Below are 66905 nucleotides of genomic sequence, written 5' to 3' on the forward strand. Positions count from 1 at the left end.
AGAGCAAGGGGGAAGGGAAATGAAGAGGGCCAGCCGACCTCGCCACTACGCATGCAGCCTCATAAACGCACGCACATACATCAAAACACAAGCATGCAACACGCCAGCATCTCCGAAACGGCAAGACAAGATTTTTCTCTCCGTGAGTTGTTCTTTTCAGTCCCTTTTCTTCTCTCCATCTCTCACTCACAAGACGGGGGACGCACGAATACACAGAAAGGCGAGAACGCACCATGAAGGATAGCAGGCACTAGTTTTGAGGTGTGCTACGCCGCAAGAGAGCAAAGACAACAGGTCAGAGAAGCAACAAGGCCAGCTGAAGCAACAAAAGGAAGAATAAAAGTAAATACTCGCCACAATCACACTCGCTCAACCGTATGTCCTCTTCATTAACAAAAGGCGGAGTGCTGAGGTATGATACTCCATGTCGGATCGTATTTACACAAAAATGCACCCTTCCCTGATGACAGGGAAGACCTCCGCGTGGTACCAGGGTCCAGTCCCCGCGGTGTGTGTGTGGGGAGAAGCCATGCAGCTCCCCCATCCCTGCCGATGCCGGGCCAGTTCTGGTGGTGACAGGGTCACGTGCCTGCGGCGCAGGGGGCCCAGAGCGCCTCGTCGCTACTGATGCCGGTGGCCATGTCCTGGGCGGCGTTGCGTCTGGGCGACCCGCGGCAGTGCACACGCTTGTGCCACCCATGTGCCAGGCACGGCGTCGGCGTGGCCCGAGGGCGCCTCACCCGGCCCTCGCTGCCTGCTGGTGGGGAGCCTGCGCCACCCCGAGGGATGCGCCGGGTGGGGGCCGGCATGACGGTGGCGGCGGCGAGGCGACCTGCGGAGCGGTGGGCAGGGCTTGGGGCAGAGGCCGTGCTGGGATGCCTGGGTCGGCTCACTGCTGCAACGCGTGTCAGCGGCTGCTTCGCCCCACGCGGTGGGTCTGTGATGGGCCGGCGTGGCGTGGCGTTTAACTGATGTGGCATAGCAAAGAATGGGCACGTTGGGGGGAAGAAACACTCCCTCGCCTTACGCAAATGGATCGAATTCCGCCTCGAAGTCATCACCAGATGAGGAATCATGCGAGTTGGGCCCCTCGAAGCCACCTGATGTCTGCAAGTGCTGTTCTTCGGAGGGGAACGACGAGAAGTACGGCCGTGAAGGAGTCTGTCGCAGACAAGGCGCTAACATACTATGTGGAGGTGGTGTCGGCGTCATCGCAGTGCAGAGAGTGTCAAATCTGGGTGAGACTTTGGGTTCGGAGAGCGGAAGAGGCGGCGACAGTGCGGATGAAGCAGGGAATGACTGGCGGCCGTCGTTGCGCTCTGCGGAGGCAGAAGGGGCCTTGCCTCCAGATACGCCAAAAAGAGAGTCTAAAGATATTGACGGAAGGGGTGGCAGTAATGGCGGTTCGGCCACAGGAACAGAGATCTGTGGTGCAAGGTGATCGCGCACAACAGCAGACTCAAAATGGACGCCTTCCCCGGAGGTCGACGTACCGGTTACCAAGGACGACGAGGTAGTGCTCGTGGGAGATGTAGAAGACCGCTCCTCTGACACATTGTCACTGTTAGGCGACAGCGAAGAAGCTGCAGTAGATTTGCCAGACCGTTCGTCAGGTGACTCCATTGGCAACTCGGCTTCGTTGAACTCATCTTCGAGGACGACAGGATCCAGCCCTTCCTTTTCCTGAGAGGTGTCACCTCGGCGGCTTTGCTGCTCTCCATCAGCGCCACAAGAGGGAGGAGCACGGGTCTCTGATGAAGCCTCTGCTCTAGCGACCTCACTGTCTGCAGGCTGGCCCTCTCCGCACCCCGCCTCGCGTTCCTCTCCGCCCCCATTATCGATGTCAAGGTCACCTGGGGAAGCCACTATCCCACCCTCATCTTCTCTGTGCTCCGTTACTATTTCCAACCCACCCTTCGCCATCTCTTTCTCCAGCTGTGCCAGGAACTCCGCCTCCTCTCCCTCTCTGACCTCCAATTGCGAAGTGGAGCTCAGAGTACCATCGTCGTGTGCCTCTGAGCTCTCATCCTCGGCACCATCTGAGGCCTGGTATTCCTCTCGAGCATCATCTTCCTTATGGAGGTCCGCACTCTCGGCAACTGACGACTCAACCTGACGAGGTTCTGCTACTGATGCGGTCACACCAGTGCTCGAAATGGCCTCCCGCTCCGCCTCCAGCTTCTTTTTCCCCGGTGGCAAGTAGCCATCGTTGAAAGAGGCAGCAATCGTCTTGTGGGACATTGGGGAAACATTCTCCGAGTCAGCAGTTCTCGCGCTCCCATCCCCGCTCGTCGCAGCAGAGATGTGGGAATGCTCCTCCTCAAGAGAGTCCTGAAACGGTGATATATCAGTGACGGCTTCTGCGATGCTCAGAGGCAGTGGAACTGCGTCGTCACCAGAGGCTTTGGTAACCACAGCAGCCGCCTGCTCCTGCGAAAAGATATCAGGAGGCACATAAGAAATCGCGTGCAATTCTCCCGCAATCTCAGCCACGCCGTGTATGGTCTCCTCTTCTCTGTCCGCAACATCCGTATGAGACGACAGCGACGCGATCTGCGTTTGCGTAGGTTGGGAAAAGGTTTGCGGTGGAGCCAGGTGCGAAGATGACTGATCCCTGCTGCTACCCACCGCTACGTCTGCCTCCTCGTCACAGGTGCCTGTGTCGGTTTCGCAAGCCGTGAGAAGCTCACCCACAATTCTTGGCGCAGATGACGTGTCGTAGAGATGAGGCGTTGCTGCATGGGACAACGACGGCTGTAGCTGTGACAGGCACCGAACTGAGTCCAGCACCATCTGTACCTCTTCCAGATCCCGTGCAATCTCAGCATGCATGCAGTCTTCTCCTAGCTCCACCACCTCCACGGCCCCAGAACTGCTCAATCGACAGATCTTGATAAGCTCCCTATGGTACTCCAGAACGGTGCCGTATGCTTCCAGCGCCATAAAGGCCGTGTATAACGTTTTTTTTTCCGAGAGTGATGTGGCAACATATAATAAATTCGTTTCGGGTGAGTCTGGGTCTGAAACCCCTGTCATCCCTATGGCCTCCGAGTCCGTCGCGCCCCCTAAAAGCACTTTCTCCGCCTCTCTGGCGATGGCCAGCTGTGCTTCGAGGTCGACGACGCGCGCCTGCAGCGCGCCCACATCTTTCCTCAGATCAGCCGTCTCACAAAGAAGATGAGCTTCACGCGCTTCCAGCGCCCCGGCAAAGAGGCGGACCGTGCCAATGTGCATGCCAGCAAAGAGCTGCAGCTCCTCCTCAACAGCCTCTGTACAGATACGCGAGCGTGCGTGTTTTTCACGCCACATAAGCTCATCGAGGAGGCCAAAAGAGGTTGATAAAGCCTCTGAGGAGACCTGCCGCCTATGACGACTACATGAGAGGGCACTCTCTCGCTCGTTGACCCACGCCGCAGTAGCGTTGTCAGCAGCGTCTAAGTTGTCGAGAGAGTCGAAGTGCAGTGACTGCAAACTTGTCGGCACTGCCGTGAGAGAGCGTTCTACAGGGGATGGCCCACGGCGGTGCGAGCTGCCTCTCTCCCCTTCCTCTTCTCTGCTTGGCAAGGACGCAAGAGAGTGGTTGTGTGATGGACGTGCCGTAGCGGAGGACTTGATAGATGTCTCCTCGTGCAGTTTGCGCAGTCTGTAGATCTCTTTTCGCTGCTTTTCAAGCTGACTGTTCATTGAAACGAAGAGCTCTGCTCGGTTCCGCTCCATTTCATCAAAGCTGCGCTGCCGATCTGCCTCAAACGCCTCCATCTGGGCAAACTGATCCTCGTAAAAGTGTATTCGGTCTAGCAGCTCCCTTTCGTGCGCGTCCGGGCTGCGCACGCGCATCGGGCGAAGCGATCGGAAGGTGAAGCGCGAGTGTGACTGCTTTGTTGGGATGGTAGATCCTGTTTGTGCAGAAGTGGCTACCCCACCAATCACACTCTGTCTTTCGTCGCGCGCAAGTGGCGACACACAGGGAGCGGGGCTGGATGAGAGGTAGGAAACACAGCGATCGGGATTCTGCAAGTAGGGGTCGACAGTCACAGCTGTTCCTCTGGACGGCAGCTCTCGCATGAGGCCTTGTTGGGGCGCAGAGGCGGCGCGTACTTGTGGCGCTTTCTCCGCGAACGTGAGCCCCCGCTCCAGCGAGGAAGATGGCTGTGCAGCTGTCCTCGCAGCCGCCACGAGCGACTTTCGAGCCCGTGCGTACTCACGTGTCATCTCCTCCATCTCTGCCTCCAGCAGCACTAACTCCCTTTTAAGAGCCTCATTCTCCTCACTCAGCGCAACCTTGTCACACTCTACCGCCTTGATGATCCGCTGCAGCTTTTCGCCCCGGTCGGCCATGGAGGAGATGCGAAGCTGCAACCGTTCAACCTCCTGACGAAGACCAGCTACGTCATCATCGGAGTGCCCACTGTAACATCCCAGTGCTTGACTCATGCGGACCTTTTCCTCTTGGTCGTGCTGAGAGACAATGGCGGAGTAGAACGCATTCACCTCTGTCAGCTCTCGCACCTTCTTTTCCAGGGCAAATACCTCCTCCATTTTCGTGGCAATGGCGGCGGTGGCGGCGGCGTTTTGCGACTTCAGCTGTTCCAGAGCACTCTCCGCATTAACCTTGACAGGGGGCGGTGTACGAGAGGCTCGGCGACCTACGTCGCCGTTACCCACCGTGTCAAGCGGTCGGTGTGTCTCAGGCTTGTACTCGCCACCTGCCGCATCGGCAGAGGGATACCATTTTCTCTTGCCACGCTCGGCCGTTCTGCCGCGCTGGACACCAGTGGTGGCACTGAGTGGTACTACGCTGACCAAAGGCGACTCCCCAGAGCGCATTCCCTCCATCTGTTTGATTAGGGTGCTGATGGTTTCCTCGTCGCTTGCAGACTTCTCTGTCAGCCTGTCGCTCTGCTGGCGAAGCTCACGAATCTCGGCGTTCTTTTCCTGGATGAAGGACTGAAGGCCACTAACTTGAGACTCCAACTCGCGCACTCGTTCTTGCTCGCGCTGCAGTTGTGGGTGCATGCAGCGAATAAAGTCGACAAGCTGCTCCCTCGTCGCCGTTTCAACGTTAATCTGCTTCATGGCTGCGTTCGATAGAACTGTAGGTGTACCAGTGTGTGTTCCTTTGCTTCAATGCACGCTGTGTGTCACTTCCTACCACTCCTGTGTTTCTTTTCCGCTTTTCGACCAGTGATGTAGAGAATGGAAGAAAAAATAAAGGGAAGGTGAACCAATGAACAATTCCAACCAGCGCGTAGAGTCACCGCGAGAGTCAGCCTCTACAACCTCCGCCGGAAGATACAAAATGTATCGTTTTTCCAACGTGTCCATTCTCTGCTATGCCGCATCAGTTAAACGCCACGCCACGCCGGCCCATCACAGACCCACCGCGTGAGGCGAAGCAGCCGCTGACACACGTTGCAGCAGTGCGCCGACCCAGGCATCCCAGCACGGCCTCTGCCCCAAGCCCTGCCCACCGCTCCGCAGGTCGCCTCGCCGCCGCCACCGTCACGCCGGCCCCCACCCGGCGCATCCCTCGGGGTGGCGCAGGCTCCCCACCAGCAGGCAGCGAGGGCCGGGTGAGGCGCCCTCGGGCCACGCCGACGCCGTGCCTGGCACATGGGTGGCACAAGCGTGTGCACTGCCGCGGGTCGTCCAGACGCAACGCCGCCCAGGACATGGCCACCGGCATCAGTAGCGACGAGGCGCCCTGGGCCCCCTGCGCCGCAGGCACGTGACCCTGTCACCACCAGAACTGGCCCGGCATCGGCAGGGATGGGGGAGCTGCATGGCTTCTCCCCACACACACACACCGCGGGGACTGGACCCTGGTACCACGCGGAGGCCTGCCCCGCCATCATGGATCAGTACAGAAGTGAGGAATGCAGAAAAGCAGTGAAATGGATCAAGGTCTAAGGACCAGAAATAGTAGGAGGTAAAACTGGGTTTAAAGAGAGTTCATGAAGGGGTACGTGAAGCAGAAGATCGCACCACACATACCGCAGCCCCATTCCTGGTCAAGATCACATTTGCACTCGGCTTCAGAAAGTGCGCGCACCGACCACCCCCGCACTGCACCTCGCTTCTACGGCGGATGCTCATGTAGCCGTCCTCACCCCACCATGACCCCCAAGTATTTCGAATGATCCAGTAGCCCTTACCAGACCGGTAGTCGTCCCTGTAACCAAGCTGCAGGGCGTGACTGTGTGTGATGTTCTCGGTGTAATCGAAACCGTCAAAAATGCCTCCAGCGTAGCTTGACCACGTTGAAACATTCACAATGACGGCGATTGGCCCCTAGAGTGCGGCGGTATCCATCAATGGCTCTTGGTTCTTAGCTGGTAGCTAGACTTAGGACCCCTAGGGTACTTTGCTCTCGATCTGAGCATACACCTGCCTTACCGTTGAATGCCGAGTAGAGATACGCTCACTCCTCAGTGATGGTGCCCCTCTGAAGCACATAATCGTAGCTCAGAAATTGGATGGCGATCTCCCAGCCGCCTACCCCACCACTGCGGCGGGGTTCGGTGGGCACGCCGTGACCTGCTGTTGAATGAACACGTGTAGCTGGTCAGTCGCGATAGCCCAGTGGGACCCTGTCAACGCGACCGCCAAATGTTCCTAACAGATGCCGCAGTGTCCCTGATTCCTCACTGTGGTGAGCATGGGCGACATATGGTAGCAATAGTCCACCTGACGGGGAAGAAGAGCGAGAGGCGCGAAGGTAGGACCGCCGTAGCAACAGACGAAAGAGAACCCTTCAGCATCAGTGTGCAAGCGCCGTTGAGCGCAGTAATCTCAGCATGCGTCCAGTTCGACATCTCGTTGACCCCATACCGAGACAATATATGGCCCTCTTTGTCGGACTACTTCACCTCACAAGTGCGGCGCTCGAATATCTTGCGATGTATCAAGCACTGCTTCGCACTGTACTGGTTTCCGAACAGGTGAATTTAGAGGGTCAAATGAATGAGCGGCGACGCACGCTCCATTAGCACAGAGATCTATGGATAGGGCCTAGAAAACCCCCAAGAGTATGGAGAAACAAAGTTCCAAACCTGATGATATAATGAAAATCGAAAGAAGTGGTGTGTATTCTGTGATTGGTGAAAATAAAAAGAGAGAAAACCGGAAGGGGTGAGCACAGTGGACGCGAGGAATACTCAGGAAATCGAGAGCTTGGTACCCTATCAATCCCCCGCTATAGATACACTCGGGTAAGGGAAAGGCACCAATAGCATTCAGAACAGGATTGAATAGCATGAGATCCGTCGGACTGCAAAAGCACGAGGCGTCTGCTCGTACATTATTTTCCCTGTTTGTAGGGAAGAGGTAGGGCCATTGCGCTGTCAGTGATCTTACAGTCTGCTGTACTCTTCAGAATACCCGAAAGAGACACATCTAATAAGCACAAAAAAAAATCTACTCTACAATGCGTCATGTTGTGGCCTGCAAAATGGAAAGAGCTGTGAGCAGTTCATCCAGTTGTATCTGAAAACGCTTGATTTGCGTGTTTTTTTGCTCGAGTAGTAAATCAGTCTTCTCCTTTTGAATCTTCTTCTCCAGCTCGGCTACACGTTGCATTTCTAGAAGCTCATGTGTTTTCTCCTCCTCTTTTTGAGAATACCGCTTCTCCAAATAGCAAAGCCTCTCTCCAATGGCAATCAGGGAGGCATCGTAGCCTTTTTCCTCGACAATTCGAGATAATCTGGAAGCCAAGTTGGCTCCGTTATCCGACTTTGAGCACTTGGAAATCTCCAGCAGCTGAGATTTATGACTGGCCTCGAGGCGACTCAGCTCCTCATTATGGGCAGAGCGCAGCTTCTGTATCTGAAGAGCGAAGTTAGCTTTCACCTCGGCAAGTCTAGCATCCCATTCAGCGTGTATGCTGTCGAGCTTTCCCTGAAGCATGCTGCTGCGTTGCTTGTGCTCCCAAATGCCTGTGCGGAGTTGCTCAATGACTGATTGAAGGTGTGTAGTTTCAACCTCGTGAGGTGAAGGACCCTTGAGACCCTGCCCCCCAGGCTTGTCTGTGTTGCCAGTTGCGTCTGCCTGGTGCTTGGGATTAATTGTTACCGCCTTCGCCGGTTCACCACTGTCTATGGCTGAAGAAACAGTAGCACTTCCGATTGCACGGCGAAGCTCGAGGTTCTCTCGTTCGAGAATCCGAATACGTCTTCGCAGCTCGGGATCATCCTTTGGGATTTCCAAACGCTGTTGTAACTCAGTGATTGTACTTTGGTAGCGCTCGCACACTTCCTTCGTTTCTGTGCGCAACTCTTCCATCGCTCTCTTAGTAAACTCGTCCTTTTCAAGCAAGGCAGCCTCTAATAGATGAATTCGACTTGCTTGCTTCTTCAGACGCAGCGTGTTGCCGCTACCCGCTTGGCAACTGCTGATAAGTTCGCTGATGCTCTCTTTCTTATGGTGTAAAGCCATCTCTAAATCCCGCACTTGGATTCGCAGGCTGTCTACTTCGCGCAGCAAATTGTTCTCTCGGCTATGCGAGACCCTCCTCTCAGACTCTAAGCGGGCAACCTCCGAGTGCAACGCGTCGATCGTGCCTTTCTGAATGTTGTGAACACGCTGTGACTCACGCAGCTTCGCCACCGTATCTTCGCTCCTATTGTGCTCTTCTCTCACCACAGCCACGTTAGCGATTTCAGCGCTGTTAACATGAATAGGAGCGTCACCCTTAGACCGAGTCAGGTCGTTTCTCTCTTGCAGCAGTATAGCGCATCGCCTTTTTTCCGTCTCCAAATTGGCTTGAAGCTCCTCGATTTGTGCTTGGAGATTTGCGATCTTGGCAGAGTCATTTGATGCATGCATGTTAGATCTTGTCGCAAAGTCTTGCTGTGCACTGAGAAGCAAGCTATGCTTTGCCTCTAGGTGTTCGAAATCATGCTCCAGTTTCTTGCATCGACTCGCGATCTCCTTCTTTTCTCTCAGGAGTGCCTCGTTGTCCCGCTGTAGTGTGACAATTATCTTCTCCTGGGTTTCCATTTCCTTTCGCACAGCATCGAAGTTTCCGTGACCTATTGCACTAATATCATAAGAACTTTCTATGGGCCCTGTGGAAGACCTCAAAGCCGCTTCTCTTTTAGCGCTCACCCTCTCTACATTGGGTGCAAGCGTAGCAGCTAAGTCTGATAAATGCTTACATCCTGAAGCAGATGAGACCTCATGTTCTGTAGAAGTAGGCGTGTTTCTCACATTGCTATCCATGACGTCTAATTGTTCATTTGCAGCATCCATAGCTACAGAAGAAAGGCTTGGTGTGGTCATTGCATTGCTTATAGCTCGCCTACCCTTAAACATATAAAACAAAGGAGGAGACTCAGGGGTTGTCTTTTAGGGGAAAGAAACAAATGTCACATTGTAAATCCGACAAGCATTCAAGAGAAGAAGTGAAAAATATGGCGCAAGTCATGTCGTTCACCTTTTGAGGCAACTGTGTCCCGGTGGTCACTTCACCGTAGATTCAAACAGGTCATTAATTTGCAGCCTTTGGGTACTGATCCTGAGGGTTTCTTTTTTATCTTTGTTCGTCGGTCGCGTTGATTTCGGAGGAATTTCATACTCCGAGTTTCATTTCGTCGAGGTACGGAGCTTAGCGCGTATAAGTTGAATAGAGGGCCAAACATAGTCAGTGAAGAGGTAAAATTATAGTCGCACGGCTTCATAGATAGATCCACGTAATTCAAAGTCTAGCCACTCGATACTACTCGTAGAAACCATGTCTTTCCAGACGAGCTTTTTGTACAAATCTCAGATAGTCATCGATTACAGTGACTTTACGCACAGGATCACATTCTTCGCCGGCCCTGGCCAGCACCCGTTTCACCACAGTGGCGTTGGAAACGAGCTTCGACAAATACTGCACTTCGCCTAGAATCCGTTGCCTTTCTGTTGAAGCATCACGCACCTCATTCTCAAGGCTTTCTATTGACAATTGCACACGTGTGAGTTTCTCTTGTTGGATTTTTTCTTCGGAAAGTAACGAATGATATGCTTGCTCAGCTGCTACAGTAAGCTTCACTTTTGAATCGTCGTTTGCTGCCCGCTCCATGAGCAGTGAGCACAGTTGTTCGTAGTTTCCGATATCTCTCTCAAGAAGCTCCTGCTCTGCTGCGTACTCTTGTGCTTTTCGATGCAGTGTCCGGAGAGCATCTGTTTTTGCGTTCACTAGACCATTCGCATCATCTGCAGCTTCTCTAGAGTTCTGTGAAAATGCCTCCATAGAGCAGTTACATACAGCTATTTGTGAGTTTAGATTTCTCACCTTTTCCATCAGACTTGCAGCGTCCTCATCAACAGCAACCTTTTTTCTTCTCAGACGCTCGCTGGATTGCTGCAACTCATGAAGCCCTTGCCTTATGCTCGCGGCGAGAGCCTCATCCCTTTCATCTGAAATCAACACAGTCGCGCTATCCTGAAACCGCAAAAGTGTCGTGCTTTCAGCTGTGATACGCAGTGCCTCCGCTTCCATAGTTAGGTCCCTCAAGCGCTTCTGAACCTCAAAGAGCATTGCTTGTGTATCGGCGACAGCATTCCTCAACGCTAACTCGCGAGCATAAGATCTCTCCTCGTCGGCATTGGTGCACTGAAGCTCATATCGGGGAACATCAATGCCCCTTTTAAGTAAAGGGGCTAACACCCAATCATGCAAGCATACCACCGTGCGCCACAGACGGAACAAGTGTAGCAGTTCAGCTTCGCATTGATTCTCCTCTACCCCAAGACGATAATCCCCATTGGTAGGCACCTCCGTTTTTTCGTTGGCCCCAAAGATGTTGGTGATCTCCTTTGATACAGTGCACATATCAGCCTCCACGGCCGTAAAACAGTCTCTTTTCGCTTCCACAAACCGTCGATAGCGCTGCAGACACTCTACTTCTACCTGCTCCTCCTCGCCAGAACTTTTGAGTACTTGCACTACTTCATCATTAGTTGGAGGATACACTGAAAAACTGCCAGCTAGACACTTCGCGCTTGCCACTGATGAGATCAGCCGCTGCTCTTGGTCGTGCCTCTTTGCAGATGTTTCCTTTATTTTAGACAAGACGCTTTGAATGTTCTTGCAAACAGAAGCCAGTTCAGTTTGTGCAGTGGTGGTAGACATATTATTGCTGGCCGCTACGCAGAACTCGAGATGAACCCGCAAACGCAAGGGGGAAAAAGAAGTGAAAGACCGAAGTGTTAACAAGATAAGGTGTGTGGGTTCATAGCAGCAAGAGTTGTGGCGCATCCAACCATGTGCTCTACCGGAAGAGCTTTCCGGAAGTGAAGAAGGCGACTTTCACCGTCGTGATGATTAAAAATCTGCGCGAGCACTCCGAGCTTTGGCTCGCCTACCCCCTTTGAGCTCGAGGCGTTGCTCTCAGCCACCTCACTCGTAACTGCCCCTCCCCACCCACTCCCCTTGACCGCTTTTAGCCGCACAGCTTTCCAGGTAAGGGTATGTCTCTTCGCTGCACCCCGAAATTATTTGACCGTGCGCAGTTGAAAAGCGTGACGCATAGCTTGGTCGACTCACAACCCGACGGCCCGCAGGTGAACTCACCCGTGCATCACGCAAGGTTTCCGCAGAAATCACTATGAGCCGCCACAAAAATACGCCTGCGAGCACTTTCCCACCGGGGCGGTGCTCCCCAAGCGGCCCCGCGAAAACCACCCCCAGAAACCGACAACCCGAACCCAAAGCAACCTTTCACTTGCCAGGAAACTAAGAAAACACCGCGACAAGCACCCCCAAAAGCAAAACCCCTAAGAGGAAATGATTTATGACCCCGCAAGTGCCTCAACGAATGCGGGCCGCTCTTTTCGCTGTTGGGGGCCCGTCCCCCCTCGCGGGGGGGCAAGGGCCGGGCGCCCCCCCCCGGCGCGCAGCCCCCAGCCAACCCCGGACCCCACCGACCGCACAGGCGAACGCAAACGACCCAAGCAAGGGAAAAAAGCCCGCGCCGCCCGCGGCCGGGGCGGCCGCTGTGCACCTCGGGCTGCAAAGCCCCCCGAAGCCTTTCCAGCACCCGGAAGGCGCCCGGGGACGCAACCCTTTCAGCGCCCGCAAAAACCGGGGCGGCGGCACGGCAATATTTTCACACCAGAAAGAAGGCGCGAAACCCCGAAGGGTCACATGGAAGCCGCGGCTGGGGACCCGCCCGTCGAAGGGACCATCGCCGAGATGGTCTACCGCGACCCCCCCCGGGGTTCGAGGGTATTGACATGCCCCCAAAAGCCCTGGCCTGACGACCCCCGCCCACTTCGCGGGCACCCTGGGAGGCCTTCCCCCGCCGCCCTTTGGGAATTTCAACCCCCCCCATCCCGGCTGCGCCGCGCAGAATGGCCAGACACTGCTGACTAGTTTGTGGCCCTGTATGGCGATGCGGGCCTCATGCTGGAGAACGCTCCGGACACGCCTTCACATTTCCAGAGCGGAATAGCAAGCGCGCCAGACCCGGCGTGGCCCCGGGACGTCGGGGAGGCTATCTTCTGCACAAACCGCATAGCGGATAGCAAGCATAAGTTCCCCACCAATTCCATCGCACTGGTTAGTGGAACCCTACTAACCCCGTCAATCCCCACATTCCCGTGGGTGTTTAACAGCTGGAAAGGGGCAAATTGGGGCCATTTCGGTGAGGCACAAAACGCTGCGAGGCCGTTGGGAAAAGCCACTCCGGAGGAGCACAAAGCATCGTTCAACCCCGCCCCGCAGCGCGCCATCAAGCGCAGTTGTCCACATGGCTGTCGAACTCGTGGGGTTATGCGGTGGCCTGCCGGGACGGACGCCGCAGACGAGCAAGCCGCAGATGCACAATCAGCTTACTACGCCAACCCGAACAACCACACCTTGCGCACACAAAAATTACGCAAGCATGAGGGGAATCACATCAGGAAATCCCCCAAGGACACCTGGCGCTGACGGATGTCAAAGGCCGATCCCGGCCACTCTTCACCATGGCCGGTGCTGCGAACAGTGCGCGCTGCACAAACCATCCCCCCTCTCTGTCAGGCGCCGCCCACCGCTGACGGTAGCCCTGAATACACCATGAGTTCCAAGCACCGCTTGCTTGCGCAAACCCTATTCCACCGCCCCACAAATCCCCCAGCCACCGACATTTTCATCATCGCCACCCACTATTTTTCCCTTCAGAGACATGATTACACCCGGGCCAACGCCTTCCCTCATCCCAGAGGCGCCCACACCCAAGTCCTCCTATCATAATCCTTCCGTTCCGCACGGTCCGCCGACACACGAGGCCCACCGACTTCACCACCACCCCCTTACCTTTTCTCCGCCGAAGACGCGCCAAGCACGTACGCCCGCTCTTTTCTTTCCTTCCCGACGGGGTGTGGCGTGACAGCAATTGAATGAACATAAACAGGCGAGAGGGAACAGACCGCCTGTTCTCGGGCAAAGAGCCCGAGGCAGCCCTGGCTCATCTCGAAGACAGCCGGGCAGCAGGGCCGGATGGCATCCCCAACGAGGCGCAGCGACCCCTTCCCCATGGGACCAAAGCGCACATCTTAACCCCCATTAAGTGGATGTGGGTTGCCCACCTTGTTCCCCAACAGCAGAAGAATGCGCACGTTTCACCGCCACCAAAACCTGGGAAGCCACAAGAACAACCTCCGCCGCACCGGCCAATTAGTCCCACCTCCTGCGTCTCCAAACTTATGCGGCACACGACGTTGGCGCGCTTATTTCATGCGCGCCAGCCCCATCTATGCCAACATGCGCGTGGGCGTGACTACGCCACGAAAATGGTGCTTTCCAGGATCACAGGGACGGTCGAGATACATAGAAATATCCATTACCACGTGATGATCGCCAAGTGCCCGGGCAGGGAGCAGCAGGCAACCCACCGAGCAATGCAGACGTTAATAACCGTGGTGGATTTTAGAAAACCCTTCGACAGTATGGATCCCTCGATTCTTGCGAACAGACCACAGATTTTCCTCGGCACTCGCTTTTGAAGCACTGGCTCCGAAACTTCCTTGCACACCGCTATGCGCAAACAAAGCTTTGAAACCCATTAGGCAAACAGTATGCCCTAAAGGCTTATAGCCTCAAGGAACCGTTCTTTCACCACAGCCATCCCCCCTGCAAGCCACTCCTCTCCCAGAGTTGCTGGTGGCCTGATTTCCTGACGCCCAGTTCGGCATGTAAGCAGACGACCTGGCCATCACTATTCCATGTCGTGGGCGGAACTCTGACGTAAGGATCGGCAACGAGGTCCTGGGAAAAGTTGCAGCGCGATCGAAAGACAGCGGCATGCAGATAAATCTGCAAAAAGGCGAAGCCCTGTTTCGCAGACTCCAAGCAACACAGACGAAGAGAAAGTGTTCGGTCCGCCTCTTCACGAGGGGCACGGGTCCCTGTTTCACTGTTCGGTGGCGGCAAGAATCCCAAGCCTGTTGATTTTCAACCGGGAACTCGGGCCAAATACAACGCCAAATCGACACATGCACAAAAGCAAGCAGGACTGCAGGGGTGCAGTTGTGTCGTGTTGAAAACCGCCGGTTTTGACCTTCGTCACGCGATATGAAGCAATTTGTCTTTGGCCATGGCGATCCCAAGCTGGCGTATAGCTCTGCGGCCGGATGGGGGGGACTTTGGGATACGGCAAACCAAAGATGATTCACCAGCGCTCCCGTCTTCGCCGGCTTGTCACTAGTCTTCTCCCTTCTTTCGATGGAGAATCAGTGCTATTGGAATCCGGCCCCTTTCTCTCCTGCGCGCCAAAACGTTTCGAAGGGGGCTCCTTCCCCGCAACCAGTCAAAGTTCGCAGAAAGTTGGCGGGCCCTTCTGAAACCCCCTTGGCCTAGCCCCGTTCCCGCTGGCGAATGGGGTGGGGCGGGTGGCTTTGTTGTTGCGCTGCTTGTTGGGAATGAGCCCACACCCGCGCGAGACCCCACGAAACATCTCCCCTGCGCACCCTGGCGCTGTGCATTTTCGCATGGCGTGTCTATTGGCATTTATTTGCCTTTAGACCATTCACAGATTGTGGCAGAGGGAAACCTCGCTATTACAAAACATGCCGCATCTGTTGACGCCCCCCGTTGTTTCCCTAGAGCACCCTACGCCACAGCTTCGGACGGCAGCCCCCGGTGACACCAGCACTGCCCAGCCTCCGCCGCCATCCCTCCACCCAACCCTGTTAGCACGACCTCCCGACGAACCGTCACCGAGGACCGTGGCTCCCAGCCAGCAGCCGCAGAGAGGAGAGCACTGCTATGCGTAGGGATCTTCAGAAGTTCGTTCCTCCCATTACGGAAACCGTGTCGAGAGAAGGGCTGTTGCTTCTTTACGTGGGCGATGGCCGGTCCCTTTTGGCTGCGCTGGGCGCATGCCCGTTGCGCCAAACCTCTGCAGTTGAGAGCGAAATCCGGTCCTGCGCACTGTTCTTTGTTAGCAATGGATGGAGAATTCACCTCCAGTTTGCGTATGCACACGTGAGGGTCTTTTTAACGAGATAACAAACACGGCCGCGGTGGAAGCTGCTGCTGAAAGTCCCCATGTATTACCCAAAATCAACCCTGGCTGCGCAATTGGCCTTTTCCCCTTCCATGGAAAAGTGCCGGCTAACGAATGGAAGGGGCAACTGGGGGGGGGGGCTCGCATCGATTCTGTTTGGGTGGCGATCCTTCTTCTGGCCTGTCCTCCCCGGACCTGTTAACGGGAGGGGCCTGGATGGTTCGGGGAAAGTGGGATTGTCGAGGGTTTCTGCTGTGAACACCCCCGCTTCGGCCGGCTTTTCCGGGCTGAGAGAGGCTGCGCCAACCGTGTTCGTCGGAGCAATCTATTGTAGGTACAAGCTACGGCTTTCGCGGCGCACTGCAAACAGGAAAGGGGGTCGAGAAATCCCCGCAGGGCTCGAAGGATTCCAGAAACATGTCCGTACCATGGAATCATCCCCGGCAACTCCCGGGTGTTGCAAACCACGTAACGCCCGCGGGTGGTGGCGGGCCCCCTCTGGTGGGCGGGGCCTGCGCGTACCTGTTAGGCAGCCGGGCGTTCTCCTCCGGTGTGGGCGGCGGGGCCCTGTGGCGTGCCGGCCCCCCAAACCGGGAGTGTGCCGGAACATGGCGCCGCGCCCTGTTGGCGCACTCTTCCGCCAAGCCCGGTCGCAAGTTCGACAACCAACCCTATTCTAGGGGAAGGGGGGTCGGTCAGCCGCGTGCTTTTGTGTCCTACCCTTCCCGACTGGCGCACGCGAAGCGCTGTCACGACCGGAATGCTCGGTTGTTAGCTCTTCTTTCTTTTTTTGCCAGAGGCGACTTGTTCGGTTCGTGGGGGCCGCGTCGCTTATCAACCCCGCTGCCGAAAATGTGGGGGGGATCACGGAAAGAAACCCACACCCGAGACCCCTAAATTATCCGCAGGCTGGGGTTTACGCGCGAAGCAAAAAGGGGTGGCACCCTGAATTAAAGATGTGTGAAACATATGCCTCTGGCTGGCCATTTTTTGCCGCCTGAAGGGGCCGTCTGTGACTGGCGCCCGTCTTGGCGAAGGGCGCCACAAGCCATGTCGCCAGGACCGCCGCCACGCCATCACTTTTTTTCAGGAACAGGTGGTTTCTCAGCCACCCGTTGTTTCTTCGGGATTTGCTTTTGTTCAGCGCTGTTCCCCTTTGAAAAAAGAGCGCCCGCTTACCGCAAACCGGGGGAAAGTGTAAGGTGATGCGCCGCTTTGCTTTTGCCAGGGCGCGTGGAATGGCTTTTTTGGTCCCCCAGAAACCGCCGCGCGCGTCTCAAAGCCCCAAACGCCAGAACCGGGTTTCTTGAAAGCGGGCTTGCCTTATCAGCCGGTCGTTGTCTGGGGCCTATGGTCTGGTCTTGGTGCTTTTCTGTGCGGCGTGCGCTTTCGCTCCCGTTTTCGGTTCTTTGGGGGTGGGGCGGAGTCTTCGTTTTGGTTGCGCCTTGGCGTGGCGGCCCCCCTCCCCCGAAAGCCAAGGCCCAGTAGAGCGCGCAAAAGGCTTTTGCGCGAGTTGAAAAGAGTGTTGGTGACGGGGTTTGGTTCCCGCCAGGCCGGCCGGTGCGGGGCCCCCCTTCCCGGCGAAACCTTCTTTTCTGCCGCCGCGTAAGGGCCGTGCGGTCGCGGGTGGCGGTTGCTGGCGCTGGCGCCTGCTCCCCGCCAACCGGCGGTGGCGAAAAGGCAGAATCCCCATAACCCGACAAGTGCGCCGTGGGGTAATAGAAAAAGCAAACGCGGTGATCATGCGCTTTTTGGCGCCCCCCCGCTAGTCGCCAGGCTTTTTTTTTTGCAGGCGCCCGAAGGCATGCGGGTTTTTCTTCCCCAAATGAGAAAAAAAGAAGAGAAAAGGGAAAGCCAAGTAGCAGAAAAAAAAGACACGGACTTTCTCGACACTCAGTTTCCGGGTTTTAAAATTCTTTTTCGGCATTGTTTTCTTCCCTTTCCCCTTGCACGGGGTGGGGGCGTCGGGCCGCTATTTCCGGAATCACGTGGTTTTCGCGACTGTGTTTTGGCCATGTCGAACCGCCGCGCTCTTCCAAAAGGGGTGCCGGGGACCCCTCATAGCGCATGTTTGGTTTTCGTTTGGGATCTTTTCGTTCCCTAAGGCGGTGGCGGTGGGATTGCCCAAGAACACGTAAGGGATAAGGGATAACTTTCCAAGTCTTTAAGCAGATTTTTGCAGCTTCATTTCGAGAGGTCGGTCCCTTCCATCGGAAAATGTAACACTTCCATCTCTGAGGCGATCAATTGTTTCCTCCAGTCGCATTCTTCGGCTGCTTTCAAAAATTGCGGTGGTGTCGTTGGGCTGTTGCGGTGGGGGTCGGTGCTTCCGGGGGGCCCGCGGTGTGTGCGCGTGTGTGTGGAGAAGCCATGCAGCTCCCCCATCCCTGCCGATGCCGGGCCAGTTCTGGTGGTGACAGGGTCACGTGCCTGCGGCGCAGGGGGCCCAGAGCGCCTCGTCGCTACTGATGCCGGTGGCCATGTCCTGGGCGGCGTTGCGTCTGGGCGACCCACGGCAGTGCACACGCTTGTGCCACCCATGTGCCAGGCACGGCGTCGGCGTGGCCCGGGCGCGCCTCACCCGGCCCTCGCTGCCTGCTGGTGAGGAACCTGCGCCACCCCGAGGGATGCGCCGGGTGGGGGCCGGCGTGACGGTGGCGGCGGCGAGGCGGCCCGCGGGGCGGTGGGGGGGGCTTGGGGCAGAGGCCGTGCTGGGATGCCTGGGTCGGCGCACTGCTGCAACGTGTGTCAGCGGCTGCTTCGCCTCACGCGGTGGGTCTGTGATGGGCCGGCGTGGCGTGGCGTTTAACTGATGTGGCATAGCGCGGTGTGGGCGTGCTGGTATAGTAACGAAACGGAGTCGATGTGTGCTGGGGTGCGAAACCGAGGTTTTCCAACGGCGAGGAAATAATTGATCAGAGTCTTAAGGGAGAAAGGGTGATGTGCGGCGGCAGGAGGATGAATTGTTATAGAGAGGCGGCAAAAGGGTCTTCAATTGCCGCCGTTCTGGCACAGGTGTCGGACAGCCCCTACTGGAAGTAGGAATATTTGGTGTTACTTGGTAACAGCCTGCTGTTCATTATTGCTGGCCTTGGATGGGTGAGGTGTGGTTATATAGGTGGTTCTTTGACTGTTATCCCTGTTTTAATTTTTTTTTTTGCTGGAAGGACTGGAGGTGAGGCTCGTTGAGAGTGGAACTGTCGGAGCGAAGCTAAGCTGTGTCAAGAGAAAGGGTGAAGCTGGCTAAGACGGGGAGTCTGCAGTGAGGTGTGTAGAAGGCAGTTAAGTGGTCTTGTGTCGTGCTACGTTCACGTTCTCTTATCTTTTCAGTGGCTTTTGGAGGATATTTGTGCGCTAAGAAGGAGATACTTGCTTTCGTTTCAGTTTTACCTGAACAGAATATGCGGTGTTAACTAGCGGTCGTTAAGAGGTGATGGTAAAACGACCAGTAAGGGTCCGACGAGGGTTGGATGCAGTGACTGGGGTGAACACAACCAGTATCATTCTAAGCGCATCAAGAGCACCACGATTATGTGTTTCTACACCGTTTGCTTGCGGAGCTGCAATATATAGTGTTGTAGCTTATGCTATCTGAAAAACATTCAACTACTCCTACATTTTCTGTGTTCTCTCGTTGGTTTTGTCTATCAGTGTCGCTGACCGAAAAAAAATGGGAAATCCTTACCAGTGTGAGCCAGAGGTGAAGTGGTACCACATCCTTTGGGACATGCGGAGCAAGGAGTTCCGGCAGTGGTATCTCACGAAAAAATACCGTGACATGCGGATCATGTACAAGTACGAGAGTCACATCTTGTACCAAAAGGCAGGAATGGGATTTCTAATGGCAGCCGTGTTTATGTCGGTTTTCAGCTCCGACCTGGCGGTGGCGGTGTTTCGGTGGCCAACGGAAGATCCCAATGAGCTCTTGAAGAGTCGGGTATGGCAAAAGTATCACAACCTTGTGAACGAGCGCAAGGAGTATGCAGAGAAGCTTCTCCAAGACTCCAACTACGTTCAGAAAAAGAACAACTCCGGCGAGTAGCTTAATTTCACACATTGTCAAAAGCAGTCGATTTCTCGCACGCATGGCACAAGCATTGCTTGGTCTCTTGAAAGCTAAACACCCTCAAAATATCGCAAATGTACCCAGTTACTGCGCTCTCGGTCCTCTAAGGAAGGACAGAGGCGGGGTTGCGCTCTCCACACTCAGGATGGATACATTACAGCCTGGAAAACAACTGATGGGTCATGTTATGGGCAAACTTTGGTACTTCCGCTTGACTCTTTCTTCTAGATTTCATTTTGCCTCTGATTCCAGCAAAAATGTCTGTCTCTAGGTTCCGTCACTCCACGGGGCATGTGGCAAAGCCTCAGCGGCAGCTTCTAAATGTGACATCGTCAACTGCTTTATGGGATGGTAGCAACACTATTTCATGCAACGATAAATTCGTTGCAGTCCCGTGGCAAACGCTTGGTGGAACTGCTGTTTTCAAGCATGATGTCTCTGGAAGACTTGCGCCAAACCCACCCATTGTACTTGGTCAAGAGGGTCCAATCATCGACGTCAAGTTTGACCCCTTCGACAACCAAAAGCTCTTTACTGCCAGCGAAGATGGCAGCATCTTCGGCTGGGGTATTCCAACAGATGGACTGAAATCGAACATATCCTCTCCACTAGTGGAGCTGAAGGGACACCGCAAAAAGTGTGGCATAATGTCATTCCACCCCAGCGCAAAAGGTGTTTTAGCCTCGGCAGGTGTCGACAGCGTGATTAACGTGTGGGATGTGGAGAGAGGCATCGCTGTTACGACCATCAGTAATCTTTCTGACTACGCCACTGGACTAGAGTGGAATCTACAGGGGTCTCTGTTTTGTACGACCTCTCGCGACAAAGTGCTTCGAACGATTGATCCTCGTAACTCCACAGTAGTGTCATCGGTGGAAAGCCACGCCAGTGCCCGCTCACAACGGTGCGTCTGGTGCAAGCGAAAGGACACAATAATAACACTCGGCTGCAACAAAAGTCAGCAGCGTCAAATAAAGCTGTGGGATACGCGAAAGTTGGAAAAGGCCTACTCAGTCGTCGACCTCGACCAGTCGAGCGCTACATTTATACCAGTGTACGATGAGGATATAAATCTACTAATCCTCGGCAGCAAGGGCGAGAGCAACGTGAAGTGTTTTGAGCTGATGGATGAAGGCCTCACATTCAGCTACGAGATGAGCTCGCACGATCCTATGAAGGGTCTGTGCATAATGCCGAAGTGGTCCCTAGACGTGAGGAAATGTGAATTTGACCGTCTGTACCAGCTGACATATCACAGTCTTTTGACCATCGAGATGCTGCTTCCTAGGAAACAATCTTGCATAGAGTTCCAAAGGGATGTGTTCCCTTCCACATTTGCAGACCACTCTGCAATCTCGGCCGATGAGTTCTTCAGGGGTACTAACGCTACTCCCCGTGAGTACGACTTGTCTGACTTATTTAATGGTCTGTCGCCGCGCCTGCTGGGAGAAAGCAAGTCTTCCTTTCAGAAGACTCCTGTGGCGGCGCAAGCAGCAAAACCACCAATGAAGGAGCCAAAGGAGGAGACCGTCACGAGGAGCGAACACTGCGCTGTCTCCACCCCAGCGCAACACGAGGGTGATGCGTCCCCAACCAACGACAGGACAACAACCCACGTGGATCCGTGGGGCCACATGGAGCAGGAGGAGAATTTCCATCGAAAGAAGCGCTTCCAAGAGCTACTGGAAAAAGTTCGAACTTGCCACCAGGAGATTGAAACTCTTCGAAAAGCACTTCAAGAAAAAGAGTCACAAATGTTGAAAGTGTTAGAGGACATCCAGTCAATGTAATGCGGTGCTCCGCTTGTTTTGTAGACGGGTCAGAAGTGACCCACATAGTCTCTACTCTGTCTCCGTCAGTCAATCTGATGTGATTTTGCCGGAGGAAAAAAGGAAAGGTAGGTTACACAACTCCCATATACTGTTGTGCACTTATTTTCTCACTGTGTGCCCTTCCTGATGCCGGGGCAGACCTCTGCGTGGTACCAGGGTCCAGTCCCCGCGGTGTGTGTGTGTGTGTGTGTGGAGAAGCCATGCAGCTCCTCCATCCCTGCCGATGCCGGGCCAGTTCTGGTGGTGACAGGGTCACGTGCCTGCGGCGCAGGGGGCCCAGAGCGCCTCGTCGCTACTGATGCCGGTGGCCATGTCCTGGGCGGCGTTGCGTCTGGGCGACCCACGGCAGTGCACACGCTTGTGCCACCCATGTGCCAGGCACGGCGTCGGCGTGGCCCGGGCGCGCCTCACCCGGCCCTCGCTGCCTGCTGGTGAGGAGCCTGCGCCACCCCGAGGGATGCGCCGGGTGGGGACCGGCATGACGGTGGCGGCGGCGAGGCGACCTGCGGAGCGGTGGGCAGGGCTTGGGGCAGAGGCCGTGCTGGGATGCCTGGGTCGGCGCACTGCTGCAACGCGTGTCAGCGGCTGCTTCGCCTCACGCGGTGGGTCTGTGATGGGCCGGCGTGGCGTGGCGTTTAACTGGTACTGTGACAAACAATAGGCAAAGTGATGAAAAAGAGAAAAAGAAGCATTAGTTTTCATACGCTTTTAATGAGCCTGTTAGTAGGAGGCTAAAGGAGACTCGATCTGTAGGGCTTGCCGGTGTCTGCGTACGCTTTCTATCAATGGCTCTATTCCTGTTTTCCCATCTTTTTTTTTCCCATCGATGCGTCACGTTAACCCGAGGCGCTCTACACTATTCAGCTTTCCAAAGCTTTTCTGTCGGTATGTTTAAGGAAGATGAAGCAGCTCTTGAGCCCCAAGACAGCTCGACACGCACGCCTTTTTCGGCTCGCAAATAGCCTAGCGAGTCAGAAGGGAGTGCCTCAAAGCGATGGTGAGAGGCTTTCATGGGTGAACTCCCACGTAAAGCGAACTCAAGATATGGAGCTTTCGAGGGCGGAGGAAGCGTTGCGCGAACGGATGATGCCTTTAGAAGTAGGTGATAATGCAGTCATTACCAACAACCAGGCAACACACGGTAATCTTTTTCACTTTCGGGAGTATCCGATGTATCCTGGAGAGTATGTTCCTGCTGGACACAACACCCTTTCGTCACTGAAGGACGAGCTGCGAAGTGACTTGACCGCGCAATCTCTTAAGGAGGCTTGGATGCGCGTAAGCGGAGGAATGTACTTCAAATCAATTGATGACTACTACGCCTCTGTAGATGGGTTAGATGAGGAGCAACTGGGTGAGATCGTGTCAGCATTACTCCCAGATTTGCGCAAGTATGAGTCGCAGGCGCTGGTGACCAAGGTTCTCGAGTCACTCAGCAAGCCTGCCGACTCCCCCTCGCGTCAACTGAGCAGGACGATCACTGCCGATGCAGTTGGCCTAGATAACGCACCTGGTCACTACACAAACTTCCTCGAGTGGATGGGCCGAATGACAGAAACAAAGGCATTCAAAACAGAGCATGCTCTTTTCGAGTTCACCCGGAGGAAGTTCAATCGCGATGACGTGCGCGTAATGTTTGAAAACTACAACCTGATGAGCAAGGCCACTCTCGAGGCCGACAGCTCCGATAGCTACAGTCACTTTTACACTGTACTTAACGACTTTTCGCGCAAGGTAGCCGGCGAAGATACACGACATCAGATAGGTGTGCGTATCGACCCAGCCGAGGTCGATCCCGAAACAGGTATTGCAGTTGGCCATGGTCGCGCAGATGGGCAGAAGTACATGTTCACAGCCCTGATTCGGGAGAACCGTGATCACAACGGTTCCATCACTCTTCTCGGAAAGTCACTCTCTGTTGCATTCGATGATAAGTCCTGGCTGATGGAAATGGTGCTGATGCCATTCGACGAGGCAAGACTGGACTTCCACGACTTTGATGTGAGCATCATTTCTGAAGGCAAGGCGATGCCTTCTTTAGCGAATGAGATCGCCGCTTTTGCTTGCAGGATGGCGGTGGCAAACGCCATAACGAAGCTTCTTCCGCTAGCACGTATTCCTTTGAAGAAGTCTGGCTTGCTTTCTGTGGATCGTCGAAGGGAGCCAGGCCAGTTCCCAGGTTTCGTGGACGGAAAGAAGAACAAGAGGAAGTTTGCGAAGCGTTAAGACATTGTGAGCGTCTTTTTAGTTGTAATCCCAGCATAGACAAGCGCAAAGTAAGGAGACAATCGATAGAGACGGGTGCTTTACGCTACACCCTGCTACCTCTCGTTCCGACGCAGCCGAGAGGTCCTTGAGGGCGGCGTATTCACACTGTTCCAGACACTCGACGGTGCTGGTGGCCCGGTGCACCATTGCGCGTCAAATACTATACATCCTCTGTCTTCGCCTTCTCTCCCACCTGATTCATCTTCTCTCCTCTCTTCTTTCTGTGCACCGCCGTCATGTATTGCTGCCGCCACCACGCCTTGTGTGGAGACACGGAAGCGGAAGAGGCTGCCGCGCGTGCCATAGAAACTCGTTGCCACATCCAAGGTGTGGGTGTCTGCGCGAACATCAGAGCAGCGCCATGATCCTTCTCATGCTGCTGGCTGCGCTGCTGTGGGGCGTGACGAACCCACTGCTGAAGCACTACAGCCGCGGGATGCCGAGCCGCGGGTCTGCGAAGGATGACACCCTTTTTCTTCTGCGGAGACCAAAGTACCTGGTGACACAGGCTGTGAACCTAAGCGGCTCCGTCGTGTTCTTTTACTCGCTGCGCGAGGTGGACGTGTCGGTTGGCTCGATTGTAGTGAACTCACTTGCATTCGTGATCACTGTGCTGATGAGTGTGTTTGTTCTGCGCGAGGGCCTGTTGTGCCCGCGGACTGCTACGGGGTGCCTTCTGGTGATGGTGGGAACTGCTCTGTGCACTTACTCGTCTGGCGCGAGCTGAGGGCGCGCTGTGCTTGGGTTTCCCGTGTGTCGGCGGGACCGCCTATGCGCTTGTACGCATGTTTTGCAAATGTGTGCATGGACGGTGGAAGCAGAAGCGACTGGTAAGCGTCGCCGGTGTGAGGATGTGCGTGCGCCTTCGTACTATACAATGTGTGGCGTTTTGGCCTTGCAACAAACAGCCCTGGGTTCATTCTTCTGTGAGCCACGCGGTATTGCGCGCGCTTTATTGGCCCCTGCTGTCGCTCTCTCCCTTTCTCGGCATCCCGGTGCGCATCGTAAGCAGCAAGGCAGGCAAAGGGCGCCAGGGTGATGTGCCTCTCTGTTGCCCTCCCGTCCCGTGTGGGTGCGCGGCGCGATGTATCCAAGCATGCCCCTCTCGGCAGACGATGCATACATGCTTCTCCACTTCTGCTTTCTCGCTCTCTTTCTCATTCTCTCCTATTCTCTTGCTTGCGTTCACACCCCATTCCCTCTCTCTACCTGCTCACGTTTGCCGTCCGTCCGACACACACCCCGTGAAGAGGGGCGAAACCCCGGCCGTATGCTCTTCTCCAGGGCTTTTTGTTTTCGGGACTCTGCATTCACTCCCACGATTTTCCCTGTAGGTACCACAATGCAGCTGGTGCTGGTGCTGCTGTTGCTACTACTGTGCATGTCGGAATTTGTTACCGCTGCACTGGACATGAAGCTCGTGATGGTTCAGCTGCTGCACCGGCACGGCGCTCGCACGGCTGAGCCGAGCTACAACAAGACTCAGATCTGCGACAGCACTCCATGCGGGTACCTCACGTGGCCTGGGATTGAGATGCTTGGCAAGACGGGCGCGTTCCTGCGGAGCCGCTACAACACAGACGCCTCTGTTGTGTCTGAGCCCATGTTTCCGTCAGAGGACTACGACTTGGATGTCGCATACAGCCGGTCCACCGATGTGCCGCGGACGCTGCAGAGCGCCGAGTCGTTCCTGCGCGGCTTCTTTCCGAACTTGACGTCCCTGTACCCCGCCATTCACACAGTGCCAGAGGAAGACGACTACCTTCTGTACACGAACTACGTACCGCAATTCCAGTTTTATTGGAGCCTGGATATGGCGGGTGTGCGGGCTGTTTGCAACCCGGTTGTAGATTGGAACTTTCCTGACTTTCACACGCTGACGGCGATGGCTCAAGAGGTGCACAGTGAGGGGTACTGCAGCAATTTTACACGGCGCACTGATTGCGCCTTTGTGCTGTTTGATATTGCCGTCGCTAAGAAGCCCATCGGAGAGCTGGACAATTATCCGCTGTTGAAGGCCAACCTGAACGGACTGAGTCAGGTGGCTCGCGAACACTTTGCGAGGCAGTATGTGTACAACCGCAGCGACATCCGATGCTTTCAGCAAGGGAGCTCTGGGCAGCCAATTCTGCAAGAATTCGTGAAGAACATCGGGGAGGCAATGGCGGGCTCCAGCAGGTACAAGCTGTATCACTACAGCGCGCATGACACAACGCTGAGCCGGATTGCATGCTCGCTGCAGGACACGGCCGACGATGGGCTACTGCCTCCCTTTGCGCAGACGCTCGTCCTGGAGCTGATGCAAAACCTGTCAGATTCGTCGTACCACGTGCGTGTGCTGCGCGGGCACCCCGCACAGAATCCTGCATCTGGCTTCGAGTTTGCGTGGGAACCAGACTGGCAGCTGAAGTGCATGGACGCGTCTGGGCAGCTGTACAACGCGAGTAGCAACAGGTGCTCCGTGACTGACTTCACGCGATTTGTGCAGTGGAGTGCTGCTCCGGTGACGTCGATGGGGTACTGCTACCTTGACGAGAAGTATCGGCAACTGCGCAACTGTCCGGAAGGCGGGATCGAGGCTGGTGAAGCGTGGCAGACGCTGTCCAGCGGATGCAAGTACTACCGGAAGCGGTGCCCGTCGTACTCGTGCGACGCCGGGTACATGCTCAACAGCGTGTCGTTGCAGTGCGTGTGTGTTGCTCTCTCGTGCCGCTCGACGTTCAGAACTGCTGTGCCAGAGTTGCCGGATGGCAGTACTGACGGCGCGGCGAACGCCGCACCTGCCAAGACCACCGAGTTGAGTGCCGGCGGCACGGCTGCCATAGGAATGGGAACATTCTGCATTGGTGTTCTTCTCGGTGCTGTCGTCACCGCTGCGGTGCTTCTCTCGAAAAAGCATCGCAAGAGCACCCCCCCCTCCGAGGTTTGAAAGGTGCAGGAGGAGGCATGTGAGGATTCACCGACGCGGGCGGGTCCATCTTGTGCTTTTGACTTCCCTTACACTGTCATTAGCGCAATGGTCAAGGCCTAAGCAGCGATCACGGCGCACGCCAGATAATGCAAAGCACTGTCTCCTCCCAAGTAGAAATAAGCAGCATCCAATGGACAAAACGCGACCTAAACACTCTACTGATTTGTAAATCCAGGGTCCCCCTCTCTTCTTTTGTGGTCGTATTGTGCGGATGTTTATGTGGTTTACTGTCCTCTCTCTTCCGGATAAACGCGCGATATGGCACCACACCAATCAGGTGGCACGTGGGGCCTTCATAAGACATGGATTCGTGTGCACAGAAGCTGACATGCTTTTTCCCCCCCTCCCTCTTCCTCTGATCGTTGATTGACTCATGCAGGCGTGTGTACCATCAAGGCACGCGACTCAGTAATATCCCGCACTCGTTTTGCGTCTGACGTACTGTGGAGCGTGATGGATCTTCACCGGAAGACACCTTTAAATACCATCTACGGAGGATACACGTTAGGGCTCTAATGTGCAGTCGAGGGAAAAGAAACAGAACCCAATGGGCTGTGATTGCCAGTGAAGGACACTGATACTGCCGCTATCATTGTCGTCTGTTTTCATGCACGTCTTGTCAACTCGCTCTAATGCTGTCGTGCATCATGCCGCTCTATTCAAACACACATTCTCCCCCCCCCTTTTATCGCATCCACGCAGAAAGAAGGAAAGGCTCCTATCACAGGATAGTTTGGAGCATAGCACGATCTGTGTTTTTTCCCTCAAACTTACAATAGGGGGGAACGACCCGTACCGCTTGTCCTGTGTACCATCTTCTCTTGGTGGACATGGGTCATCACCCTTATGCAGCGGCTGCGAGTAGGGGAATGAAGCGCATCGTTGCACCAAAGCGATGGTCGATCGTAAATCACGTTGAGCACCCTCCGCTTATGCCGAAGCAGCTCTTACAGGGTGTCTGCGGCGGGCTGCGGTGGCTCGAGTCTAAGAACCTCGCTGAGTTCTTGGCAAAGCGCGCCATCGAAGACGGTTTTCCCTGTACAAAGAGGCAGCGGAGGGCCTTCGACGTGCGACCACCACCACCATCGCGTCCAGGACCTCGCAAGAGCCGACTGCACAAAAAGAGTCTGGCGCGCCGCCCTGACGGGGCTGTACGACGGACTGAGGGCACTCTGGAGCCACCTCGCACGACAGGTGCCAGTGACGCCCTCGTCTCTTCCAGCACAGCACTTACGTTGAGCTCCTCGTCTGTCTTGGATGCTCTGGTGCTACGGGAAAAGCAGAAACGACTCGTTACGTACGACGTTTTGGACTGTACATTTGGCTCCGGCTTTCACACTGGTGTGGTGCTTGAGAACGGTCGACCATACACCCGAGTTGTTGCGATGGATTGCGACGTGGCGGCGACGGTGAGCGCGCGCAAGATCGCTGATGAGTTCGGCGCCAAAAGGTTTCGATTCTATGCACGTCCCATGTCGGAGGCCAAGGCCATGTTTGGCGAGCGTTCCTTCGATGCCGTTATGATTGACCCTGGACCGTCGTTCACTCAACTCGAGAACCCTGAGCGGGGCTTTCTTCTGGGTGATGAGAGTGACCATGCACTCGACATGCGCTACGGGCTGATGTACAAGCTCGGGGCGCTAGAGTACCTCAACACGGTGCCGCAGCATGCCCTCTCCGGCGCTCTCGCTTCCTACGAGCTGCTGACTCCTCAGCAGTCCATGAAGCTGGCTCGAGCCATCCGGCAACGGCGCCCCTTCGGTGGCGCGCATCGCGTGCTAGAGGTGGTGGAGGAGGCAGGTAACGAGCTCCCTGAAGAGGGGTGGATGAGCCAAGGTAGCCGACGGAAGACTTCGATGTCATGGAACTTCATAACGTCGTTGAGATGCATCGTGAACCACGAGCGCCAGGAGCTGAGCGAGGCCCTGCAAAATGCGCTGCTGCTCCTGCGCGCCGATGGCCGACTTGTTGTCTTTTCTCGTCTCCTGTGGGAGGAGAAGCTGATCTCCGCCACTATCAGCCAGCACCCGGATGCTCTGCTAAGTTACTCGGAGGTTATTCCCATCGACGAAGTGCAGGAGCACGGCCACTCACGCCACACAAAGATGTGGATTGTCACTCGCACCCACAGCTCCTCGTACGTTCTCAAGAACAGTCAGGAGCTCACGGAGGAGGCGGTACAGGAGAGCTCGATGCGGTGGATGGGCGGCCTCTTCGCTGGCCAGACGTTTGGCTTCCCAGCGAACAACTTCACTTTTGAGAGCAAGGATCGGAAGGACTGGGCCGCAGTGCGCAGAAACAAGAACCCACCACCCTTCGACAGCGATGATGATCCACGAGGCTAATACATGCGAAGCGGAGGGAGAGCGGGATGGGAAGGGCACAGATACGAAAAGTGGAGCGGGTGGTGTGTGCGTATGTAGGGATAATGCAATGACGTGGACTGCACGCTCGGGGACTGGGCTTCTGCGCGTCGTGCGCCTGGTTCGTGATCGAGAGTTGCCAATTCAGTTACACAGCCTCACTTCACCAAAGAAGCCTTCTACTTGTTTGCATCTGTTTCTCCACCCATTTCCTTGCGCGCACTCGTCCGAGAGATGAGGACACTACAACTGTTTGCCGTCATCATTCCATTTTGCTGTTTTGCTTTTCTCTACGTTGGTGCGTCATACTCACAGACAGAAACGAGTCGATGCAAATGAAGTGTGCAAACAGCACTTCCGCCGCTCCCCTCACAATTTCTTGGACTATTCATCACTCCACCCACCAATCTGCGCGTCCGAGCGATGGGTAACGCGTGCTTGTATGCTTTCTGTAGGAAGTGGCCAGGTGGAAGGGCAAGAGGGGGTGGAGTAGGGGCAGGGGGGGGGCCTTGTTAATGCACCAGCACACGTGCAGCGTCTTTTCCCTAGAAGTGACCGTACTGCCGACGACTTTTCGCGCGTGTGTTCTTTTGCTATCGATTTTATCATTTTCCCCTTTCCACTTTCCGCTTCTCCTTCGTTTACCGTCGTTGGCATACCTGCACTCGTACATCACACAAAGGCATACGCACAAGAACCCCACACGATCTACTTGCGCTTATTGAGTTTTGTGCGAGGGAAGCACAGATGTGTGGTTGCCTTGGCTTTCACGTCAAGTCTCAGCGTTTGTTTGCTGTTTGTTTTTGCTGTTTCGCTGCTCTGGGGGATAAGTCCTTCTTAGGACGTGGCTCGCACCTTTTCCTTTCTTCGCAGTGCACAGGAGGTGCAAGGCGGATAGCTTGGGACTCTTTTCACCCAGCTTGTCGGCGTTGAAACACTGCGCACACGGTCAAGGGTCACACTCCGTCATTTGCTGCTCCTTCCCGTCTCCAGTACGGCTACTGCTGACGAAAATCGTTTCTTTTTCTTTTGCTTAGTTGCCACCTTCTTCACGATGAGGCCGGCATGGGCGCTCGCGTCGTTCATGGAGCACTGCAATGCCCGCAAACCTGGTCGTAGCTGCGTAGTCCTTACCGGGGCGGGTTGCAGCACGGAGAGCGGTATCCCCGACTACCGCGGGCCCAACGGTCGGTATCACCGCGCCGATTTCGTCCCGCTGACCTTTCAGAAATTTATGGGCGACGACAACGAAAAGCGACGTTACTGGGCCCGCAGCATGCTCGGGTACTCGACCATGTCTGGCGCCTCCTGCAATGCCACTCACATGGTGCTGCAAGCCTTCACCAAGTCCGGGGCTGTGTCATACATTCTCACACAGAACGTTGACGGGCTGCACCACCTCGCTATGTATGGCGGCGTAGGTGATGCGGAGGAGAAGCACTACTACAAATACACCACAAGTGATGCGCCACTGACGGAAGTGCACGGCAACATCCACAACGTCATTTGTACATCCTGTGGCTTTCTCATGCCACGCGCGCGTCTGCAGCGGGAACTGAGAGAAAAGAATTCAGGTCTGTATGAGGAGTACGGGGAGGATCTGTCGCGTGTGCGACCGGACGGTGACTACAGTGCGCCAACGGAAGTGGTGAATTCGATGCAGCTCGTCATGTGCCCCCAGTGCGACGGCTTCTTCAAGCCGCATGTCGTTCTGTTCGGAGAGAACGTGCCGAAGCCAATTGTGGAATCTACAATGAGTGTTATCGACGACAAGGCCTCCTGTCTGTTGTGCCTCGGTACCTCCCTGCAGGTGTACAGTGCCTATCGGTACGTCCTAGAGGCGAAACAGTTGGGAATTCCGGTGGCCATTGTCAACTCTGGAACGACGCGGGGTGATCCCATTGCTGACCTCCGGCTTAATGTAGAGAGCGTCGGAAGCGTGTTGGCGGAGACGGCACATGAGATACTTGGGGTACCGGCGCCCATGTTCTTCAGCCGCAAGACGATTCAACTCTAGTCGCTCTATTATGCAAACCGTGAGTGGCGTATGGGTGATTTTTTTGTCTTGGAGTTTCCACCTATCTCTCTTACAACTTCCTCCTTCCTGACCTCTTTAAGCGCTTCTCCCTCTTTCATCTCTTCTTTCATTCACTGTGCACCTCAACTGCTGCTTTTTCTTTTTCTGAGATCTACTCTACATCCCTGATGCCGGGGCAGACCTCTGCGTGGTACCAGGGTCCAGTCCCCGCGGTGTGTGTGTGTGGAGAAGCCATGCAGCTCCTCCATCCCTGCCGATGCCGGGCCAGTTCTGGTGGTGACAGGGTCACGTGCCTGCGGCGCAGGGGGCCCAGAGCGCCTCGTCGCTACTGATGCCGGTGGCCATGTCCTGGGCGGCGTTGCGTCTGGGCGACCCACGGCAGTGCACACGCTTGTGCCACCCATGTGCCAGGCACGGCGTCGGCGTGGCCCGGGCGCGCCTCACCCGGCCCTCGCTGCCTGCTGGTGGGGAGCCTGCGCCACCCCGAGGGATGCGCCGGGTGGGGACCGGCATGACGGTGGCGGCGGCGAGGCGACCTGCGGAGCGGTGGGCAGGGCTTGGGGCAGAGGCCGTGCTGGGATGCCTGGGTCGGCGCACTGCTGCAACGTGTGTCAGCGGCTGCTTCGCCTCACGCGGTGGGTCTGTGATGGGCCGGCGTGGCGTGGCGTTTAACTGATGTGGCATAGCAGAGAATGGACATGTTGAGGAGAAAACTAGCTTGCCTTGTCTCTCATGCTGCGCGCTACTCTGCGGTGATTTTCCAATGCACCGTTGTGATAGGCACACAGCCTATAATCAGCTACAGGTACGACTAGAGCAATCAGGTTACCGCATCTGTGAAGGCTTAGGGAGCACAGAAAATGAGGCGCATTTGTGTGCGTGCGCTTGTATTTGGTATATCCGTCTTCCTGATAATGCGGATCGGGGAGCGTCAGCGCTTCTTCAGCCTCCTTCTCTCGCTTTTTGCTCTTCCTCTCCGTGGCGCTATGGAGTATGAAGATGTGATTCGTTGGTGGCGAGGAACTGTCGGCGTGCGGGAGGCAGTGCAGGAGCAAAGCTTGTCGCTGCCCCTTTCTGCTGGCCTTCACGTTTACGCTACAAGGCAGGCGATCTCTCTTCCGTGCACATCCTGACGCCTGCGTGCCCATTCTCTTCAACGGACTTCACCTTCGCTCATCTTTTCTACCCCCTCTTCTCTTTCTCACGATGAGACACACTCATACACGTGCTGGAAAAGTTCAAACGTGAAACTCCGCATCGTTCGCTTTCTAGGTTTTACTCCGCCGTCTTGTGTTGTCACCTCTTGCACTATAGATTTCTGTTCAGCGTCTCAGTCGCTTCCCTCCTCCGGTGCGAGCGCCACTGAAGGCAGCGTGAAAGGAGTACGCAACCGCGCACTTGTATTTCTTCGTTCTTCATCTCTCTCTTTTTGACGCCTCTCCTCTCCTCGTTCTCTAAGCCTTTCTCTCCCTGAAAGGAAACCAATACACAATGAACGGTCAGCAACCAGTGATTGTGGTGAATCAGCGCGTGGAGCGCGAGTCTGGCCGCAAGGCGCAGATGAACAACATCGAGGCAGCCAAGACGGTCGCCAGTCTCATCAGCAGCACTCTCGGCCCGTGTGCCATGCTGAAGATGATAATCGACCCCATGGGCGGCACAGTACTGACGAACGATGGGAATTGCATTCTACGCGAGATTGACGTAGTGCACCCCGCGGCGAAGCACATGCTGGAGCTGGCCCGCGCTCAGGACGAGGAGGTGGGGGACGGGACGACCTCAGTGATTATCCTGACTGGCGAGATTCTCAGTCTGGCGCAGCCGTTGCTCGAGCGCAACATCCACCCCCTCAAGATTGTGAAGGGCTTTACCCAAGCACTGTCTGACTCACTGGCGGCAGTGGAGAAGATTGCTACCTCGATTGATCCCGAGAACAAGGAGCAGCTCGAGGATGTGGTGCGCGCCTGCCTTGGCACCAAGTTCAATTCCCGCGAGGAGGAGCTGATGTGCCACATGGCCGTCGAGGCGACGCTGCGCGTGGTGCAGGTGAACCCCATTACTGGCGTTAAGGACATCGATATCAAGCGCTACGCTAAGGTGGAGAAGATCCCTGGTGGCTCCATCACAGAGAGTGTTGTGCTGGATGGTGTCATGTTCAACAAGGACCACATTCACTCGAAGATGCGCCGCTTCATCGAGAGCCCGCGCATCCTCTTGCTGGATTGCCCCCTTGAGTACAAGAAGCCAGAGACGGCCATCAACGTGGAGGTAACCAAGGACACCGACTGGGAAGCCCTACTGAAGCAGGAAGAGGACTACGTCCGAACTATCTGCAACGTCATCATTTCCTTCAAGCCGGATGTAGTGATCACGGAGAAGGGTGCCTCTGACTTGGCGGCGCACTTCCTGTACAAGGCTGGGATCACCTGCATCCGCCGCCTTCGCAAGACGGACAACAACCGCATAGCTCGTGCCACTGGCGCCACTATCGTTAGCCGGGTGGAGGAGCTGACGCAGGAGCACATCGGCACTGCCGGCCTTTTCGAAATCAAGAAGATTGGCGATGAGTACTTCACCTTCATCACTGGTTGTCCTGGTGGCTCTGCGTGCAGTATCTTGCTTCGTGGAGCCAGCAAGGACACGCTGAATGAGATGGAGCGCAACCTGCACGACGCCATGTGCGTGGCGCGCAACATCATCCTCGAGCCTCGCATCGTCTACGGCGCTGCCTCGTGCGAGATGTTCGTCTCCTCCACCCTCATGGCGAAGGCTAAGTCTATTGGTGGCGTAGAGCAGGCGGCGTACCAGGCGGTGGCGATGGCGCTGGAAGTGGTACCGCGCATCCTGACGAGCAACTGCGGCGCCAATGTGATTCGCGTGGTCACGGACCTGCGGGCACGCCACGCAAACCCAGAGGGGTGGTACTGGGGAATCGACGGCCACAGTGGGCACATCGTTGATGTGCGCAGCATGAAAATCATTGAGCCCGCAGCGGTGAAGATTCAGGCGCTGAAGACAGCGATTGAGGCGGCATCCATGATTTTGCGCGTCGACGACATCGTGTCCGGCACCAAGCTTCGCGAGGAGAAGCCACCCGCGAAGTCACAACAGCAGGATGAGGACCCCGAGGGGGCTGCAGAGCCGTAGGAGAGCGGTTGTTGGGAGTTGAGAAAGCAACGGCACCGAGGGAGGCAGAGGCGTGGGGATATGGGGGTGGAACACTGAGCGGGGCGTTGTTCTGCCTCCCATCTTCTCCCTCCCTTTCCTCTTTCTCGCTGTCTTTCTTTCTGTGTGCGCGCCACTCGGACGCCTCAGTGCTTCGTAAATGGAAGTAGGGTGAGGCCGAGCGGATCCCGTGCGTTGATGTTGCTGACACTCGTTTGTGATTCTGCGTAGTGATGCAGATTAACTGAGAAGGAAGAAAGGAAAAGGATAGTGTTGCCGGACAGGCGGTGGGGTGGAGAGGGGCTTGGAAGAGACAAGGTGTAGGGAAAAGGCGAGCCACAGTGCGCAACCATTGTGCATGTATACAGCGACTCTGCTCTAACGTGAACGCCTCGTTCTTCCGCCCCAACCCTCTACGTTCACCAATCGAGCAGGGAAAAAAATAAGGGACGGTAGAGCGCTCTGGACGCCACACATCCACGGATCTCCCTCCCCCTCCCCGTCCACACGCAAGCATCCGCCACCCTGGATGACTACAGGAAAACAAGAGAAAAAGGCTAGCCTTGTATTTAGAGTTGTTTTGTCTGTAGGTTTTGTCTCCCTCACGTTCAGCCCGCGCCACCGAATAATATGCGTGAGGGTGCATAAGGAGAAGCACATGCTCAAGCCTACGCACTCAGGTGCATGGTTGCATGTTCTGTATGTTGTTGCGTGGATGAGCACTTCTCTTTACCTGGCTTTCACGCTCTTCTGGATATTGCGCAGCGCCGTTACTGACCTGGCGCGGTACAGTGGTAGGGGGGCGAGGAGGAGTGGTGGTGGTGGTGGTGGTGGGGGTGTGTTGCAGCAAATAGAGGGACGACAGCCTTCTCAATATATTTTTTTCTCCCCTCCTCTCCCTTTTCGCTTCTCCGATACATTAGCATGTCTTTGTGTCTGTCTGTCTGTCTGTCTGTCTGTGTGCGTGCGTGTGCCCTCAAAAACGCGGAGGAGCAACAGCAGCACAACTGCATCGGTGCAAGAGAAAGAGAGAGAGGGGGGGGTGAGGGTTGGGGTTGGGAGAGTGGAATACGTGGAAAGGGAGGAGGGATAGGGCAGTGGGCGGTGCGACGTCTTGTAGCAAGGCATAGTGTCCTATGCTTACTGTTGGGCGTACAGCGTTTTTCTCGACTGTTTGTTTGTTGTGCTCTCCGTTGATGCTCTCTAAGTAAAAGGTAAAGCCACTTCTTTTCCCCTCTGCAAATCTCACGGGAAAAAAAACAAATCAACAATGGAGAAACACTCTGGATACACACCCGCGCGAAGAGCTCCAGCGTCGGATGTAGCAGGCCGGTGAAACATGCCCAAGCTTGCTGAGCTTAATGCGACTTACAGGACTCAGCCGTCCTTTTATCCTTCACGAGCACCGGAAGCGCAGCGAGGGAATTGGAGGCGAATGGTGGAGAGGAGCTGCGGAACGAGGTAGTTGCCGTTCCTTTGTCACCTTCCGTTGTGAGGGGATGAACGTGGACAAAGACACACACGCAAAGATGAAGAGAAGAGCAGCATGGGAAGGGGCTCCATTTTGATGTTTCAGTGCCCTTCCCCTCGTCTAGGGCTTGTAGTCCTCACTGAACTCCTTACGTGTTCACTGTTCTTCTGGCTTTCTCTCCTTTTCCTTTGCCTTTCGTTTTGTTATTTTTTACCTTTCTTGGAGAGGCACCCACACCCCCTCCCTCTCTCAGCGTGCACATCAGTTCCGCCAACTGAAGCGTGTAGGCAGACCAGCTCATCTGACCAGGGCCCTTTGGAGCGACACTGACGTGGGTTTATCAACTGCTTCTGCGTTTTGTTCTGCTTGTGCTAGTGGAGCATGCTTCGTCTGGCTAGGTGGCGCCTGGGAGGCGCCATTTCCCGTGCTGCCGTCGCCAAACAGAGAGGCCGAAAGCCGGGCACCGAGCCTGCTCGAGGTCGCTCGGCCTCTAGGCCGGGAAGGAAAGTTGTTAGGAGAAGCGCGACGCCTAAGGAGGTTCGTGGGCGGCCTAGTTCCCAAGGCCGGGGCCGGGGCCGCCCTCCTCGAGCCTCTTCTCCGAGCCGGCCAGCCAAGATTGCCACAAAGTCCGAACCTCCAGTGAAGGCAAAGGCGGCCGCCTCTGCGAGTGACACCAATGCTAGCACCACATATGCGTCTGCACGGCCAGCTTATATGTCAGCCGAGCGCGAGCAGGAGGTTCTCCAGATGGCAGAGCGCATGCAGGCGAAGGACACAACAACCGAGGTGCCTGTCGCGTCGTTCGCGTACGAAATCCTCAAGGCGCACCCGTCGGTGCGGGACATGGGCTTGCGTGAGCGCATGGACTTCTTGCTCAAGCGCTGGAGCCGACTCAGCAAGGCACAGAAGCTAGAGTACGTGAATGATCCCTTGCGAGGGCTGCTGTGAGAATGGGGGCCGATATGCCGTACGTGTGCTGCGCGTATGCTTGAGGCTCCCGTTGCTTTCGCTATTGTAGTCGTTGTTGTGGCGCAGGACGTATTTCTTTCACCATTTCTGCCCCTCCCCCCGCCTTTCTTGTGCTCTTTCCCCCCTTTTCGTGTTTTGCTCGCCTCGCGTACCCACGTGTCTTCTGCTGGGTTATTGTATTATCCGTTTCATAGAGTGATACACGTGTGTGTGTGTGCGTCTTCTTGTTTTACGCCTGCCATGTTTCTCTCTTTCTACGAGCTGCAGACTTGCCTGACATGGAACAGAGGAGGAAGGGGCATCAAGGGAACTGACTGGCAGGTGCTGTCGAGTGAGGCGCCTGATACAGTGAACAGACAACCCCCTCCTTCTTTCCTATCCGGTATAGAATAGTTGAGGCTGAGGAACAAAAGAGAACAGAAGGTGCTGTTACGCAGTAGGGACGACGGGTGTTGGGTCTAACGCGCAGCTACCTGAGTGTTGTCGCTCTTCATTCTGCTGTAAGTGCAGCGCGTGTCGCGCGTACCCATGTACGTTCTGCACGAACGTTTGCGTGTACTCCGTTGCCAACCCCCTCTGTGAAGAGGCGGGTGGCATCCTTAGCACTTACGTCTCTCCTTTTCACAAGCTTCTGCGCCCTGCTTCTTTCCTCTCTGTCTGTCTGTGCTTGAAACACGTGGCGCGCCGCTTCTCCGCTCCAGTGCGTACATCCATCATTCTCTACAAACAAGAAAGAGAATACGTGTGGCTGCGGTCATCTAAACACGTGTGTGTGTGTGTGTGCCCTTTGCATTGGACGGACGCGCTTGCACGATGGCAAGTAGTTCACCTACTCACATGATCGTAACACGCCCTGCACTGCAGCGAGCACGAGCATCCTTTGCCCTCTGCGTGCCTCATCGCAGTGTGTGTGCCGACGGGTGCGGCTTGCTACTCTGCAGGCGCAGCGTTGGTGTGCGTCGGCTTTGTGACACTGTCACTGTAGCGCGGCGGCACGTCAACGAGCGACCCTTTCAAGAGCTCCCAGAGGATGTCTCTCAGGGTGAGGCGTACACCGTGGCCCGGGACGCGTTGCTGCAGCTGAACATCATGATTCGCCGCGGCATCGAGCCAGATGTGCTCATGTACACGTTGCTAATCTCCACCATGGGCCGTGCTGGCCTTGAGTGGCAGGCGTACAAGCTCTTCTCTCGCATGATCGAGCAGAACATCCAGCCTCTACCCGAGACATACGTTGCACTGCGCGACGCCACCTCGCGGAAGCGTGTGGCTTTGCGGGAGCAAATTCAAACCAAAATTGAGGAAGCAGTGGATGTGTTCCCGGAGGAGCTGGCCAAAGCGGAGCGTGATCAGCAGAGGGAAGAAGACCGGCGCTGCATCGCCAAGTTCAACGAGTACATGCGTGGAGTTCTGCCCGCCACAACTTCGAGCGCGCCAATGTCAGCACCATCGTCGACTGCCACGCGTGTTGCACCCGCAGCTGATGGGACAGCGTCTGGAGATTGCGCTGATGCACATCCGAGCGCTTCCGAAGCAGATGCAAGCTCATCCGGCGATACCATTGCCACCATGCACATCCGCAATCCCACCGATGCGTGGAACACGACACAGATGGCACAGGGTGTTCGCAGCCATGCACAGTCCATGGCAAAGGGCAACACTGCTGTTGAGCTGCGTGCGTCTCTTGAGCGTATGGACGAGGAGGAGCTACGCATCTACCTGGCCGCGCAGCGCCAGCTCCGCCATGGCACGAAGACGCAGCTTATCGATCGCGTCCTGAAAACAGTGAGTGCAGGCTCGATTCGTGTCATGCTGGACCGCCGGTCCCACTACTTTCGCTCTGTGGAACAAATCCTGGCCGCCGACCTGCGGCAACTCAACATGTCAGGCCCCGCAGATGTCACGCTGGTGTCGACTACAGACGACGGTGCCCGTGCAGATGCTGAGCGGGACCAAACCCTAGAGAACGCGGAGAAGGAGTCGATGACACCAGAGGTTCTCTACGCCCCGTGGGGTATCCTGCGAAAGCCGCAGCGCCGACGCAGCGAGCTGTCGCCGCCTCGCAACGCGGAGCGGCTGGAGCGCGTTCGCTTGTCCGAGCCGGAGTTGCTTCTCGTTCGCAGCAAGGCAGAGACAAATGACCTGGATGAGCTCCCAGAGTCCTTGCTCCGGCGCTACGCGTACCAGTTTCAGCTTCGCTGGCGTCGTAAGGAGGGGGCGGCGTCACTCCTACAAGCCGTGCAGTGGCATGTTACGACCTATGTGGCGAGCGTGCTTCATCGTGGAGGTGAGGGAGCAGGGTCAGACGAGTCACTGGCGTCTCCGGTACCCACGCCACCGATTCGACTACAGAAAGAGGCTGAGGGGATGCAGGAAACACTCGACAACTACGAGGCCTTCCGCGTGATCGCGCAGCGTACGAATAATCTACAAGTGGTGGATAGCAAGGAGATCAATCGCCACCTGCGACACGTGCGCCGGGATGCCGTGCGGTGCGAGCACAAGATGGAGAACGCGCTCCGGCGAGAGCGGCACGTAATGGAGGCGGCCGGGCTCGCTGCGTCCGCCAAGTCGTTCACGCCGCCACCTCCGGGGGATGACGGAGAGATGCAGGTACTCGGCGTCATGGCGGGGACGCCACTTAGCGGCGCCGGCCAAGGAGCGGTGCTGGAACCTACCTCTTCGCTGTCGTCAGCGCTGGTGGAATCGCAGAGCCGCGGTGGTACCGGCGAGGCGAGTGGTGAGGGTGAGGACGAGGCTACTGCAAGCGAGCTGCCGCCGTGGGCGCTGTTCGAGGAGGAGGACGAGTTCAATTTGTCTACTGGTCACTTTGGTGACCCCGAGGTAGGCCGATTCCAGGAGCTGAGCGACTCGAGAATGCAGGTGCTGCCGTCTCGTACCGCGCAGGCGCAGTGGTCCATCGACCGTCAGCTTCTCCCCACTTCGCTCAAGAACGTTGTACAAGAAGCGGAGCTGGAGCAGCACCAGAGGCATGAGGCGATCGAGAAGGAGTACGAGCGGCGCCTGCAGTATGCGAAGTACCGCAAGTGGGATAGCATGATCACCAAGGCTCAGGAGAGGCGACGGCAGGCGCAGGGCGACAGCGAAGAAGAGGAGGGCGCTAGCGCGGTGGCGCCACTACCGGCGAAGCGCCGCCTTGCACAGTTGCTGCGCAAGGGTCGGGATAGACAGAAGGTGTCGGCAGCAGTGCAGGTCAAGTACAGCCGCAGTTTGTAAATCGACTTTCTACTGCTCCGCCACGTGCCAGCGCAGAGGCGCCTTTCTCTGGCTCTCTCCATCGTCTCTGTCGTGCGTGCGTGTGCGTCGAATATTTGGTGGCTGCGCTGCACTCTTTTTCTGTTGGCGTCCGCCCATTGCTCTTGTTTCTTCTCTCACAGACGTACGGAGAGGGGTGCCGATAGCAGACAAAGCGACAGAGCAGAGGATCAGCGCGATACGTGGGTGGCGTGGTGAGGTGGGGCCGAGGCAGATTGTACTCGCCACGGCTTTGATGGTTGTGGGCCGGTGGGCAGTCGGAAAGGACTGACGCTCCCTTTCTTCCCCCTCCCATGTGTGTGCGCGTGTGGATGAGGGATCGCACGTTTGGTGGGCAGCACAGGTGATGCGCCCCCGTTTGATCATCTTGTGCGGGCGATGCCCTCAAACACGGTGCTGTCAGGGCGTTTTTCATTTCATTATTTTTTATAGATCACTCCCCTGCACTCCCCCCCTCACACACGCACCACATCCCCTTTCGCCTTTATGCGTAGTCGACTTTCATAAGCCACGTAAAGCGCCATGAAACGCTTCCACTAATGTTACCGCCACACAAAGATGCACTGAGGGAAGCGGTGGAGCAAGTTCCAACCCCCCCCCCCCACCCACACGTATACATACACGCAGATGGAAGATACACGTGTGTACGACGGTTGTGTGAGTGCTCCAGGAACTCCACAAACGTTGCTGTCAGCTGTTTTATCCACCATATTTTTCTCTATCGCTGTTCCACCCTCTTTCTCCTTTCCTTTCCTTTCCTTTCCTTTATTAGAGGAGGCGAGGAGGAGAGGGGTTTGTTGCAGCATGCAGAAGCGCCTTACCAAGGGCCGTACCGTCCCATGCATGCTGCGATATTCTCCCAAATTGCTCTTCCCCCCTCTCTGTCTGTCGCGTGTACATCTTTGCCAGCTCCTCTCCGCATTGTTGTGTCGCGCATCTCCACGCATTCTAATAGGGCTTCCACCTCTCTTCCTTTTCCCACTTTATAGCACCGTGTGTGCGTGTGCTCTGCGTGCCGCAAGCACATTTGGTCGGAAGTGCTTATCCTCAGCGCTGCGTCATAATTAACCTGCGTTCTTCTTGTCTCTTGCATATTTGGCGAACACACCTACCCACGCACACTCATTCAGAGTGCAGGTGGCTATGTTGCTATCCCACTCACTCCCTCTTTCTTCCCCCACACCCACACACATACATGCAGTCCACTCTTGGTGCACGGGTTGCTATCCTTCTCATTCTTGACGTCGCCTTCTCTCCCCATAGATTAGAAACAGACACCTCCCGACCACGCCAACACAGCAGCACACACTAGGCAGCATTTACTATGCCATGACCCACAGGACTGCTGCCATGAGATCCGCACGACCACCTGGTACGGACTGGCAAGACTCCTACTTCACGCTAGAGGAGCGCTATCGGCGATTGCAGAAGCGGTTCAACGCCCAGGAGCAGGAGCTGAAATTAATCAAGGTTGCACAAAGAAAGGGGGATGCACCGTCTTCCGGTCCATCCTTGTCTTCGGTGTCTGCGCGGCGTCCGACACGACCTGCACATCACTCTGAGGCTCACTACACAGGTGAGTCGCAGCGCAATCTAAGAGGCTCAGGGCCGCGCACTCTGCTGGGCTTTTCGACCTCACAGGGTGGCGACAGCGGTGGTGCACCTGCTCCCGCCTCGCCTGGATTTTCGGCCCCGTCAAGCCAATGGGTAGACTACCACGTTAGCCGCGACGATTCTATCACTGATTACCAACAGCCGCCGCCACCCCCACAGGCCGCTTCGTACGCCGATCCTTCATTGTTGCCTAACCAACCGACTGGACAGCAGCAGCAGCTGGATGAAGCAGAGGAGTACATCGCGGTACCCTCTGCGGCTGTCCCTCAGGTGGCTCGGACGGCCGCCATCACCGAGGCAAGCGCGTGGGGCGAGGCAGGTACGCTGCCTGACCCATCTATGGTGTGGGGGACCGATGGTCACAGCAGCATGCAGAATTATGTGGTGGCTAGTGCTCTCTACCACGCCAACGAGGAACTCCGCCGCAAGCTCAACGAGGCGGCGACGGCGCTGCAGACCCTCCAGCAAGATCTAGCGAGCAGTCGTACGCAGCACGCGGCGGTACAGACGCGTCTGGAGAACGTCTCTGTGCAGCTGCACCAGCTTGTGCGTGAGCGCGACCTGTCGACGCAGAAGTACACCAACGCGAGCCGCACAATAGTGGATCTCGAACGCACCCTGCGTGAGCGCATCAGCGAGGAGGAGAAGGTGCGGTTTTCATTGGAAAGCCAAATCACAGAGCTGCGCAGTCGTCTCGTGGTGGGAGCGGACAGCAACGAGTTGCTACAGAAGGACGTGCGCAGCTTGCTCTCTGAGACGCGGGACCGAACGGCGGAGGTGATGAGTCTGCGCTCCAACCTGGCGCTGACCGAGTCCGCCCTGTCGTCGCAGAAACACGTGAACGAGAATATGCTGGTGGAGCTGAAAAGTTTGAATAGCCAGCTTGTGGAGGAGCGCAAGCGACTCATCACGGTAACACGCGAAGCACAGCTTGCCTCTCTCAGTGGGGCGCGTGTGGATGACCTAGAGAAGCAGCTGCAACGTGTGCAGGAGGAGCGCAGCGCCATTGAGCGGGAGCACGTCGGGCTCATGTCGGAGTTTGTGCACATAACAGAAGACGCCCTGCGCCACGCTCGCGAAGAGGTTGCTAGAGACGTCGCGGACTGGAAGGCGGCCGCCGCCCACTGGGAGCAGGTGTCCCATCTGCTCTACAAGGACATCGCTGAGCGCACCCAGCACCACCTGCGGTGTCGTGCCGAGTGTGAGGAGGCGCAGGGGCAACGCGACGCGGCAGAGCTGCAGGTGCGTTCACTGAAGAGGGAGGTGGCCTTGCTCATCGCCAAGCTTGACGTGGTATGGCCCACCCACGCGACGGACGCGAAGGGCTTGACGGCGGAAGAGATACTCAACGTCTTCGGGCGCAACGATCGTGCTGGCATTTTTTTGTTTGACGACCGCCGCCGCCGCCGAGCTGCAGCGCTTCGCCGCAGCGGAGCCAAAGGCGTCGATGCGACTGGGGGATCTGCCGCAGAGGAGACCACCGGGGCCGTTGAAGAGGATCTTGGGGGTGGCGAGGAAGATGCTGGCTTTGACCTGGCGGCAGCAGTGCTAAGCGATCTTCCGGCTGACCCGACGACTGTCGCGTGCCAGCTGCAGGAGCTGCACGAGGCAAACGCGACACTAATATCTGAGGTACACCAGCTGCGGCTCACAAACGACCTGCTGCAGGACCGACTGGATGGGCTTATGGGAAGGCAGAGGGAGGACCAGGTCCGCATGACTGCGGCAGAGGTGTCGCTGCAGCAGCGCGAGAAGGCGGGGCATCAGCTGCTGGAGAAACAGCTAGACCGTGTGGCCTTCCTCGAGGCGCAGGTGAAGTCATTACGTGGCTATCATGTCCCCGCAAACGCTCCCATAGGCGAAGTCGGCGAGAACGAGAACATCTTTGAGCTGTTCCTTGGCCAACTCGTCGCTGCCGAGGTGCCAGAGGGGATAGAGGTGCCGGAGATGTTCTCCACCATGTTCTGCTCGGCTGACTTCCTGGTGCATGAGACGATCACCACTGGCACTGTGCGCGGTTTCAACGGCTTCTTTGAAGTCACTGCATCGTTCCGCGTGTCCATGGACGCGCTACTATTCTACTACCTTCACACGCGCCAGCTACTGCTTCAACTGCACCGCGTTCGTGATGCCGACGAAGCAGCTGCCATGACGGTAGCCGAGACAACCGGAGCGGGTGCCGAGGATGCGCATTTCTCAGCGAATGCCGTTGCGGAGACGGGGACTACGCACAGCGCACACAGCGGCAGCACGGACCCAAGCCTGCGCATCGCCGAACACATGTTCGAGACAATCGCGGAGGGTCAGGTGAGCCTGGCGGACATTGTGCTGCGGGAGGACTGCCGCCACTCCGCCCGCCCGACGCTGAAAGGCCACGTGCGCCTGGTCACGCCTGCGGGCCGTCACCTCGCCTCAGTGGAGTTTCGCCTCACAGCGCGGCGCCCCTACTCGGCCGACTTTCTGCGGCTCGTGGAAAAATCGGTGGCAGCCACCGGCACTGAGGGAGCCGCTCCCAACATCAGTAAGGAGGCAGACAGCCAGGATGGCATGTCATCGCACCTACTCGACTGGATGCGGGCCACCGCCAACACTTCGCTCGACGCGGCGTCGCATCAGCGGCAAGAGTCTGGCGAGGACACGACGCTGACCCCACGCCACACGCGTAGAACCGCGATGACCACCACCCCCACTCACTCCTACCACCGTGCTCGGCAGAACCAACTACAGCTGGTGCCGGTTGTCTCTGCCGACGGGGACACGTCATCGACTACTTCGTCCTTCCTCATCCAACAACAATCGCGCATGGCGGGCACCGCTGGGGCGATGGTGGTGCACCTTCCTCCGCCTTCGCCGCCACCGCTGCAGCGTCGGCCAAGGGCATCCTCGTGGGATGGGAGGGAGGAAAGTGACTTGCAGGCTGCTCGTCACGGAGGTGGAGCCTCGTCGCTCAGCAGCCGAGCCGACCGTGACTCCGTCATGGAGCGCAGCCCCATCTCCGGCTCTTTCATGCACGTCAACCGCTCACTCCTCTCAACGCGGCCGGTAGCTGGCGGGATCGGCGGCGAGGGATCGAGCGTGACGGGGGGAGCTATTCAGTCCCTCTGGGTGGATGTGGAGCGGCTGGAGCTCCCGGCCGACCTGCCACCACCCATTCCACGACTGTCCTGTTATTTTCGTGTCGAGGTCGCCGACCTCGAGGTGTGGCTCGACGCGCCACCCACGCCGCGCTACACGTGGGAGTACACCCTTGACGTGCGAGACAGCAGAGCCGGCGCCTACGGTGTGTCGGTGCCGGTACGCTCCGTCACGCAGCTCGCTGCTGTCCTGCGCGAGCCGCTTGTCGTATTTTTACTCGATGCCGACGCCATGGCGTCCACAAGCGCTGCTGCCGCCACCGACCCGTGCGTGTGGGCCATGGTTGTGTGTGAGTGGGGGCAAGTGGTGCAGCGCCCCAACGAGCCGCAGTCCTTCGCCTTGCCGCTCCTGCGGCGTGATCAGTCCGTTGTGCACGGTGGGGTGCTGCGGCTATCCTTGACAGCCTCCACCATCGGTGTGCATTCGATCCCATCACGTGCAGCATCGTTGCCTTCGCAGCTGCACGCCACGGTAGTGAACACTAGCACCCTGCCTCTCACACCGCCACCACCGATGTCGCCGCCGCAGCCGATGGACCGCTCTATGGAGGAGGAGCTACTGAGACTCGAATACAAGCATCACACCGGGCGCAGCTTCGTGTAGGAGGGTGGGGGAAGGGAGCCTACCAGCTCTCCGTCTTTGCGTCTCTTCCTCTCTGCGTCTGTCCCTGCCTCCCTTTTCTCCGCTTCACTGTCCACCCATGACCTTGCTCTTTGGCTTTTCTAGAACCATGAAAAAGGTCTGACAAACGAAGAGCAAGGCGAAAAACAAACCACAGCACCACCACCACAGCATTGGGGAAATTCATCCACTACAGTGTCTCCATCATGCATTAAGACCGAGTCCAGGGTGCTGACTGCGCCTCCGTTTTGTGCTCCATTGGGTGCGCGTCGCTCTCTCTTTCCGCGTGAGTGTGTTCCAGACTCCTGATGTCTCTCCCTGTGTCTCGCCTTTCTCTTCTGACACTTTCGCTCTACGATGGTATGGTGTACTTCCATGCACACGCTCCCCCCCACACACACCGCTGGGGCCCGTTGCGTGAGGAAATGTCAAACATCCCCACGCCCGCACGGCTTTCGTAGCCTTTTCTTCCCGGTGCCGCTCTTTGTGGCTTTTCCTTGTCGTTGTCGTTGTCGTTGTCATTTGCCGCCACTCATGTGATTTTCTCTTTTTTTCTCTTTGGCCTTTTCTCCTTCTCTCTTGAGACTCGACGGTGATTGCGTACGTGAGCGTGTGACTGAAATACAGAAAATAACGCTGTAACAACTCGCCGCCACACCCGTACACGAACTCCCTCTCCCTTCTTCCCGCACTCAGCAATCCACTGGCCGCTGATGAGAGAGAAAAAAGCAAATAGTCTATTGAAATTCGCGACGGCATTGTATGTAGCATAGAAGGTCCTTTTCTCGTTGCTTATCTGTGGACGTCTCGGTCTCCTTTACGGAGCCGACCTCCGGCATGGGATGAAACCTCTCCGGATTAAGAAACGAGTGAGCGCCGGCGCACCAACTGAAGAGGAAACATCGACCAGCTTGGCTCCCTCCGCCTCTCCCGTGGCAGCTGGCAGCCCTGTCGCTTGCCTCGCGCCGTCACCACCCCCTGTGAAAGGAGGGCGCCCGTCGTCGCATCCGGGACCCGGCTTCGGCTCTTCACCTGCCGCTGCCGGTCCTACACCGGTCGCGGCACTCTCTGCAGCGGAACCGGCTGCTGCTGCTGTGAAGCTTTCCTCAGAGCTCGACAACGCGGCTGTAGAGGCGTACTTGGAGTACCTGATTCACCCGCACACGAGTTGGGAGAGTGCCTCACGTCATCTGGGGCACCGCCGCGAGGTCATCGAGGAGCACCGCAATTTCGTTTACGCCCGCTCCCGCGCCGTCTTGCGGCGCTTGTCATTTGCCTCCACGCCCTGCAGCGAGGGCAGCGGTCTAGACGCGCTAGTGACGAGCACGACCTCCTCTGCCTCCTCCGCCTCCGCCGGCTTCCCGCGCACCGCAGCAAATGGGAGTAAGACTTCACGGGGCACGTTGCGCAAGGGCCGGCTTGGGGATGTTGCGTCGCCTCTACTGCCCTCCGACGCGGCAGAGCCATTTGCCATTGTGACGCACTCCTCTTCTGCGGTGAGCAGCAGCCGCAACCCAAACACGAGAAGTCGCACGCCCACTGGCACTGGGCAGCAAGCGCCGTCAAAGAAGGGTCGCTTGTCACGTGGGACAACGCTGACGGGGCCACCGCGGCCACACCGCACATCATCGTCCGCTACAACACCGGGTGAACTGGGTGGGTGTGGGCTTACCATTGGCGGTACGCGGCTGGTGAGTAGCAGTGCCAATCTGTTTGTAGTCAACGGACACTGCTCAGCAGTGACCAGTCGTACGGCATCGCGCGACGGTATCGACATACTGCACCCCACAGCGCCAGAAGGGGGTGGTAGGAACGTAACAGATTGCAAGCGGACTGGCGGCGGGCGTACGGGTGTTCCACCTCCTCAACCAAAGTGCCGGCTGGAGTAGACGACTGCGGTGCTGAAGGGATCGACCGGGTGCCCTGTACGATTTTCCCACGAGAGTGCGGTGCCACAGTCGCACACGGTGGGCCTCGTGGCACCCCTTTTTTTGCCTGCCGGTGTCTTCCTGAGGGACCAAAGTGAAGACAGTGATGCGGAGTATACTTGTGTGCGTGACTCAAGCGGTGCCATCACCTTTCAGGTTGCAGCCAGTTCCCTTCCCTTTTGCACACACACACTCTCTCCTTTCTAGTCTCCTCCTCAGGGTCTCTGCTATCCTGCTCGCAGAAATGCACGGCAAAGGGCACTCCTCGAAGCTCCCGCTGCCCCAGCGCATGCGTTGTCACCGCGCGTTTCTCGGTGCAGCCTCTTTTGGGTGATCTCAACCGAAATGTGCCATTTTTGTGTTTCTTTTTTTTTTCGTTTTCGCTTTCCTCGTGTGTGGTGTGGCTCTCTTGTTTTCCTGCCGGGGCTCTCAATGCGGAGCAACAGAAACGATGAGGGGCAAGCGATACCCACCCACATCTGCGTACACTCCCATGGGACGAGGCGGAGTGAATGGGGGTTGAAGGGTAGATGCAGCGGCAGCAGCATTCGTAGCCATCGCTGTAGTGGTCAAAGTAGAAACCGTTGTGGCTCCTTCAACCTTGGCGGATGTGCGCGTGCCTGTACTGTTTTCAAAACTGAAGGACCGGCACAAACAAATACCCACGCCCACGCGTGAGAGGCGTAGCTGCTCCCGAGAGCCACGCACAATGCGAGGCGGGGATCAACAGACGACGATGCAACGTTTCCAGCAGAGATGTCTCGCGCATGGAAATGTGCTCAACGACCACTCCTACAGTTGCTTCCGCACACATACACACACACACACAGCACGTTCATGGGGTCTCCGTCTGCGAGTCGATGGAACTCTTTCATGACTTGTCTCTCTTCTTTACCCTCTCTTTTTCTCTTTTATGTTGCGGTTGTCCTTTGCGTTCCTCTCGCTCACGCTTCTCTCGTCGCCGCTTTACCGTGCCAGGATCGGACTGCGCTACACTCACGCACAGATAACGCACGTCCGGTGCACACGCAGAGCCCACAGGTTACTGAGATATACTCACTCCGCACAATCACACGTGCGCGCGGGCATGTGTGTGTGTGTGTTTCCCTTCTATACTTCTCTCTCGCCTTTCACACGCGCGTGAGACCGACTCATCCTTGTGGAGCGTGGGGTGAGTGTGGCTGCATTTCTATTTCCTTCTCTCACCCCCACTTTGGCTTAGGCTGTTCTGAGAGAGACCGAGTCAGTGCAGGTATTCTTTCCCCCCTCCCACCGTATCTTTGGCGTGGTGTTCAGCTGCCTGCCTTCCTTCTCCCTCAGTGCGGAGAGGGTTCACATTGACAATCTCCTTCGATAGTTTTCCCTTTCCCTTCCCAATACCCCCCCCCCACACACACACACACCCACACACGCGAACCTTCGCACAAAACAACATCCACGAGGACGAAAAAAACAAACGTCTTGTTCAACACCATGGCGACGGCGAACATGCGCAAGGAGGCACTGGAGCTGCTCCAGCAGTACGCGATCGATCTAAAAGACTTCACAAAGGCCCGAGCGCGGTACACCACTGTCATACAGAAGGAGCTCATTCCGCTTCCTCAAGAGGAGAGTAACGGTGATGTGCTCGCTGCTACAAGGGCTGCGCAGGAGCAGGTGCGCGCGGCCTGGGAAGAGTACATCACCTCTGTGCAGCAGTACTTCAACCGTATTCTCCGGTCCACCCTTCGAGACCTGCTGGATTCTGGAGGCTCTATCGCGACAGCCTCAACCATCGCTTCCACAAGCGACGTCCTGATGACAGCAAGTTCAAAGGATCGTCTGGAGGCAACTCTCGGCCCTCACGTCGCTACTACCTCGACTGGCAGTCTCGACCCTGGGTGGGTGTCGCTGAGCACGAGTCTAGTGAACATTCCCGTGGCGGGTAGCGGTGGCAGCGTCGGTGGTGATGCGTTGGCCCAGCTCAGCAGGCGCGCTGAGCGTATGAGCGACTTCTGCGCATTTTGTGAGAAGTGGTACGTAGGCAACGAGGCGGTGTTCGAGTTGCCGGAGTCGGAGGCTCTGGCAGCCTTCGCGGCATCTTCTGTGGCGTCTGTGAGTCGCCTTCTGCGCCTGCTGGGCATGCGAATGACATGCGTGTGCGCCGGCAGCAGCCGCTTCTTGCGCAGATTCATAGAGGATGGTGAGGCGGTGCGCTGGGTCGCCTTCTGCGGTGACCGTGGGCTGAACGCGGAGGTGGATGCGTTGCTGTCACTTATGGATCGCTTGATCCAGCTCAACATCATCGACTCCAAGGCCTACCCGCGGGTGCCGTTTGGCTGGTTCTATCGGCTAAGTTCCCTCTTGGAGCACCCCGACTCAGTCGCCAGCGCCTCACCAAAGCGGTGCAGCGTCGCCGTCCGCATCGCTCTTCAGCTTCTCCGCCATGAACCGGACCGAGCAACGGCGGCGGGACTTCACAGTATCCTGCTGAAAGCGTGCATTGAGGCGAACGGCTGCGTCACCCCAGACGAGGCGCAGCAGGTAATGCGGACCTTTCTGAACCTATTCGACGACCCCAGCACGCGCCAGTACCTCAAGCCGACAGATCTGCGCACCATCTTCGCTCCTTTCCTGTCCACCACTGAGTCCGGCGGAGCGGCCCTCTTGACAATGCAAAACAACGCCAAGGACCTCATTGTGGCCGTCTTTTCGACCTGGGTAGGGAACTTGTGGATTAGCTCCGAGGTGACGGGGCTGCGCTCCATCATTGACGTCCTGCACCTGCCGGGGTCACTCGACACGAAGATGGTCATCATCACCCTCTTCAACAAGCTGCTTACACGCCTCGCACCACACCGCGGGATCGTTCCCATGGATACCTGGAAGGGTTTTGAGGAGGACCGCCTGCGCAAGGCCACCCGTGATGCTAAGGAGGAGCAGACCATAGAGGGGAGCGATGGCGGCGGCGAAGGAAGTGGCGGTGACGTATCCAACGACACACAGTGCCTAAACAACAACAGCTTCATGTACGACCTCTTCCTGGCCGACTCCACCGGCGACGCGGCCCTCTTCGACGATTTCGTTCCGACCACTAAGGCTCTTGGCTACCACGTCATGGACCCTTTGCTGGGGCGTGTTCTCATCTGCCTCAACTACCACGGACTTCCTTACGCCCTTACGCAGCTCGTGCAGGTTGTGAACAAGAACCGAGTCATCACGGCGGCCGCGTCGAGACTCTTGCAAGATATCTTCGTACTGATGGACACGGTACTGCCGCAGGTGATCGTGTTTAAGTTACACGAGGCTTTCAACAAAGCTGCCGGCCACCTCACCAACGACGACAGCCTGTTTGTTGGTGGTCTCACCTCGCAGCTGTTCCGGAACTACAAGAAGAGCAGTGGTATCGGCGTGAGTGATGCCATGGTTCCAGTAGTGCCAACCAACACGGCGCAGATGCCAAGCACTGTCCTGAACACACCCGGCACGTTGGACGTCGACGATCCAACTTTCACCACGATGCTGCATGATTGCAAGGTGGATCGGTCGAAGAGCTGCCACACGTGGAACTTTGACATCTTAGTAACGCTAGTGCAGGGCCCACTGCGCTTGCCACGGCGATTTCGTGCCGCACGAGAGCTGGTAGAGAGCCTCGTGCTCTTCTTCACCCCGTCTTCAGGGTCCAGCACACCGCAGATTTGCAGCACCTTCAGCGCTCTGCCGCCTGACACGGTTTCCCCGCAGGTGTGCATGGTGGGAGTTGAGTTGATCGATCTTATACTGAGCTCCCGCGACGGTGCGGTGCTGCTTGAACGCATGGGCTTCGTAGCCGCCGTGGCAGCAATGCTGAAGGAGGTGCGCATTGGCAAGCCCGTCGTACTGCGGCGCGCTGTGGTCAACGCATGCATCGGTCGGTCGCTGCTGCGCATAACTGGTCGCCTGTCCGCGCATGCCAATGGCCTGCTGCTCATGCGAGACCACGGTATCTTCTCGCTTGTGGACAGCATGTTCTCGAAGCTGAAGGGCCCTCGGTTGGAGAGCCCGGCCGAGGAGGACACCCTCCACGACGTGTGCTACCAGCTCCTGCAGTGCTTGTACCTTGGTGCGGTGCCGAACTACGGCGTCTGCAAAGACATCCGGCATACCTTCCGTGCGGCGCTGGGCAACCCAAGCAACTCGATCCGCCTCTGCGCAGCGCAGCAGCTGAAGAAGGCTGTTTGGCGTGACTTGTCTACTTCCATGAAGTGGGGGATCAAAACACTGCTGCAGTCGCTCCACGACAACTTCTTCAGCGTCGTTCAAAGCGCCTTCAAGTTACTACTGAGCATCTGCCTCTGCTCTGACGAGGGCCTGGACTACTTGATCGAGTGCTTCCCAACAGTGTTGATGGAGAGCGAGGTGATCCTCAGCCACGCAAAGCAGCTGCGGCTCAACGTGCTGCTCTACCGGATCGCCAGTCGTCCGTCGGGCTTTCGATTTCTACAGTGCTACGGCTGGCTGGAGAAGGAGCTGCACCGGTGGGAGGAGTCTGAGTCGGTGCAGTACACCATCATGTTGGAACGCTTGCAGGGTAGCGACGGCAGTTCTGCGGTTGCAGGGGGGCGGGGCGGCGCGGGCAGTATGGTCATGCCCTCCACCAGCGATCCGTCTTGCCGGCAAAGCCAATCCTTCTCGGACACTCTCAGTGTCATGTACGGCTGCATGGCGGGCAGTACGCCATACCTGTCGTTGCTGACCGCCGCAGACGCCTCGGGCACAAAGTTCTTCCCCGTACACTTTGCTTCCGTCTTGTGTAGCTCTGTGGAGGGCTGCGCGATGTTCAAGCACAGTAAGCTGTGGACGCGCTCTGTGCAGCGCTTGCTGGAGCAGCCGCTCCCACCGGATGTCGTCTTCGATGACTTCCTCAGCAACGAGGACGACTCCTCATCGAACGACAGAAGCGACGACGAATTTGGCGTGACGACCGACGCGACTCGGTACATGTATCAGCAGCAGCAAGCCCAGCAATGGCAGCAGCAGCAGCAGATGCATCCGGGCATGAATACGGCCTACTACAGCAGTGGGATAGGCGGCGTAGGGGGCACGTCGGTTCCAGCCCTTGGCGCCTTCGCCAACTCCGCGAATGTGCCACGCTTCAGCGTTGCAGGCGACTATCTGGTCAACTCTATGAGCATGACCCATCGCGCACGAGATGGGCCGCGCGGCGGACCGAGCACCTCCCTTGGCAACAACAATATCGTGGGTGGGGTGAGCGGCAACGCCGGCGCGGCCAATGGGAACTTCAACGGTGGCTTCGGCGGCGTTGGCCAGTCAACCATTGCCACGGCAAAGGAGATCGAGATGCTCAAGAAGGGCTACTTCTCTGCGCCTTCGTCGAAAATGATTTCAGCCTCGCGCTTCTGCAAATCATCCTGCCAGTCCTTCTCTCTAGACTGTGTGGGCGACATTGTCGCCTTGAAGGACGCCATTTTGTGCATTGCAGAGGTCGGATCGACGGAGGTGGGCTACGGCATGCTGCTCTCTGTGCCCGGCCTGCAGCGGCGCTTTATCGCTCTCTCTCGCTTTGCTTCCACAATCTCGGTGCGCTGCATGGCGCTTCTCGGAAGCGCGATTCTAGCTCGCTCGCGGCGTGGCGGTGACGACCTAGTGAAGAAGGGGTACTCGGTGGTGCTGAACCCGAACGCGTACGTCAGCGCAGAGGGCATCCCATACTCGGTGGCCTTTGCTCAACTGAAGACGTCCAAGTGGGTCTCCATTGCCTGCAGGGCTGCAGTCAGCAATACGACGGCCCGCCACGCTCACGCGGACTCCAATGTGTTCGCCAGCACACAGGAAATACCACAGCGCATCGTAGACAACGTATACGCCTTGTCGAACCCAGTCAGCTGTGAAAACGCCAAGAAGATGCTGTACAAGATCATGAAGAGGAGGCCGCAGGTCTTTCTCCAACCGCAGGTGCGACGCCTCTGCCTGGATGTTGGCTTCACCTATCGTATGCACTACAAGGAGCGCCGCTTTCTCGCCGACTTGCTGGAGAATGCGCAGCTCAACGCTGGCACTTCAACAAACACAAGGCACTTGCGAATGCCACTCCTTAGGGCCTCTTCCTAGAGAGAACGAGAGAAAGTAGGAGAGACAGCTGAGTGGGGTAGAGTGGTGGGGTGTGCATCCGTGTGCGCTCTCCCGGTACATTTTCGCTTCCCTGTGTAGGTTTGTGCCCGTCCACTGATATCCTTTGTGCTGGGCGGGACCGCTGTCGACCAAGATGGCTTACACGAACTGTGCCCTCTCTCTCTCTCTCCCTCCCTCTCTCTTTCAGGTGCCCGTGCGTGTGTGCGAGACGCGAAAGAAACGAATATGCGTCTTCATGGCTCTTTTCTCTGCTTGTAGCTCGACATTTGCTTTCCCTCTTTATTCGGTGCTTTACTGTGTGTAGGCGTGTGTGCGTTTGCGACTGTGTGCCTGGCACCCTCGCTGCGTCCTCTCTCTATGATGCCTGTGTGCATGTTGCTGTATGCAGAGTGGACTCATGCGCATTCTCATGACCCAAACCTGACAAAGCCGAATCTCCGTCTTCTTTCACCCCGCGTGTGCGTGTGCGTGTGCGCAGGCAGACGTTGCAGATCGCAAAGGGCCCACCACTGTCGTTTGTGGCGGGCTCCGCCTGCACAACTTCACGCACACCGGCACGCTCTGACGACGTGCCGTGGAGGTAGAGCAACGAAAACACCTTTAGTGTTGCCTTCGGCGCTTCGTCTTCGCTACTCTCGTCCCTCGTCCTCACCTATCTTTTCGCTCCTTCCCTCCAGTAGTACCTCTCCCTGAATATGCCACGTACAGCTCACCAGGCAGACGCGTCCAGAGGCGACAGCGTCGCATCGTCTTCCTTGTCTGCGGAGTCTTCACCCAGCGAAGTCGACAGTCGTCGGGCTGCGACGGAGGGCGCGCCTGCTGCTGCCCCCAGCTCAGAAAAAAGAGCCGTTTTGCTGCCACCAGAGCCATCAGAAGCGACTAAAGCAACAGGGATGATGACTGACGTCACCGAGGGGGGGTCGACATCAACGGCGCATACACCCAGCAAAGGCACCTTCACAGAGTCCGAAAGGCGTCGCCAGAAGACACTCTTCTTGGGTGAGTCGGAGCAGTTCGCCTTCGACTTTGGTGGCACTGTAACGGAGATTGCTGAGACCAGTTTTAAAGCCGACGCAGCGCAGCAGGCAGCGCAACGTGTAGTGGAGTTAGAGGATACTACCACTCGTTTACTGGCCGCTTCTGCCTCGCACGCCACCGCGGCCCCGCGGCCGCTGACGCTAGAGGAGGTGAATGCGTATGCGACAGATGCCATGCAGCAGGGCCCGCGGCGCTTCCTGATGCTTGCGAAGGCGGGGTTACGCAAGCGAGGGGCCACAGCGACGTCCTCTGCCCATGCGCCCCAGAATGGGCCAGCGTCCGTCAACTCCGCGCTGTCCGCCCCTAAGGAGGCGAGGTATGAGGACAGTGCCGCCTTGGCGGAGGCCATTCCACAGTTCCAGGCAGCCTTGCGCCGCTACGAGGCGGACCTCTGGCGTGCTCATAGGCAACATCGTGAGGAGGAAGCGCTGCAGCGCAGCAAGAGCAAGCGCAACCAGCGGGCGTAGCCGTGTCTCCTCGGTTTCTTTGCGAAGCTCACTAGGCGACTGTGATGTGTGGGGGGGGGGAGAGGAGAGGAGAGGAGAGGAGAGGACGGCTTTCTAGGTTGTTCCTGTACTTTCTTCTCTCTGCCTCCCTCCTCTTCATCTTGCCAGTAAAGTGTGGCGACGGCGAGAGAGAGAGAGAGGAAGAGCGGACGACTCCGTAGGTACACTGCTGTGGTGCATGCCCCCCCTCTCCTATCCCCGTTGGCACACCTTATGTAGCTCGAATAACATGGGAAATAAAGTACGACACGGATGCGTCTCGCTTAACGTGCAACAACGACAGTAAAGAGAAGGCAGATCACCGGACGTCGAAAGCAAAGAAACCATCCTGACCACAGTCGTGCTGACGAGAGCGAAAGAGAGAGAGAGCAACCTGAGAATGGTCGCGTGCGCGACACGTCCGAGGTAACGCTCACCGCAGTGGCGACCCGGTGCACTATCGCTCTGTGGGCAGGACCCTCTTACCATCCCCACCCTACCCCACTTCAGCACTCCAATTCTCTTCGGCCGCCTTCGCGTTCAAATTGTGTGCGAAGGCGGCCGAAGTGAATTGGAGTGTTGAAGTGGGGTGTGAAGGCGCTGAAAGGCCCGTTAAAAAGGGCTTCGAGCATCCGCGCGTGGTACACGAGGTCTGCACTGTCTCTGTTCGTCTCTCCCTCCCCGTACTTCTGCCCACGCCGCAGACATGCTTATCACCACGCACGCGAGCAGCGAATACACCGCACACGTACACACTTGTGTGCGTGCGCTGTGCTGTGTAGACTGCTTCAGATCCTCGGCTGTCAAAGCAAAACAAAATGTTCTCTGCACTGCTCTCCCGTCCATCCACCGCTGCTCTTCCTCCCTCCTGTCTCTCTCTCTCTCTCTCTTTGTACTCTAAGAGACACAGATAGGCGCCTGCAGTGATACCTCTCTCCCCTCCCACAGGCAACTTGTACGTTATTGGCACCGACATTCCTTTTGCGTTTCCTTCGTCCATTTTTCCTGAAGCTCATCTATCGACACCGACGGACGGACGAGGACCCACGACACTCGTCTCCCTCCTTCCCTCTGTTGAGAGCGTCGTACCACAGCTCTCTTCCCCTCGCTTTTCCGCACCACCACCACCACCACCGCCTGCTGCTGCTGCTGCTGCGTCTTCGCCTCTCGTTTTCCTTTTCCGTGTTCATTTTCTACTGCACAGCATGGACGCCGCTATGACTCTGCACAGCAGGGCGATCGGTGCGTTGCGCCGGCACCAGGACATGGCGCTCAGCGCGTGTGTCCTGACTCTCATGCTGTGCGTGTGCGTACCGCTGCTGGTGGTGCTTCCCGAGTCACGGCCGTACGGTGGCACCTTCATTGTGTGGACGCTTGCATTCGCTGTGCGTGCGTGGCGGTACCTACCTCGAGAGAGGGCGCACGTGTTCAGGGCTGCACATCGCTTGGCCGACAGTAGGATGCGGCAGTGCGGTGTAGGAAAGGTCCTGGCGCCCTACACGGAGTCGTCTCGTTTGCTGCTGAGGACGAGCTGCAACAAGGGAAATCGACTGCCGAGCTCCCCGTCTACGGAGGCGACGCCATGGTGTCGCGGGTTTCTGGCGATCGGAAGCCGCTCGTCGACCCCTGCTGGACGCGAACTAGTCGGCATGGAGGACAACGCCATCACGGACAACAGCAGTGGCAACGCGAGCGGTGCCGCTGCGACCTCGGCTCCGTTGTCCTCTGATTTGTTCCTGTCAGCTTCTGCGCTAGGGTCGTCAGCCCAGTTTCTCGCACTGGCCCACACGGTCTCTCGCCAGGAGGCGTCTTGGCCGGTCGCCTCCCGCCACACCGCCTTCGCAACGCCGTCCAGGAGTCGAAGTAACAGCGGGAGACGCGCATCGCTGCGCTCACCCAAGCCGTTCGCACACGTGCCCTGCGGTTGTGTCGCTGCGGCCACGACGCTGACAGAGCACAGCAGCGATGTGCCATCCGTCGAACCCGCCTCACTGTTGTCGATGCCGCCATCGGCAAACTTCTCGTCTCGCACGCACTGCTGTACAGGCAACAAGATCGCCTCGGCGTCGTTGTCACAGACGCCTGTGGCGGGCGGCGCCGTGGAGTTCCTGGTGTAGCACCCTGCAGGGCCCAAGTGTGCCCCTCTGGACTCAGACGCCGCTTTCAGTGTGCACGCAACTGTCGGAAGTGGGTCCGTCTCACTCGCAGGAGGCCACGCTGTCCCCACCGATGTACGAGGAGACGGTGCTGTCTTCCTTGAACCACTTGCCATCACCGCAGATCACGGTGCTGAGCTCGACACTGCCGTCACCGCGTCCCCTCTCTCCGGCAGTGGCCCGTGAGGGTGCGTCCTGAGGCGCTCTTGTCGGTGTTCGTTGTCTCCTGGTCATATTACTTCGCTCTCGTTTTTTCATATTTTATTTTGTACCCTCCCCGCCCCCCTCTTCTTCCCTTTAGTTTCGCAACTCTCCTTTGGCTTTCAGTCTTGCCGCCTTTCTTCCTGCTCTCCCACCCCTGCTCAAGACGCACGCCCGCACGCGAGCACCACGACTGTGTTCATCAACGCCGGTAGCTCATAGAGACGTGTGTATGATTTTTTTAATCCTTTACAAGGAGCCCTCTTACTTAGAGAGAGGAGGGATATGGGGTGACTACCCTGCGAAGCGCACGACGGAGTGTACGGTAGGTGTGGGGCAATACACCAGCGTCATCGCTTGCTTCGTCTGTCGCTTACCCACTCTGCGGAGGGTCCCCCTCCCTCTTTCTCTCTCTCTTTCCCTCTTCCCGCTTCTTGGCTTTGGGGCTCTGTTGAGTTCCACCCGCCACCTCCTTTCGTGTGTTTTGTTTTTCGTTTCTGCGTCCTCGTAGAGCACACAGAGGTGTGGCCGGCTCCGAAGGACATCAGCAGCAATGCTTAAGTGTGGTGAAGAGGAATACAAAATGGCATGCCTTCCCTCTTCCATTTCTGAAGCTGGCAGCAGGTGAACTCCACACGACCCACACACACACACATAGGGAAAGAGGCGGAAGAGTATGATGCCGGCCATGACGCACTATGGCATCAGTGCGTGTCACTGCCCGCTCCTTCCCACTTGCTTCGCTCTCCTCCTTTCCCATCTTTCGAGGGTGGTGGACGGTAGCTGCGGTGTCATCTCGGCCTGTGTGCGCACAGTCTCCTGTAGGGTGTCACTCTGGAATGGCTCTCATAATTTCGTGTTCTTTCACGCTGCTGTTTTCACGGCACACGTGCGAGAGAAGGGAGGAGCTCTCCTTGCCTGCACTCGCTCCTCATCGCCTACCCTCCACCCGTTTCGATTTCTCGCTTTGTTGTGATTCTCTCTCTCGCCCTCTTTCTCTTTATTCGTACAGACACAACTTTGCACTCTCCTGCTGCTGCTGGTTGTATTTTCTTTCACTCTCTTTCCCTTCTGCCCCACTCACTCCCCTATCAAATATGCACCTCTTGGGAGTGGAGTTGTGGTGTTGCCGCTGCAACCGCTACATCATCATTGACACCATTATCGTTGCCGTGGTAGTGATGGTGTGTGTACCGGTGTTCATTACTGTCAGTGCGGCCCGGGTGTACACCGGGATCCTCTTGGGTGTTGCTGTGATCATCTTAGGCAGGCTCTGGAGGTTTTTGCCGTCGCACAAACGCTGGGTGGAGCGGCAGGCATGCAAGATGGCGGTCAAGCTCGTGGCAGAGAATCGCACCGTGCGGCCACCGACACAGTTGCCGTGGCTACCACCTGCAGACCCGTCGACTAACGGAAGTGGCGCTGTGGTGGTGCCGTTCTACTACCCGTGCGCTGCGCCCTCCTCCTCCCCCTTTTGTCGCTATTACCGCAGTACTCCAGTTCCAAGCTACGATGTGACGTCGAATCCATCTACTTTCACGAATGACGGGCACATGCTGTACGGAGGTTCTGCAGTGTCTCCTCCGACCCCACCGCCACCGCTGGCGATGCCTTTGGCCTTCTCATCCCCACGTTTTCCATCACTTTCTGGGCCTCTCGGATATTCCCCCTATTCGCTACTACTCCTATCTTCCTCACCGCAGCTTCTGCATCAGGTACGAGATCACAGTGCACTCCACCGCAACGAACCCTCCGCACCCTCTCATTGGACTCCATAGGATGACGCGCATTTCCTGGACGGCACAGCACAGTGGCCGTCATCGCAGGTGGCGGTGACGCACGCGCGAACTTGATGCATCCCTTACCGGTACCGCCCGTGCCAGTGGGACTGCAAGATGCCTCTTATGCCACTCTTGAAGGCGACTCGTTTGCGACGAGTGCGTGTCTGCTCGCGGCAGAGGTCCCACTATCTGCGCAGTGGTGCTTCGCATTCGTCCGTGTTTCTTTTTCAGGGTGGAGGGCCTTCGCTTAGCGGCGAGAGTCACTGCGTCCGTCACCGGCGGCGTTGCTCTTCCTCTCTGCCTTACTCCTTCCCTGGAGAGCGATCCCTGTTACAGGGATTGTCGTTAGCCTCCCTCTCCAGCTCACCCTTTCTGGTATCCTCTGTATCGTACGAAGTCTAAGGAGACGAGGACGTTTTAAGCCACATCGTTTCAGGTAAGCATACCTCCTACTGTGGCTGGGGCGACACACCCATACACCTCACAGCAACTCCTCAGCCTCCCACTCCTGCTCTACTCTGCTCCTTCCGTCATCGCTTGCTCTGTCTTTTGCTTCACTAACCTTTTTTTTTATTAACTTCTTCTCTCTCAACTAAAACCGTTGGCGCGGCGAACCTGTTGAGGGGTGGCGTGGCAGCGAGAGCGGCTTCCGTTCTCTCAACTACTCTACCTGTCTCTCTCCTTTTCCGCTTGGACGTATGGTCCTCTCTTGTTTGTTTTGTTCTTCAGTGTGCACGTCTGCACAAGGCAGACACTCTTTCCCTCTTTAACACGCTTGCATTAGTCTGACTAGGGCCCGGTGGTAGTGGGCAACGGGAGCTCTTTCGCTTTCTTTCTTTCCCACGACTGGGGGTGCCGTGGCAGGCTGCTGCCACCTTGGCCAGTGAAGGAAAAGGGGATGGAGGAAGGAGGGGGCGGCGCAGAGACGTCTGTCTATGCCTGTATGCGTGCGAAGGGGTGCGTGTCTCTGATTTTGACCTTGGCGGCGTCAAGCTCTTGTGCACTTTCAGCTCGGGCCCGGCATCGGTTGTTGCGGCGAAGGCTGAGGCTTCACAGTCACTCAGTTACGGTGCACCTACCCGGGCACAGCCCACACTAAGGGTACCCTTTACTTAACGGCGCATGTCTTTCTTGCTTCATGATCGGCTTCCCATCTTGTACCTCCAGAACCAATGACTGAAACAAATTTAGGTGTGCAAGGGGCTCAACAGCGACGATGCCTAAGTGGGCTTGTCTCGCTCCGTTCTTCCCACAGACCTCGCGTTCTCTTAGTGACTCGAGTTTCCTCCCTCCGCAACAGCAACAAAGGCCCAGCCATTGCTGTAGTTGTGGCTGTGGTGCACGTAGGTGTGCGCTCGTATACGGCTCGCTTCAAGGAGGTCTACCACTTCACTAGCTGCAGCGGTACCCCCCCCCCCTTACAGCGACTGTCTCTTTTGCTTACTGTTCTGGTGACTTCCGCCCGCGGACATGCCCAAGAGCGAGGAGAAGCCGTTGTTGTTCATTTCACACATATCACACTCCCTCTTCAGCAAGCTCGAGAAGGGAGGGTAGGCTTGCCGAGGATGGAGTGCGGCTAGCAAGTGGCTGGATCAAGTCAGCACGACTATAACACACACGTTTCTCTACTCGGCCCTATACTCCCCCTGCTTCATTTTCTGACGGTGCTTCTGTGGGACTTCTCGCCCCCTCTGCCGCTCTCTCGCTTGCCCCACCACCCACATATTTTCTCCGTTATACTTCTCACCTTGCGTGCTCCTCTCTCAGCAGCAAAAAAAAAAACAAACGCGGCATCTGAAGTCAAGCGCGCACGTACACGCAGAGCTAGAGAGGACGCAGATCGCCGCCTCAAGCTTCCCTCCTCCCCCAAGCCCGCCTCGCTCTCTCTCTCTCTCTCTCTGCCGCCAGTTTACACTTTTTCACTCTCTATGCGTGTGTCTGCGCTGGCAGGCGAGACGTGGAGGGCAGGGGGGTTCGAAGAACTAGTAAGCAGGCCCTGACCGTTGAAGGGCATCTGGCCACGCTTGGAGGCACGCGGGGGTGGAAACAAGGACGAGCACGACAGCCGCCCATCCCGCACACGCACGCAGAGAGGTGAGGCGCTCTCTTTTGTTTTCTTTTCGTCAGCATAGACAATTACCCCATTCTCCCCCCTCCACCACCACCGGTACCAGACAGCCACGCACACACAGCCGCGCAGGGGTTGCCTCTGCTCTCATCTGCACTTTTTCCCGTTTTCCCCAGCTCATCCTCACATCAGGCGTCGGCGTGGTTGTGTTTTGCTGTCGTGGTGACTGCCTCTCCCCCGGTCTCGTGAAAGGCGCCAGAACGGCAGAATAGCTGGAGAAGAAGTGTGCACATACTTCTACCTCAAGGAACAAACAGCTTTCTTCTCGCCTCTTCTCTCCCCTCCGCACTCGCTTGCATCCACCATGGGGATCAAAGGTCTCTGGCAGGCCCTGCGCGAGTATGTCGACGATGGCCATCTCTCCCAGTTTCGCGGCCAGCGGGTGGCGGTAGACATGTATGTGTGGCTACACCGATGCGTGCATCGCTCTGTGCGCATCCGCACGGAGGCCGTCATCGCCTTCTTCGACGCCAAGTACAGCAGCATCACGGGGAGTACAGGGGCCGACTCGTTAGACAGCAGAGGTGATACCGCGACACTGGCGTCGCCGTCGCCGGCACCGTTGTCCCTGGACGACATCCTTGTCATTGACGATCAATTTGTTACACTGGTGCTAGACAAGGTGTCGGCATTGCAGCGCTTTGGTGTCATTCCTGTTTGCGTCTTCGATGGAGCTGAAATGCCGATGAAGGGCGGCACCGATGAGGAACGGCAGCGGCGGCGAGCAGAGGCCTTTCAAGGGGCGCTGACCAAGCTGGAGCAGCTCTATTGCGATGCGCGGCGTCGTCGCGGGTGCACGGCGGAGGACCACGCGGATGGCACGCGTATCGCACTTCCGCGAGACACCCGCCCCTACGAGGAGGCCGTTCAACTGCTAGCGAAGGCTGCCGACATTTCGACAGAGTTGGCACACGCCGTTATCCAAGTGCTGAAGGAGGAACGCCATGTGGAGTGCATCGTCGCGCCGTACGAGGCGGATGCACAGCTGGCCTACCTCTGCCGTCAGGGTTACGTAGTGGCGGCAGCGTCGGAGGACTCTGACTTGATTGCGTACTACTGCCCCTGTATCATCTCCAAGCTGGACACCTTCTCAGGCAAGTGCGAGGTGCTGCAGCCACCGCTGTGCGCCCCGCACTTCTTTCGACGTATGGCCGCAACACGCGTCACCACCTCCACCGCTGCCACCATGCTGCTGAAGTCCGCTACTGCTAACCGACGCGCGGCAGCCGTCGACGATGCGATTGGCCACGGGCATGATGGAGTGAACAGTGTCCACGCCCGCATGCGAGCCTCTGCGCTCAAGTCTCTCCAGTGCCCACATTACTCCTTCAATGGGGCTGTTGGTGCAAGCACGGACGAGGGCGCTATCAGCGCCGCAGTCGCAACCGCCTTCACCTACGAGTCCTTTCTGCTTGGCTGCATCTTGAGTGGGTGCGACTACGTCCCCAACCTGCGCTCCATCGGGGTGAAGAAGGCGTTCAAGCTGGTGGCGCACGCCACCTCACTGCGGCAGTGCTTCACCACACTGGAACGCGAATTCGGATTTCCCGCGGACGAGCTGAGGCGCTATCGGCACCGCATCTTGGAGGCGTTTTACTGCTTCGCACACCACCTCGTGTACTCACCCCTCACTCAGGAGATCGTGACGTACCATCCCCTGCCTGGCACCGACCGCGGCGGGACCGCTGAGCTCAAGACGCGGCTGGTCGGTCAAAGGTGGTCTGCGCAGATTGCGCAGGAGGTGTGCGTGCAGTGCCTCAAGGACCCGTGCACCCTGCAGCTGTATAGAGGGGTGTATCAGCCATGCGTCACGCAGTACCTGCAGCGGACGAGGCGCGGGCAGACCTCGCTGAGGGCCTACGCCGGCTTCCAGGAGATGTCGTCGAGCCGTGTTGTAGTGCATGTGGAGAAGCAGCAGCGAGACGGACTGGCCACCTCGCAGCGAGAGCATGCCCAGTGTAGCTTTGGCCCACCCTTGAAGAAGCAGCGTGTTGCCTCCGGATTTCTCGGCAGCAGCGCTGCACTGCCACAGACATCGTCGTCATCGCAGCAGCCCGCAGAGGTGGTGGTTGTTCGATCGAGGTTCTTCATGGTGCGCGGGCGCACCGCGGTGTGCGAGCAGTGGTCCACCAGCGAAACGGACAATGAAGGGGATGTGGAGAGTGGCGAGTCAAAGGAGCCCATGGTGGTGCCCAGGCGAGCAGCTGTCTGCCCAGCAGACCCAATGATCGACCCCAACACCGGCTGCCGCAGCCCTTTCTCGTCTCTGGCGCACCGCCCATCATCTCCGGCGTTGCTCTCGATCACAAGGGCGGCCAGCGGCACTCTCACCGATGACTCCGCCAGCGGGGTTGGGTCTACAGTGACCTCGACCGTGCGCTGCACCGCTGGCATGACTGGAGCGAACGAGACGTGGGAAATGTCGGATGTCCGTAACACCAGCGACTGCGCTAGGCGTGATGAGACTGCCGAGAGCTTGTCCACCGTCTCCTGGATGGGCATGGATGGGGCATCTGCGAGCGCTGCATCCCTGCTCTGCAGAACTAGTTCAACTCTGTTCATGGGGGATTCGGAAAGCATGAGGGATGAGGAGTGCGGGGTGGAGGGTGAGGACATGGCAAGGCACGCGCCGGTGGTGAGGGAAGGGGCGCGAAAAGTTGGCGGCCTGACAGAGATTCCAGGCGTAGAGCCGTATGTGCATGGCATCGCTCAAGACACTAATTCGACAGTAGAGGCTGCAGGGGCGCAAGGCATGTCCTCTGCGCCATCGCCGCCACGCTGCGATTGCCCGTTTGGCTACTGGCAGTGCAACCGCGCTCACTCTGTGTTCGAGTCTTGCTTCGTTGGGCGGCATTGGAGCCATGACGAAGGGCCGCTGCCGTCATCGTCCTTGGAGCGGCCGACGGCACGTGCGTCTGCTTCGGTGACTGGCTCTTCAGCAACACTGTCTCCTTCACCAGCGAGTCCTCTGCAGCGATTAGCTATGTCGCCGGTTGGCAGTGTCGCTAGTGGGTATGTGTCGCGCGCTTTTCGCCCTCCGCGCTCCACTGCGGCCGCCTCAGCTCCGCCCCTTCCCGCCGCAGGCAAATCGCAGGCCACACCTCTGTACGTCTGCAACACGAACGCCAAGGGTGTGGACTTGGCTGTGCTGCGGTCGTCTTCGAAGGCAGAGCCTTTGGCAGCCGCACCGCTGACATTGTTGCCCTCCTCAGCATTTCTGTCGTCTCCAGCGGATGGGGACGCCACGAGCCGTGCAGCCCCACCGCCGCTGCCGACTCCCCCAGCTGCCGTGCACGTGGCTATCTTTGAGAAGATGTCGTTCAAGAAGACATAGCGGTTCACCTGCGGGTGCCCTGCGACATAACTGACGACCGCGCAGCGCGTGCTTTAGGGAAGGGGGGAGGGGAATGCAGACACATGCATCCACACCCACACACGCACCAGCACTTCTCTTTATCGTCTCTTTCACTTCCATTTCCTTACGTATGTGCCCCTCCCTTCCTGTGCACGACTGGGCACAGAACGTGATGTGGCCGATCTCAGCTGTTTGTCTGTCGTTTCCCCATAGAAGTGCTGCCACTTTTGTTTGTTTGTTCGTTGTGCGTGTCTCCCGTGCTATTACGGATGGGGAGGGGCGTGAGAGGTGAGGTGGGGGGAGGGGGGGAGCTTTTCTTCGAGCGCAGCCGCAATTTGTGGTGGTGGCAGTTTTGGTAACAACAAGGCGAGTCGTTAGTTGTCGCGTCCTCTCTTCCATACGCACCCACACACGCACACGCACGAACTGCCTTTCGCCCCTCGCTTAGCTGTCTTGATAATCTCGCTGTGCCTTAAATGAATGTGGGCTCTCTGCACTGTGGTGCAACACACAGACACCCCTCCCCCCGCTCGGTGATGATGCAATTCGGCGACATTTTCAGCCTCATACCGATTTATGTGAAGTAACGGGCGAAGTAGCCAACACAACAGGGAGAAAGCGGCTCTTTGATATGTACAGGTGTCTCTTCCGCGCAGTCCATAAAGAGGCGCATCTTCATTCACTGCTGCCGCTCATCCCTAGCATCTCTCCAAACACATACGTGCTGGAGGAAAAGGAGGGGGGTGGGACACAGCACTGCACGCACAGACACACACATGTGGCCCAACCACCCCTTCATTTCCCTCGCGGTGCACAGGTTCTCGGAGCCCGCACTGACACCGACCCCCCTGCTGCCGTTCCTTCTTCTATGTTCCTTCCTCTCTTTGCCGCCTCCACCTCCCCTTAAGCAATCTAAGCACGAAGGCATGCGACTACATACGCGGAAGTGCGTGTACGCACGCGCACGTGTGTGTGTGTGCGCCTCCTTTCACTGCACTGCAGCCTAAAATCAACAAGGGAGGAAACAGAGCAGAGCCAGCGGCAGTCATTTCCTGTGCCCTCCTCCCTTCTGCCTTAGCGCCAAAGAGGCCCTTCCTAGTCCTCACTAATACACGGGCGCACTCAGCTAAAGAGTTAGCAGTAACAGGGGTACGGAATCTTTAGGGCTTTGCAAGGATGCCTCGACTACAGTGCCCTCATGCTTTACAGGCCAACGAATCGGGGATCGATACGCACATGTGGCTCTATCAGTGCTTGAAGAGCTGTGTGAGCATCCACACGGAGGCTATGACACAGCATTTCACCTTGAAGTGCCGCGGTGATATCGCGGCCACCGGTCCCAAGGATCACACTGCGCTCGAACGTATCAACTTCCTAGAGGTGTCTATCAGTGGATGACGACTTCGTCAGACCTTCCACGCTGCATCGATGTGGTGCAGAATGGGGTGGTGCTCCCGAATCAGTTGGCATCATTTCGGTTATCGTGCTGGATGGTGCTGCCTTACCACTGAAGAGAAAGGGCCGGAGGGAGATGAAGGAAAAGCGATGAGCTTCAAAGAGGCGGTGGGGTTTCTGCAGGAGCACCGCAAGGAAGAAGTGGCGAAGGAAGTATGAAGTGCTTCATGAGCGAAGCTGCTGAGGAAAGAACGAGCTCAATAGGGACCGAGGTCAGTGAAGCGAGGGTTTGGACATCTCGATGGAGCTGGCACATGCTCTTATTCAGGGATAGACGAAGAGGATCGTGAAATGCACTGTCGCCCCTTAAGAGGCAGAGGCTCAGCTGGCCTACCTGTGGAGTAAGGGCGCGTTGAGGGCGATGTTATCGCATGAGCCTGACATACTCGCATACTTCCGCCCATCTGTCGTCACAACGGTGAACTTGCCCGTTAAGTACCGAGTTCTGAGGGCACCCTAATGCTCCCCGAAGCACTTCGCTTACAGATGCGCTATCAGCGCCGCAGTCGCAACCGCCTTCACCTACGAGTCCTTTCTGCTTGGCTGCATCTTGAGTGGGTGCGACTACGTCCCCAACCTGCGCTCCATCGGGGTGAAGAAGGCGTTCAAGCTGGTGGCGCACGCCACCTCACTGCGGCAGTGCTTCACCACACTGGAACGCGAATTCGGATTTCCTGCGGACGAGCTGAGGCGCTATCGGCACCGCATCTTGGAGGCGTTTTACTGCTTCGCACACCACCTCGTGTACTCACCCCTCACTCAGGAGATCGTGACGTACCATCCCCTGCCTGGCACCGACCGCGGCGGGACCGCTGAGCTCAAGACGCGGCTGGTCGGTCAAAGGTGGTCTGCGCAGATTGCGCAGGAGGTGTGCGTGCAGTGCCTCAAGGACCCGTGCACCCTGCAGCTGTATAGAGGGGTGTATCGGCCATGCGTCACGCAGTACCTGCAGCGGACGAGGCGCGGGCAGACCTCGCTGAGGGCCTACGCCGGCTTCCAGGAGAT

The 66905-nt window shown here is 57.1% G+C and overlaps 17 protein-coding genes and 1 pseudogene across 17 annotated transcripts, besides 5 other annotated features; 15 read left to right on the forward strand and 3 right to left on the reverse strand.

Moving 5' to 3' along the window:
• The first annotated feature begins 458 nt into the window (after positions 1-458).
• Positions 459-1000: a repeat region.
• A 23-nt stretch (positions 1001-1023) lies between these two features.
• Positions 1024-5076, reverse strand: LPMP_231260 (hypothetical protein; the record flags this gene model as incomplete). The annotated part of the gene is made up of 1 exon (XM_010700981.1): positions 1024-5076. One exon carries the CDS (start codon positions 5074-5076, stop codon positions 1024-1026), a length of 4053 nt encoding a protein of 1350 aa, XP_010699283.1.
• A 231-nt stretch (positions 5077-5307) lies between these two features.
• Positions 5308-5853: a repeat region.
• A 1578-nt stretch (positions 5854-7431) lies between these two features.
• Positions 7432-8997, reverse strand: LPMP_231270 (hypothetical protein; the record flags this gene model as incomplete). The annotated part of the gene is made up of 1 exon (XM_010700982.1): positions 7432-8997. One exon carries the CDS (start codon positions 8995-8997, stop codon positions 7432-7434), a length of 1566 nt encoding a protein of 521 aa, XP_010699284.1.
• Positions 8998-9715: 718 nt separating this feature from the next.
• LPMP_231280 (hypothetical protein) lies at positions 9716-11116 on the reverse strand (the record flags this gene model as incomplete). The annotated part of the gene is made up of 1 exon (XM_010700983.1): positions 9716-11116. The coding sequence occupies one exon, from the start codon at positions 11114-11116 to the stop codon at positions 9716-9718; it is 1401 nt and encodes a 466-aa protein (XP_010699285.1).
• A 6704-nt stretch (positions 11117-17820) lies between these two features.
• Positions 17821-18314: a repeat region.
• An 829-nt stretch (positions 18315-19143) lies between these two features.
• LPMP_231290 (hypothetical protein) lies at positions 19144-19515 on the forward strand (the record flags this gene model as incomplete). Its single annotated transcript, XM_010700984.1, has 1 exon — positions 19144-19515. One exon carries the CDS (start codon positions 19144-19146, stop codon positions 19513-19515), a length of 372 nt encoding a protein of 123 aa, XP_010699286.1.
• A 281-nt stretch (positions 19516-19796) lies between these two features.
• Positions 19797-21329, forward strand: CRN12 (coronin, putative; the record flags this gene model as incomplete). Its single annotated transcript, XM_010700985.1, has 1 exon — positions 19797-21329. The coding sequence occupies one exon, from the start codon at positions 19797-19799 to the stop codon at positions 21327-21329; it is 1533 nt and encodes a 510-aa protein (XP_010699287.1).
• A 164-nt stretch (positions 21330-21493) lies between these two features.
• Positions 21494-22035: a repeat region.
• A 236-nt stretch (positions 22036-22271) lies between these two features.
• On the forward strand, positions 22272-23597 carry LPMP_231310 (hypothetical protein; the record flags this gene model as incomplete). The annotated part of the gene is made up of 1 exon (XM_010700986.1): positions 22272-23597. One exon carries the CDS (start codon positions 22272-22274, stop codon positions 23595-23597), a length of 1326 nt encoding a protein of 441 aa, XP_010699288.1.
• A 403-nt stretch (positions 23598-24000) lies between these two features.
• LPMP_231320 (hypothetical protein) lies at positions 24001-24366 on the forward strand (the record flags this gene model as incomplete). The annotated part of the gene is made up of 1 exon (XM_010700987.1): positions 24001-24366. One exon carries the CDS (start codon positions 24001-24003, stop codon positions 24364-24366), a length of 366 nt encoding a protein of 121 aa, XP_010699289.1.
• Positions 24367-24981: 615 nt separating this feature from the next.
• MBAP2 (membrane-bound acid phosphatase 2) lies at positions 24982-26568 on the forward strand (the record flags this gene model as incomplete). Its single annotated transcript, XM_010700988.1, has 1 exon — positions 24982-26568. One exon carries the CDS (start codon positions 24982-24984, stop codon positions 26566-26568), a length of 1587 nt encoding a protein of 528 aa, XP_010699290.1.
• A 911-nt stretch (positions 26569-27479) lies between these two features.
• LPMP_231340 (S-adenosyl-methyltransferase mraW-like protein) lies at positions 27480-28955 on the forward strand (the record flags this gene model as incomplete). Its single annotated transcript, XM_010700989.1, has 1 exon — positions 27480-28955. One exon carries the CDS (start codon positions 27480-27482, stop codon positions 28953-28955), a length of 1476 nt encoding a protein of 491 aa, XP_010699291.1.
• Positions 28956-30027: 1072 nt separating this feature from the next.
• On the forward strand, positions 30028-30990 carry LPMP_231350 (sir2-family protein-like protein; the record flags this gene model as incomplete). The annotated part of the gene is made up of 1 exon (XM_010700990.1): positions 30028-30990. The coding sequence occupies one exon, from the start codon at positions 30028-30030 to the stop codon at positions 30988-30990; it is 963 nt and encodes a 320-aa protein (XP_010699292.1).
• Positions 30991-31173: 183 nt separating this feature from the next.
• Positions 31174-31724: a repeat region.
• Positions 31725-32502: 778 nt separating this feature from the next.
• LPMP_231360 (T-complex protein 1, gamma subunit, putative) lies at positions 32503-34158 on the forward strand (the record flags this gene model as incomplete). Its single annotated transcript, XM_010700991.1, has 1 exon — positions 32503-34158. One exon carries the CDS (start codon positions 32503-32505, stop codon positions 34156-34158), a length of 1656 nt encoding a protein of 551 aa, XP_010699293.1.
• Positions 34159-36361: 2203 nt separating this feature from the next.
• Positions 36362-36595, forward strand: LPMP_231370 (hypothetical protein; the record flags this gene model as incomplete). The annotated part of the gene is made up of 1 exon (XM_010700992.1): positions 36362-36595. The coding sequence occupies one exon, from the start codon at positions 36362-36364 to the stop codon at positions 36593-36595; it is 234 nt and encodes a 77-aa protein (XP_010699294.1).
• Positions 36596-37705: 1110 nt separating this feature from the next.
• LPMP_231380 (hypothetical protein) lies at positions 37706-39853 on the forward strand (the record flags this gene model as incomplete). Its single annotated transcript, XM_010700993.1, has 1 exon — positions 37706-39853. One exon carries the CDS (start codon positions 37706-37708, stop codon positions 39851-39853), a length of 2148 nt encoding a protein of 715 aa, XP_010699295.1.
• Positions 39854-41845: 1992 nt separating this feature from the next.
• Positions 41846-45244, forward strand: LPMP_231390 (hypothetical protein; the record flags this gene model as incomplete). Its single annotated transcript, XM_010700994.1, has 1 exon — positions 41846-45244. One exon carries the CDS (start codon positions 41846-41848, stop codon positions 45242-45244), a length of 3399 nt encoding a protein of 1132 aa, XP_010699296.1.
• A 3419-nt stretch (positions 45245-48663) lies between these two features.
• LPMP_231400 (hypothetical protein) lies at positions 48664-53280 on the forward strand (the record flags this gene model as incomplete). The annotated part of the gene is made up of 1 exon (XM_010700995.1): positions 48664-53280. The coding sequence occupies one exon, from the start codon at positions 48664-48666 to the stop codon at positions 53278-53280; it is 4617 nt and encodes a 1538-aa protein (XP_010699297.1).
• Positions 53281-53996: 716 nt separating this feature from the next.
• On the forward strand, positions 53997-54806 carry LPMP_231410 (hypothetical protein; the record flags this gene model as incomplete). Its single annotated transcript, XM_010700996.1, has 1 exon — positions 53997-54806. The coding sequence occupies one exon, from the start codon at positions 53997-53999 to the stop codon at positions 54804-54806; it is 810 nt and encodes a 269-aa protein (XP_010699298.1).
• Positions 54807-56029: 1223 nt separating this feature from the next.
• On the forward strand, positions 56030-57166 carry LPMP_231420 (annotated as a pseudogene).
• A 4228-nt stretch (positions 57167-61394) lies between these two features.
• On the forward strand, positions 61395-64424 carry LPMP_231430 (DNA excision repair protein, putative; the record flags this gene model as incomplete). Its single annotated transcript, XM_010700997.1, has 1 exon — positions 61395-64424. The coding sequence occupies one exon, from the start codon at positions 61395-61397 to the stop codon at positions 64422-64424; it is 3030 nt and encodes a 1009-aa protein (XP_010699299.1).
• Positions 64425-66905: the final 2481 nt, after the last annotated feature.

The sequence above is a fragment of the Leishmania panamensis genome, assembly GCF_000755165.1.
Source record: "Leishmania panamensis strain MHOM/PA/94/PSC-1 chromosome 23 sequence".
Lineage (NCBI taxonomy): Eukaryota > Euglenozoa > Kinetoplastea > Trypanosomatida > Trypanosomatidae > Leishmania > Leishmania panamensis.